General features: G+C 40.6%; 3 protein-coding genes across 9 annotated transcripts; 1 reads left to right on the forward strand and 2 right to left on the reverse strand.

Moving 5' to 3' along the window:
• Positions 1-856: 856 nt before the first annotated feature.
• PITPNM3 (PITPNM family member 3) lies at positions 857-37,053 on the reverse strand. 4 transcript variants are annotated; one of them, XM_077188525.1, is made up of 20 exons: positions 36,215-37,046; positions 28,675-28,880; positions 27,777-27,872; positions 23,835-23,942; positions 22,566-22,642; positions 20,348-20,583; positions 19,156-19,345; positions 17,864-17,983; positions 17,038-17,219; positions 15,569-15,738; positions 13,884-14,054; positions 12,629-12,823; positions 11,712-11,860; positions 9,974-10,090; positions 9,159-9,275; positions 7,859-8,007; positions 6,686-6,835; positions 5,673-5,856; positions 5,158-5,286; positions 857-4,771 (listed from the first exon to the last, which is right to left on the reverse strand). In XM_077188525.1, the coding sequence occupies exons 4-20, from the start codon at positions 23,935-23,937 to the stop codon at positions 4,463-4,465; spliced, it is 2,748 nt and encodes a 915-aa protein (XP_077044640.1). In that variant the 5' UTR covers positions 23,938-23,942; positions 27,777-27,872; positions 28,675-28,880; positions 36,215-37,046; the 3' UTR covers positions 857-4,462. The 4 variants fall into 4 exon arrangements, with proteins under 4 accessions (XP_077044640.1, XP_054503070.1, XP_077044641.1 ...); XM_054647095.2 differs by lacking the exon at positions 28,675-28,880 and having other exon boundaries at positions 36,215-37,047; XM_077188527.1 differs by lacking the exon at positions 28,675-28,880 and having other exon boundaries at positions 4,629-4,771; positions 5,158-5,230; positions 36,215-37,050.
• A 683-nt stretch (positions 37,054-37,736) lies between these two features.
• KIAA0753 (KIAA0753 ortholog) lies at positions 37,737-50,522 on the reverse strand. 4 transcript variants are annotated; one of them, XM_077188530.1, is made up of 16 exons: positions 50,443-50,522; positions 49,976-50,116; positions 48,580-49,189; positions 47,974-48,080; positions 47,624-47,686; positions 46,564-46,779; positions 45,261-45,471; positions 44,001-44,197; positions 42,707-42,858; positions 41,873-41,962; positions 41,603-41,699; positions 41,208-41,381; positions 40,095-40,176; positions 39,293-39,440; positions 38,928-39,152; positions 37,737-38,829 (listed from the first exon to the last, which is right to left on the reverse strand). In XM_077188530.1, the coding sequence occupies exons 2-16, from the start codon at positions 50,063-50,065 to the stop codon at positions 38,712-38,714; spliced, it is 2,580 nt and encodes an 859-aa protein (XP_077044645.1). In that variant the 5' UTR covers positions 50,066-50,116; positions 50,443-50,522; the 3' UTR covers positions 37,737-38,711. The 4 variants fall into 4 exon arrangements, with proteins under 4 accessions (XP_077044645.1, XP_054502762.2, XP_077044643.1 ...); XM_054646787.2 differs by having other exon boundaries at positions 41,612-41,699; positions 44,001-44,200; XM_077188528.1 differs by having other exon boundaries at positions 44,001-44,200.
• TXNDC17 (thioredoxin domain containing 17) lies at positions 50,505-52,741 on the forward strand. Its single transcript, XM_054646789.2, has 4 exons — positions 50,505-50,690; positions 51,435-51,516; positions 51,789-51,864; positions 52,456-52,741. Exons 1-4 carry the CDS (start codon positions 50,549-50,551, stop codon positions 52,522-52,524), a joined length of 369 nt encoding a protein of 122 aa, XP_054502764.1. The 5' UTR covers positions 50,505-50,548; the 3' UTR covers positions 52,525-52,741.
• The last annotated feature ends 759 nt before the right edge of the window (positions 52,742-53,500 follow it).

Here is a 53,500-nt window from a genome sequence, read left to right on the forward strand (position 1 = left end):
GCCTAGATGGCAATAGGAAAAAAAAAAAAAGAGGAAAATCCTACTTGTTCAGTAACAACTGTTGTACCTACACATTTTAAAACATAAAATACCTACTGGTTTCAGGTATTGTTTTAAATGCTTATAAAAAAAGCTTTTAGCAAGTTTAAAACAGAAATGGTATAGAAAGAAGGGAAAAAGTTTTCCCTCTCTAAATTTATTCCATAAATTATACTAAAGATTCCATGATGATACTATAGATCTAAGTGTTGAGGATTTGTTCAATACACGCATTAGTAATGTCCTGGCTAAAGAAAGACTGCAATGTATAAACAGGACAACTTGTTCACTACTAATGGTAAACAAAGGCTATTTTGCAGAATACTGGGGCTTCTGAAAAAAAGTCTTTGTCCTGCATAAACCAGGGTGTGTAATTTTTTTCCCTCTAGTTTACTGATAATTCCACTTCTACATAATCAGTGAAAGTTTTAGCTGTTTGGAAGTGACTTCCCTAGGTATAGAGGAAAAAGTGAAGTAATCTGTATAAATTAAGACTAGTTTAATGTAAACAAATAAAAATGACAGCTCTCATGAACCCCAATGAATAAGGATTACCAGTACTTTGTCATTTTTACACCTAACAGAATTTTATGCTGAATAGATACAAACCATGCCACAAAACTAAACAGGAATACTTTGGTCGAGCAAAAATCTATACCAAGAGCACTAGTGTACGCAAACAAAAATGTTATTCAGAATAAGCAGATTTGGATTAACATCACTATTCAATTCTGCAATCTATACAATGATATCGTGTTCCAAACCTACCTAGCTAGACAACAAAATTGAACAGACAGCCACTGTTGCTGTGTTTGAGTTGGTTTTGTTCTTTTTTTTTTTTTTTAATGTGTATTGGTTACAAATTTGCTGTGAAAGCAGAACCAAAACTAGTGTCTTCCAGTAGCTATACACACATACACACAGACAAAACCAAAACACCACAGCTGTGAAGGTGTGTTTTCACAATATCTCAAATAACTCTACCACTGCTATTAATCACAGCCATTTTTTACAGTAATTTAAAATGGATCCATATCAACAGGACAAAGAAGTAAATGCTTCCAACTGTGGCATACTTGTACTGTACCCTTAGTATCCACTGGACTAACAATTTTGCATTTTACAATTTCATTTATGCTTCCTCCATTCAGCACGCTAAAAGAATGTGCTTTTCTGTTACACACTGGAGGCACTAAACAAAAGATGGTGCTGAAACAACTGATGAATGTAATGTATGTTCTGTGGGCACACCCACCTGACTTCACTGTCCCTTTCCCTTCTGTGTATGCTAAAACACTTTCATAGTCTGTGTAGTTTAAGTTAAGTGCTGACTGCACAGAAACTGCAGCAATGAGGACTTGAAATCAAGAATAAGATGACTGTAGGATCAAACTTACCCTCAGCAAATGGCTTCCTAGGGGACTGATCTTCCATGAAAACGCAAGTGGAACTGAAATCCAATTGCAAGCTGAATGCCTGTGAATGACTGGATGCAGTTCCATGTGGACAAAGCGTGTAACTAAGAAGCCTGTGTCACTATTTTGCCAAAGTGCACAGCTGGAGTGTGGGATCACAAGATAAACCATTCTAGCCATGAGCAATCAGCAGTGCTGGAATTATGCAAATGCCATATAAGCTCTCATAAATTGTATGAAAAAGTTAAAGGAAGAGTATTTTCAGCTTGATTTTAATACCATGTGTAGAAACTTTGAAATTGTTACCACACTAAATCATATACGCACATGCACGCACACACACTTGTTTTACTGCTATTAGCTCCTAATATTCTTAAGGGAAGCAAGCACAGTGACTGCTGTAAAGGTGACCCAGCTATTAATAGAAATACACAAAATCGGAGTCTTGATGACATGAAATCCTGTAAAATGACATTATGTCTCCAAGAGTAAAAGACAGCCCTTTATAACCTAGGAGATTTTTCTAACCTTGTACTTAGACACTATTTCCTTCAATACAGTCACAGAATTACACACAGATCCCTCTTCTGAAAGGAAGTAGACCTTTCTACTACAGCAATTGAAAACAAAAAAATAGGTTTTCAAGTCTCTTGGGTGATAGAGGTAGATGGCTAAAACAATGGTAGCTTTGAACAGGAATAGCGATTACAGTCAGGAGACATGCTAAACAACATCCAATGATTAAAAAGAACTATTCGATCAATCAATTTAGACCCCTCATCAAACTTAACATTTTCCTATTAAGTTCCTCTCACAAGCCTTGTATTCCCATGCCTATTTAAAACTAACAAGCAGGAGTGTGCTAACAGTAAATTCACTAGAAGGAGATGGAGGCTGGTGCACCTGTGCAACCTCTTCATGGTGCAAACCAGAGAAGAACCAGACTATGTGACTAGAATTAATACATGCAGTGGGCTGAGACAGAACATGGAATAATTCCTCCAACTTCATGGGTTCAAGAACTATGATACTACTGGGAAAGCATTTGTAAATGCTAAGAGTGTTTCAATGTAGTTTGCAAGCTATCTTTCATTTAGCTTTTGTAGCAACAGCACAAAACCCTAGCCCCTTGTAATGTATTTACCTGCTCCCAAAGAGTGTTTGCTACAAAACATTTTACATCTTTCCTTAATCTTCAGCAGAGATAACCGCTTCCCCTAAAGGAAGCAATAGGAAAAAAAAAAAAACCAAAACAACCAACTACTGATGTGCCAGAGATATTTCAGGAAGTTTGAAATAGGTAGCTGACAATCTTGCCAAGTAATGTCTGAAAATATAAATCAAACATCTCCACTTATAACCTATTTTGCTGCCTCTTAAGGCAAAAGCTACTCTCTTACACCATTCCAAAAGTCCACTGAAACTTCATGGTTAACAGAAAGTACTGACTTACTTTACTTCTGCACTGTCTCAATAGTTTTCCATTGCATTTATTGTTTTACATGTTAACTTTCAAAATCATTAACCGACTTGGTGAGTGACTCTGTCTGGTCTAGCAAAACCTGAAAGGGGGATGGAGAGGCACCACACCATCTCTACCCCAATTCCCTGAAATAAAAAACAAACAACAAACCTGAAAAAGGAATGTTCTTTTGACTTCAAGCTTTCTCAGTGTCAATAGTATGTTTTTAACTCTAAAAAAAAGGGGGTAGGGGGTTTTATGTGCACTTGTAACTTCATTGTAGGTTTTAAAACATGCGTCAGTTCAGTCATTAAAATTCTCTTGATGAATTTCCATGGAAGTATCTGCATGAAGAATCTGCAAACTGCTACTATGTTAAAGTAACTATAACGCTCTAGAAATATTACTACTTAGGGAAAACATCACACATTTTACTTCTAGTAAGTCCATTGAGAGATCAGAGAGAAATTTAAATCAGCAGAGAAATGTCTATGTGGCACCTGTATTTTTGCATGTCCACTCTTTGAAGCTCAAATGCTATAATTCTGAATGCTACAGATTGTCTTAATGCAGAAGTTGCTGTTAAGCATGAGAAGGTAAACAATTTATCAATTTACTTAATTAGTTTTTTCCCCTCCAGTGTAAATATTCTAGTTCGAATAATTAAAAAGCAATTGCTCTGAAGTTTGCAGATCACTTGGTAAAACGGTTTCTTTTAGCTTGCCCTCTTAGGATCTGACTCTCGGACTGAGATCATCAGAGCCATCTTCTTTGGAGCAGTCCACACAATTTTTGCACAGTCATTGAGTTCCACAAACAATGTGATCTTTGTACAGTTGCACACTACTTTGGTTACAACAACACTAACTGTGTTCAAACTGTGGCTGACATATTTAGTTTTAACATGAAGTTTTTATGTTTGGTTCACAAGTGAAGTTCTCACATTTATTTGTCCAGCGCCTCACACAAATGAGAGTGCCCATGTTGGAGTCTGTTGACCAACACTGTAGGCTGAAAGGAAACCTTGGGTTTAAGGCACCCAGAAAGCATCTTGTTGTAGAAGTCCTAACCACCTGTTATTGTAGCTTCTGCTGCTGCTTCCCTTTTATCACTTTTATTGAAAAGTGAAGTGGAAACAGACATGACTACTTAATGTTTAAAGTGTAAACCTCCTCTGTAACCTGCAGGACCTACCCTTGATGCTGGTTTGGGTGCAGCTAATTAGCTGATACCACAATCCTTCTGAGTAAAATCAGTATCTTTTCCTCTTACTGCACATATTATATTTGTTCCCAAAAATAACCTGTTGCTATTATGATAAAACTTGTGATAGTTTTAGATTGTTTTAAACTTCCCCAATAAACATGATAAGAGGAAAAGACTGGAAGTGCCCCAGTTGGTGTAAGAAGGCAGATTTCAGAACAGGGAAGACTCCAAGGTACAAATTCCTGTCCACTTCTCTTAATTTGGAGCTGCCTAAATACTACCTTTCAGGCATGCCTACAAGTTTTATGGGGTGCACCCAAAATCTACAGTCCCAATCCTCCTAGGGAATAGATTCAAATTTGTGAACTCCACCTCGAACCCAAGCAATGGAAGGAAAATGCCTCTCATGATCTTTGTCTGATTCAGGCTGGCTCTGAGCACGCTCTGGCTTGGGGTTTAAGGAAGGTGGGTCAGGTTGCTGCACAGACATAGTCCTGCGGAGGTGGTTTCTCTTGCGCAAAAACTCAGGCTGCGAGTGGAGGCCAAAGCTGCCTTTTCTCAAGATCATCCGAGAGTTGTTTTTTTTGGGTCGTGAATGGAGACTGAACTCCAGCGAGGCCAAGTGGGCTGCATAACCTTCACTGAGGAACTGAAATAGGAAGAAAAGAAGGGAGTGACAAATTACTGCTGCCTTGACCAATGAGTGCTATGAGGTATTAAGTTTTGGTCACTGGCATCCCAGTTAGACACCTACAAAAATACTAATACTCCTCTCCCCTCAATTTTTTTTTCAAGTGACCCATTTCATTTTGTCATTCAGAAATATGCAATGCATGCACTTGTAGATACAACCTGCAACCACTTGATTCTCTTTACTATTCACCCTTCCAGAAAATGCCTCATTTGTAACCCCAACTGCCTTTCTTTGAAATACCGTTGCTGCTTTGTGTATTTGTAAGTTTGCACATGCATTCACTTGCATGCATTGCCTTGTCTTCCCTAGGACTTCCTGACTGAATAGCAAGAGTTACTTACTTGGCACTGTGCCTGGTATTTCTTTGTGGATCGTCCAACTATGTAGATCTGGGATGGCGACAGAGCCAAGACACTGTACACAGAAATATCCTTCATGGAACCATATGCGGCACAGATTTTGATGTGGCACTGAAACAAACATTACTTCCAAAGTGAACGCACTATTGAACACCACGCAACTACAAGGCTGGTGCTTGATTTACAGTAAAGCAGCATATGAGTTCCCTGTTAACAATTTCAATTTGTAAACCCCAGAAAGCTAAATCAATCTGCCTGCATGTGAGCAAGAACTACAGCTATGTGCACAGGAAAGGACAAGCAGGTGATCTACTGATTTGTCATGATTGGAGGTCCCTTTGGATGTTTTATCAGCTTTCCTTACTCTTTTAAAAGTGAGGAGTGGCAAAAAGACTTTGTGATGTTCAGTAAGACTTACTGTTCAGAAAGGAGGGAGATCTCTACTGAATTGCATTCCCTGAAAAGAGGTTTTAAGGCTACAAATAGGTTTCTAGTACCTCTTGCATGAGATTCCGGAGAAAAATGGTCTTTTGTCGCAGTGGGTCATGAACGAGTCCATCTGAGAAGAAGATCATCCCTTGTGGGAAATTGTGTTGGGACAACCATGAAACCACACGCTGTTTCTGCATATCTGGACGGCCGGTGATATAGATAATCAGATATCCCAGGTCCTGCCAATGCCTGTCAGAAGAAGCAGTTAAATTATATAAGTGCAGAAAGAGCAACAATGCTCACAGGTCAGGTCAGCATCTTTTCTCAGACCAGTTAGAAGTCACATGAAGTCCTTCAACAAGTGGAAAGCAGCATGCCTAAGTCTCTACTCCAATCCAGAAACTAAGTAATAATGTCTACACCTTGGGGGAGATGGAGGAAAGCAAGAGACATTAATATACAAAATATTATCTAAAATATAAGAGCCATTCAAAAATATACTTAGAATAAACCTTGCAACACATCAGGTACTACTACTTTTGAAATCTTTAATGAGATTTCCTGTCATTTCAGCTGTAAGGAATGGAAACCCTTGAAAACTGACACTTTACATTCTCATGCAAGTTCCAAAATGAGAACTGCCTTTTCCCATCCAGGCCAACATTAACAGACCTGCAAGAATGAATTAAAAGGCCTTTTCATTTTTCCTCCAAAAAACATTCTTGCATTCATGGCACCTGATATTTTTTAAGTACAAATATGTCCTTATTTGAAATTAGTGAAACACAAAATACACATGGAATCATTATTAACTCACTGCACACGCTTCAAGATCATATTCCCAAGAGGCAACTTTTTGTCTTTAGGCAAATTAAACTACAAATTTCAATGTAATCCACAGCATTCTAATATTTCTCTGAAATTCAGGCAGATGTGCTGTGCAAGAAAATATAGAAATGTATCTGCAGAGAATCTTGGCCCTTAGAAAATTGCTGTCGGTTTAGTATAACAACCCTTTTTCCTTTCTAGTGTATTCAAACAGAAAGTCAGAGATGTGAAGTGTTCAAATCTCATTTACCTGACAACATCAACGGCCCCCGCTCGGACTTTGGGGTCACTTCCCATAATTGAAACACTTGCTGCAAAGGAGCCATCAATGCTGAACACAACACATTCCATTCCTCGGGGCAGTACAGTCAGGTAACTTGCTGCACTGCTCTGGTCCCCTCTGCAGAGTCAAAGCAATAAATTAATTTAAAAAGCAAAATGTCAGAATGTATTTTCTGCATGTTCTAGTTAAGATTTGAAATTAGATCTTTCTAGACCTACAGCTGTAAGAATCACTGTCAAATATGGCTTCTGATTTCAGTCTTATGTGGGACAATCAAAACTAACACTTTTAGGAAATAGTTTTTCAAAGAGACATTTGGAAGCTGATCTTAATAAGAAATCACATGCATACAAATAACCAAAAGAATTAGAAAAAAAGCCCCGCAAAACACCTTGAAGTACTCTTAATTACTACTCAAACTTTCTCCATAAGCTTAACAATTTGTAATATGGACATTAGCCACCCTCTATTCTTGCAAATATCCCCCCTTGCAATGGGAATGCCAGTTGAGAAAAGTAAAAAACAAAAAAACAAAAGCACCAAACAAATAAAACAAAAACAAACAAACAAACAACCGAAAAACAATGCAGGCATACATCACTCTTGTCATGGAAAGACATGTGAAAACCATTTTCCCCAAGAGAATTGGATGTTAAAAAATGGATACATGACAAGGAAATCCAAAGCTCTTCTCATACCATCACCTCATGTTTCCTAAAACCTGTAATCTAAAGACCACATAAATGTCTGGTGATGAAGATTCCTACAAATATGTGCTCACAGCCTAATGAAAAGAGGGCAATTTATTTTATTCCTCTTTGAAACTTACTCCTGCACTCTAAATCTTCATTTTTGAATATAATTTTATTTGTGTTTCAGTAACTATTTTCTTGAATTGATTGCCTTTTTTATTTAACTGAGGTAAAACATTTTCTTCCTCTCAAGCTGCACTACATGGGACTGTAAGCTGACTTTGGACTTTGTTAACTGGTGGATAACAACACATTCTATTTCAGCTCAATTCTCCTCATTGATTTAATCTCCCAACCAGGGATTCAAATGACGTTTTTACTCACTTTTGAAGTTCCTTCCTGATCACCACAACCCATCACAGCTTTAGTTCCAGTTTGGAGTTATTACCTGACCACCATTTTGATGGGATACACACCAACTCTCAGTCTCTTCTGTTCAGGTATATTGTAGGATATTCGTCCACTGCTGTTGGATATCTCTGTGTCAAAATACACCCACCTACCCGAAGATGGTTCAGTCATTATGAAGATATCCACCTGCAAAACCAATGAAACAGTAATCTAGTGTGATAGTCAACAAAACACCCCCTATGTGCAAGGCCTGCCAAGCCTAGATAATATTAGTATCTCCAACCATGTCTGGTAGTAAAAGCTTTCAAGGAAGTTTGAAGGAACTTCATTAAGAACTTCAAAGAGAGTCCTCTCAATAAGCAAATGCTTTCTAACATACAAGAGTTTATTGTCTTCATAATTTAAAGCCCTGATCTTAGCACTGCACATGTCAAACATAGAGGTCAGAAATTTGGGAAGAGCCCTAAACTAGGAAAAAGACAATTTTATCTTGCATAGCTATATTACCTTTTCACACACTAAACCTACAAAAAAACCTCCTGCATCTGGTTCTTGAGACAAAATCTTTCTCAAATCATAATCTCGCCTACAACCAAAACAGTTCAAATTATCAAAATATTTAATCAATATGGTTTTCTTCAACTGAAATATTTAATCAAAATTAACATAAACTATATTAAAAACTTTGCTAGACCTGAAACAAGCCAAGTGAAGCCTACGTGCTTCAGTTTTGCCCTCAGCTCAGCAGCACTGCTCTCTTAGTTTGCTTAGAAACTCCTACAATCTCAGTGAATATGAAAAAATGTGCTCACTTGATGCTTGGCTTTATTAGCTGTAAGCCTGGCTTCTGCAGGCAGTTTCAGGAATGACTGTTTCAATTGTGTCACATTACTACTAATTTCTAAAACTAATCTTTACTTGCCCATGTGTAAGATACAGCAGCCACCTAGCTTCTAGAATGCCTATTCTTTTATCTAGTTGTTTTACCTGGATAGGATGATACATGTTTTTTTTTTACTGCTTTGTCAACTACTATAAAATCCTTTTTCCTTCTTCCTCGGAAAGTTAATTGTCTCCAGTAGGTGGTACAGCTGGATGGCCGATTCAGAAACCACTGCACACTCACCACTAACCACTAACCAAAGGAGATACCCATAATCAGGTAAGAGAGATGAGAGCTCAGAAACAGGTCAGCCATCAGTAAAGCCCACTTTATAGCATATTTCTGCCTGAGTAGTAGGGGGTTAGTGACATTTCCCCTCACTGTAAGGCCTTCTCTGACATTGTACATGTGTGCCACATTCAACAACTAAGAAAATGGATTACCCAGACTTCACCTTTTCACCTGTTAAAGCCACCATGTCCAGAGGTCCATACATAAAGCGCCCAACCAGTACCTGAGGACCATCTTCTGCTGCAATGACATCATTAGCTCGGTGATTAGCAGTCACATTCTGAAATAAGAGCAGAAGATGAGAAGGGTATGGTTCATTTTTGTCACAAGGCTGCTGTCTCTATTTTGTTATGAACAGTGACACAGAAACACAGTCCTGGGCAGTATGTCTGAGGTACATGAAGCGCAGTGCATTCCCATTTCAGCTGGAGCCTGATTTCCACTTATGGTGGGTTTCTGAATAGACTTTCTAGAGAGAATACTCAGAACGACCAAATAAGAGAGAACATTTGAGAGAAAGCCAATTCTTTTTCACTTCAAGTGGTGCCACAGAGCCACATCATTATGCACAGGGCACATGCATTTTAACTGACATTATTAATTGACTTAGCACCTGAAGAAATTAGGAAATATTTCTGCTTGGCTTATGGATTTGTCTAGCATAAAAGAAAGCTCTTTGCATAATGGAAACTTAGGGCCTGTCTGTTATTTAAAGAAAGAAATATAAGAATTAAAGAATAAATATTAAAGAAAGAAAGAAAGACTTTCTCCCAACATGAAGTGATAAACCAAGATGAAATTGCTCATATTCCCTAACCATTGATCTGCTTGCCTCTGGATTAAGTCATCAGTTTTCAGCTCTTTAGTGATATTCAGTTATGTAAACTCTTACTTGGGGAGATCAAACTCCATTTAAATTTCTGCCAAACTCATCTTCCATCTTCCATGGCTGCCATATATATTCAGTGTTAAACTTACCCTCAATTTGACATGGGTCCTTTTGCGTAGCCATTTTTCTCGTGGATTGGATGGACTTAGTGTTTCTGGATCCAGGTTGTCATTTTCCTTGAAATTTACATTTTCATACCTCATCACCTGAAATTATATTAAAATTTTAATAAACAGCTTGAGGCCTGAGGAGTCCTGGTACTTGGCAAAGAAAGAGAAATTACACTGCTGCCCCAATTGAGTGACACTGCAGAGGCAAAAGCACAATGGAAGTAGAGTGGTAAAGCCATATATTCACAAAACCTGCACAGACAAAGAAACTGCTTTCACTCTGTTGCCCAACACTTAATTTCAAATACTTATTGAACAGCTTTTCCATTCACAGCAGAGCCTGCACATGCCTCCAGAGAAACAGTGACAACATTAGGATGGTATCAAGAGACAAGTCACATTGTCTTGATTATGGTCTGCAAAGTCAGTAAAGCAGCATAAAACCACAGAAGCATTTTTAATGTCCTTTATGTGGCAGACATCAGGTTCCTGACTTCATCTATATTGATTTTCTACACATCTACTCAGAGAAATGCTTCTTATCCCTTTTGGGTATAACTACTTCAGTAGCTGATAGGTAGGGACCCACAAGGACCCACTGAAGTCCAACTGAACTTGCAGAACCTTATTATGTCATACACATTCTTACAACCTAAACATCATACATTACCAAGAAACTTTCATGTCCAACTCAGATTTCAGGACACAACCTACAGAATTCAGAATCTGGGTGTGGGTTAAACCACATTTCAATTGAAACCAGAAGCCCTGTCTCACTGAAATCTGTGGGTTGTACCTGCAATCACAAATAGCTATTTTGAATGAGAAATACATTAGCAAATTTTTCAAGTTGAACAGCTGGTTTTCTGTGCTGAAGTTCTACAATCTCAGTACCTTTGCTAAGAGAGTGATCTAGAACTCTTTCAAAAGATGTCTTATATGAAGTCCCTTGAGTAAAATCATGCTGCAATCACAGTCAGCAAAGCAGCTGGTTTACAACAAATTACAGCAGTGTTGAGAAGTAAGCATGGTTTTTAACAAATTGGCATAAATTCTATTCACTAGAGGTAATGTGCAGGCAATATATGCACCCACAGGGCATTCAGGAGCCAGTAGTCTTATTCTTAACCCCCAACAAGGGTAGAAGGTCCAGACTGTATTGGAACTAACTAGTCCTTTATGTAGAGCTGTAAGCTCACATACAGCTTTAGAGATATGTTCTAAATGCTTGAAAGGCTTATTAAATTCTAAAAGCTGTAATGCGCTTACAAGATAGGAAAGTGTCCTGTAAAGGAGAGACTCGACTTTCTTATGGAAGCAGTACTTTCAAACTGGTTTACTATCAGATTTGTGCTAGGAGTTTGATACTTAACAGGGAAAGATATAATTATGTAAGGCAGGAGGTAGCCTATTCCTTCAAAACCAGGACAAAATTAATATATAATACAGGATTAGACTGATCTGGGGCACAGGAGGGGTGAGACATGCATAAAGGCACAATATTACTGGTCACAAAGTCAGCAGTGCTAATGGTGGGCTCACTGTCCCCTTTACCTCTCCAACAAATCCAGATCTGTCACTCCTAAATGCACTTGTATGTGATGCATCCACACTTAGCCACCTAACTGACCAAAAGATTTAAAGACTGACCCTTGGAAAATGCAATTAACAAGCACAAGGTTATCTGTTGCAGAGAGAAAAAAAAAAGATCAGTTACCTGTCTTAAGATGAAGGCCACAACATCTGTTGATTCCCAATAGCTGGCATGAAAGAGGTGTGGCAGGGCCACCGTTGGAAAGGCTGTCAGCACATCTGGGCAATACAAGGCATAATCTATTCGTTTTGTTCCCCACCACTTTGCAGTAACTACAAAAAATGAAACAAAATAGCATAACATTTTTATATCAATAAATTTCTTGCTGTCTTCATTTTAAGCTAGATAATGGAATCACGTCTTCTGCTTTCTTAATCTTGATATTTTAAGTCTGTTAAATATCTATCATTCACAAAAGTACAGTTTTTACTGACTGCATCATCACCTTAACTGCCTAACATCTAAAGAGTTCTTCTGGGTCCAAGTTTTGGGAAGCAGAAATCACCTCAGCACGATCCCCACTGCTTTCTAGTCCATGGAAAATGTACAGTGAAAGATTATTACTTTTATAATCATGTTATAGGGTAAGAATTGCAAATGCCTCCTGAACAGTGATGCAAATATTGAGAGAAAGAGAGATACATACATACAGACATATATACACACACATGTGACTATAGTCCATAGCAGGACAATATACTGATTTATAGCACTTCTAATTATGAGTAACAAATCTTATTTGCCTATGCTGCTTCATGCCTAGAACATGATCATAAACCCCTGTTACTATGAAACTCCTGTGGCTATTTATGAATAACACCATAATATAAAACTGACTTATTTTCTATTACTTTATCTATCTAATTACAAACAGAAAAGAAAGATAACTTGTGTTATGTAAAATTGCAGAAACTTGGGCTATTCTCATTCTCCCCAAATTCCAAGCAGATATATTTTCTTTTCATAATCAACTTTTTCACAGAAACAGTGCAAAGGGAAAGGCTGTTGCCATATCCAATAGCACAGGGCACTTCACTCACTGTTGGTGAGGCATGCTGATGGCAAGCTTTCAGTTGACCCGGAGTTTTCACTGTTTGTGCTGGCCAAGCTCAGCTTTCTTGTTTTCCCTTGTGGTTGATCAGATGTATTTGGAGATCCAGGACTCTCCTGAGAGAAAGGTATGTTCAAAGAGCTATTCTCAAGGAACAGACCACTGTGATTGTGGAGAGCATCACCTGCAGGTTACAAAAGTGAAAATAACAATTAAAAAAAAGGATGCACACCATGGTTTTGAAACTTTTGCATCCGTGTATATCTTATTTCCTTATTTATTCATTTATTTTTAAATATAGGGCTAATGAACGTTTTCCTGAATAATATCTCATTTCATGCCCATGGATGAAACTTCCTCCTTCAGAGTGTGAATAGCACGACACAGCATGACTGCATGGAGAAAGCACACACCCTACTGCCATGAACGTGCAATGGCAGCTGGGTGCTTTGGGCCAGGATCTTCCAAACTGGGTAGTGATGCTGGGATGCTACTTTAGTTCACACTCAACCCTACTCATTTTGAAGTAATTTTCTGAAAACTACATAGTCCTGGGAGTCTGTGATATTTCTCTGGTCCTCTTTCTGACATGAGCAAAATGTTCTTTTTTGTGTAACGTGACAAGTCAAAGATACTTCATGCCTATATGATTTTACCTTATTTTCTATTAAGCCAAAAAAGCACAATTCCTTCTACTAGCACCTTGCTCATCCACCCCTTCCTCTTTCTTCCCCAAAAATCAATCCATTTCTCTTTGGTTTTCTTTTCCTCGATTTAAATCTTTATTACCAACATAACTATTGCTTAGTAATCCACCCAGGAGAAATGCAATCAAGACTGCTCAGTAGTCTGATTTGTCCTAGTAGATATCTACAACAAACCAACCATAAGTGACCAAAAGAAACAACATATGAAGATCTAGGCAAAGGCCAACTAATTGAAAAAATAAATTGTTTAAAATGATAGTCAAGGACATGGAATTTTCCAAGTGATACTTCAACTAGAACAGTGGTATCGCCTTCAAACTCCTCTTTAACACAACTAGTATCACAAACCTCATGCATAAGAAAAATTTTCCTTAGTAATTTTTGGTTCCACACTTGCTAAGTATGCCTGTGCTACTCAGTCCCAGAGTTTGTTTTTAGCATGCTGGCACATTGCTATTTCAAATTCTCTTGAGCTGTATAAGGAGAGAACATTTAAGAGAACAACAGGAATGAGAGCTATGAAAACAGGCACTATACCTAACTGGTGAGATCTTCCATCCCCTAGTGGGTATCTCTGGTACCGTGGGACACTGAATGGAGGAAGAAGATGGAATCTTTTCTCCAACAATGGTTCAAGTCTGCAGGCAGAGGGGTCAGCAGAGTGAAAGAAGCTGTAAACTTGGCTGCAGGCTGGTCGGACCTGGCATACTTGGATGAGAACAAGACAGAGAAAAAGAGGCCAGTATTGCTGCTTTACAAATTTCAAAGAGTCTGTGCAGAAACACAGTTAACAGGGTTTTCTGCAAACTCCAGATTAGCACACAGCTGGCCAAATTGAATTGTTTCTTATTTCATATGTAAAGAACATTTCACTGCACAGGAGTTTAAAGAGACATCACAATCAGAAATGCAGGCACATATGAAATGTAAAGAGCAGCAGAAGAGAAACAGAAGGAAGTGAGAAATGAAAAAGAATTTTAAAATCCTGTAAATACATTATTGAGCATTATAGCTGTGATGCTCAGCACTTCAAATATATACCAGCAAAACAATCTGATGGGCTTTTGCAATCCCGAGGACTTAAACCTAGGGGATAGCAGAACCTTCCCTTATATTATAAAAACTAATTCTAACAAAACAAATAAATACATCTGAATTTTACTTGTCACATTTTCAGGTAACTTTCTACCATTTATTTCAGTAAAGAGGGCACCTTACTCTTCTCAACTAATTTCCAACTGTCTGCATGATAGATTTAAATTTGTCTGTTTTCCTCTCAACAGTGTCACAATTATCACTTTACAATGGGATTCTTTTATCATATGCACCTCTAAAGACTAATTATGCTTCAAGTAGACACTGCTCACCTCAGAATGTGTTTGAAATGCCCATCAGTTGAGCTGCTTTCAAAGCATATTCCTTTGCAGAATATTCAAGGAAGAATGGAAGTGAGAGCTAATTTGAAGAAAATAGTTTAAAATCCTAGTAATTAACATGAAATTTTCCTTTCAAAGTGCCCGGAGGGTAACAGAGCAGAGACTGTGGAAAGGACTGGCTAGGAAAAAAAAAAACCTTGGAGCTCTGAGTTGTTGTCTCTTCTCATTATTGCAACAGATTTTCTCCCTCACCTGTTAATAACTGAATGCATCATTTCCTATAAAGATGCTGCACTACGAAAAGCTCATACCATGCAAAGAGACAAAGCATGTGCTGAATAATGAAAAGTAAAGTAATCTTTTAACTGAAAAACTTAAAAATTCCAGATGCTTTAGAAATAAAATTTAAAAAATCCTCTATGTGTCTGATCAGTAGGCTCTGTGACTAGAGAGGAAGAATGGCTCACAAGCAACACACCCAAGGGCCAAACCCACCCGCGAAGCCAGACATGAACAAGAGGTAATGCTGAACCAAGAAGAGATGTCATTTTTTGGTATTGTTTTCAAGGACTCATCCTTGGTGAAGTGTGAGCTTCATGATGTATGACACTGGGTATATAATTAACAGCAGAACTTAAGATACACTTTTTTAAGTGAGCAGTGACCTCCCTAGAGCAATCCTCATCACCTCAGTACCTACCTACATTAACATTACCATCTCTTAAAGGAAGAAAATTACCTCAGTCCCTGACTTTAACTAGGCTCCTTTGTTTTCCTCCTTGTTGTGTGAGCCTCTTTGTTTACAAAGGTCTTTATGCATCTTGCATTTTAACCCCAAGAACTTACCATCCAGACCAGGCAGAACTGTGCTCCTCATGGCCAGCACCAAACCAAGCGGTGATCCAAAAAGGAAGAAATCAGACACCTCAAATTCAAATCGGCCCAGGTTTACTTCTGAGAAACTGGAATCCACGGGAGGAAGTTCTGCACCATCTTTCAACACGCTTGAGTGGATGCTGAACAAATAAAATATTGAATCAAAAATAATAAAGAGGGCATTCAGAAAAAAAGAACAGTACCAAAACAAGATACTTAGAAAGTTCTAGCAAATGGCATTTAGATCCAAGCCTTAAAATTGTAAAATGATACTGCAGTATAGCAGCCATGATTTTCAGTGTGGCTATTCAGTAAATTTACTGCCTTCAACAATGCAAGAGTTTCCTGCAATTATTCTACACAATACTTGGTAAAGTTTTGCAAGGACCATGAATATTTAAGTTTACTGTTTTAAATATAACACTGTATTTCTCCTATAAAAGTTCCTAAAAGTGACTGACCAAACAAATCTTCATGTTTTCAGTTGCAGACAAGAGAAAAACAACCATTCTGTCTCAGAGGAAAAACAATCTACAACACATTGATATCCAGAAAATGCAATGGTTTCAAAATAAATGCAGAATAGTCAAAGAAAACAAAGGAAAGGACATTCCATCACAGCAAGACTATAGAATTACCTTAACCTGCTACTAAGAAAAATGCCAGACTTGAAGTAAAGCACAGTAGTAAGTCTGCACTATACTCAACTTGAGCAGAACTGAAACTTCAACACACAGTAAGTCTAGCTCCTCTGCATCACTCACAATGAAATACAGGAAATAGGAAGATAGATAGAGGAAACAAAAGCCTGAATAGTTCAGGTAAGTAAAAAATCAAATAGCTTAGAACCACCAGGAACAATGAGACAAAGGGAATGGTTATGTTCTCATCCCATGTATATCAAAGGTTTTTTAGGATAAAGGAAAACTAAGTTAACTTCTCCCCCCAGTTCCCTCCTCATTTAAGCCAAATGTTTATGCAGGGCTTTTTTTCTGTTGTTGTTTTAAAGCTGATCTGAATAGCTTATAGATCAACGGGAGCACCTAAAGCAATCATCTCACTAGAGAATAATAAAAGTCCTGAAAGTGAAGTCAGAGGGATTGTTAGAAAGAAATAGGTAACAGAAATTTACAATTATCAAGTATTCACTCATCTTGTTTTGAGTGGGCTGTACTGAAAAAATAGAACTTTGTGCATTCATTTTTGCATGTTCAAAACCCTCACAACTGAATAAAGATCAAATAAAAAACTCTCCAGATGTGAGTATGTTCATACTAGACCCACTAAATCCATAGTTTTCTTTGAGGGAGAGACAAGAACTTTAGGCAAACTTCCAGAAACATACCACAAACAATAACAATGCCTCTATGCTCTGCTGCTAGCAGGTTCCTTTCAATGGCAAGCCCACTTCTCTGACTCAGTCATCAGGCACTGGTTACCTGGACAGGAAGGCATGATGCTGGGTTATGGTATCACACTCGTAAGTGGATGAGTCACTCTGCTTCCGAGGCAGCTGTGGCCTTTGCTTCTCATCCTCCAGGATTCCCGAGATGTCAATATTGCTTTTGCTCAGGTGTTTGCTGTCACCCAGACTGGAGTCCTCTGCTAAGAGTGGATTATCCTTCAGAAAATTAACAGAGCAAAGGGAAGATTTAGACAGATAAAATACAAAGAGCTTATATGAAATGCCTGCATTTATACATATGATCTCACTTAATCCAACTGGGGAACGAGAGGCTGGAGAGCAGCCACGCAGAAAGGCACCTTGGAGGTTGTGGTCAATAGCAAGTTGAATACAACTCAACAGTGTGCCCTGGCATCCAGGAGGACCAACTGCATCTTGAAGTGCATCAGGCACAGCACTGCTAGCCAGTTCAGGGAAGGTGACTGTCCTACTATGCTCTGGCGTGGCCACACTTTGAGTCCTGTGTGCAGTTTTGGGCACCACAATAACAAGAAAGATAAAAAAGCTATTAGAAGGTGTCTGAAAGAGGGCTATAAAGATGGTGAAGGGTCTGGAGGGGAAGCCATATAAGGAAACAGTTGAGGTTTCATGGCTTGTTCAGGCTGGAGAAAAGGGGACTGAGGGGAGACCTCATAGCAGTCTATAGCATTCTCATGAGAGGAAGCTTGATACATGGGTAGAATCCCATTCTATCATGGTAATTTACCAAATCCTTAAATTTCTTCTGGTTTATATGAAGCTGATTTCCTCCATGGAATGCATCTATGGGGTTTCAGCTCTGTGTATTTTTTTCTTTTCACCTGGATGCTGTTGATGCTTCCTCTCCTGCTACTGTTCCGACTCTCATAAGTTGTATTAGAATTATAGCAGATGGCATCAAAGCCCAAAATTCCTCCAATGCAGTCACCTATAAGACACACCTGAAAAAAAGATTTCTTTTTTTAAGATGTAGCAAGTGTTTTCAAAAGAGACAAAAAGCATCACAGTACTGCAGAAAAGTTTCTATCTTACTTCTTCCCCTTGTTACTGGTTTCTACACTTTGGTTTATATTGCAGCTACCTTTTTCTACTTTCTTTTATCACCAGAAATATGCCCTATGCAAAGAATATCTGTGCCAGGAACTATTTTGATGAGTGGGAGTTAATTTGTTCCACATACAATATAAAATCAAAAAAGGCAATCTCTGATCTAATGAACTTGGAATGCAAATTGATAGAAGAGACAAAAATATTATAGGAAAGATCCACGTAGGGATATGATATTCAGTCAGTACAGGGCTTATCTAAGGAAGAAAGCAAAGCACTTTAGAGAGCACAGAGAAGTCACTTGCATTTTAATTGTGCTGGTAGCTGATGGTGAAAATTCTGTGGCACATACAGAGGTCAACCAGTAAGTACAATATATTATTTGTAAACCACAAGAGAGAAACTTTTTTGTAGCTTTGCCAAGGAAAAAAATCATAACACTAAAGTTCTATTGAGAAAGTTTTCATATTATTTTTGTAACTGGTATCATTCTTCTTTACATAATTTCACCTTTCATAATGTTCTGTCACTGCAGCTGGGCTGGTTTTATGCTTTAACCAAGAACAGTTTACTGTGCACAGTAAAAATGGCTTACAACCAAATTATAGTCTAAAAATACTGATATATCACAGCATAATCTTATTAGTGCCATGGAAAAGAATTTGTGTAATAAGACACATGCTTCCCTTCAAAGTTCACACTGTACTCTATATTAAATGTATTTCCTTTCTTTTTCTGAAGTGTGGAGGTCACTGTACTTAAAAGAAGTGCATGTTTCTGGCCATTGTAGATGGCCCCATTACAAAATAATATCAGTAACTCACATAGGGTATCAATATCATATTTCTATGTAAATCCACGTGAGATAATGCACAGGATTCCAAAAGTGTCTGTCTTGTGCTGGACACAGAGAAGGCATTTTGTGTATATGATCCCATGCTAACATTCATTCATCGTATTTGTAGTGTCCCACACTCATAACTCAAACCCCTCAACAAAATGGCTTAAAACCAAACAGCCTTGCTCTGAAGAAATTTTACTTTGATGTAAGAGAAAATAGTCCTACCTGTCCATTAAAACCAGCCCCATCAGTAGATTTGAGAAACTCATTATAAACTTGATTGGCTCTACTGATCACCATGGCAACTGCATCCTGGTACTGAGGAGATGAAACAGCCAGCAAAGGCAAGGCAGCCAGTGGGATGTGGTCTTCACTGCTGCTGAGACAGCTCTCATCATAGCTGTAGGGATTTAGGCTAGAAAAGGACATGTTATCATCAGGAAAACTGCAAGAGGCAGCGCACAGCATTAGAGAATGAGAAATTACTAACAGAAATGGGTTGGGCTACTGCAGTTCACAATAAGCAAACACAGCAAGGATCATTTTCTCAGAGAATTCAATTCCTTAGAAAAACCAAAGCATTACTGCTTCAGGTGAATGGGATCACACTAGAAGGCATTTCTGTAGTTCAACGCACTTGATGCAATTGTTCTACATACAACTAGACATAATTTTAAATGGCAATGACATGATTACATTTCAGCTTTTGTTCCCCCCCATATAATAACTCACTGCACCAGAGAGCAGAATCCAACCATCACAATGGAATAGTTTCCGAGAACACAATGACAGGTGTATTGTTCAAAAGCATATTAAGACATTTTTCCCAGTGTCCAATGTTTTCAAAAAGATGAAACAAAGCTGCACACGATCTGAAATCATGAGCTTCAAATGTAACCCTGGGCACTATACTGAAATAAAAATACTGTAAAAGCAAGTATCACTTAAGGAAGCCCCAGACAAAACCAAGAGAAGCAACTCTTTGCTTAGAAAAACAGAAACCAAGAAAATCTGATTCTCTTCTCCCCTCACCAGAGTTCAGCAGTTAATCCTGGTTTGCACTTGTAGAAGAATTGATGCAGGAGTATGTGTTTCTTTCATCTTTCTCTATCGTGCCATTTAAAATACTTATGTCATGGAAAGTAAGGTTACTTCAAAATATTCTCTCATTCAATGACTGAATTTCAAGACTGAAAAAGCAGCTGAGGAAGAGCCACTTCTGAAGTGGATACATCCAATAAAAATTTATTTTAAAACAAATTAATCCACTTTGAAAAGGATGAAAGATCGCTGCAAGTCTTCCAGTCAGCAGAAGATTAAGAATGAATCACAAAATTTCATTTTGAAATATATAGATCACAGAAAACCATTCAAAACCACAATGCATAACCAACACTGGGAATGCAAATCAACTTACCTGGAAACAAGAGAGAAAGCTGCTGAACAAATTGCTGGGCAGGGAACAAGTCTCATTAAGATGTGGCCCAAAGAGGCAGGGAAATGGGCTCGGGTCACTTTCTCAAACACAGAACTGAAGGTGTTGATGTCTGCCAGCTTGCTGCTGTGGTCCCCACTTCCAGTGTCTAATATGTTCCCCCCATGTAGGATCAAAATTAACACATGAGTTTTGCAGTTCTGGTGTTGAACTCCTTCCTGTGAGAAAAACACGAAATAGGAAAGGAGGAGGCATTTTTACAGGCTTTGTTAGTTTACCTGGTGTCAACATTAGCAGTGATTTTTTTTTTCTGCCACCCCCATCGTGATAATTTTTTGATATTTGCTTTCACTGGAGTGGGTGGGGGCATGTGTGTGCATGTGTGCATGTCCTGTGCTCCATTTAATTCAAGTATGTCTGAATCATGCAGAGCCCACTATGCTCTGACACAAACTCTGTGCAGCACAGATGTAGGTTTCAGATCAACAAAGATTAAGACAGCTTTGTGTACATCAGAAGTTACTTTAAATACTCTGAGATTGGAGAAAAAATTCCAAACTCCACAGGCAGCATAAGTTATTATCTGTCTAGGTATCCTAGTGATTGCTTAATTTACTGGCAAGGTTCTCATTCAAATCATCACAAGTCCAAAAAAGACAAATTCCTCTATCAATGAAAACATTCAGCAAAAGCAGATGATGCAGTTATCTCAGGCTTTTGAGACTGGTAGCTTCTTATTAAAATGAAAGACACTTACTGAAAAAGTAAAAAAAATGCATTATTGCTGATATCCATAAAATTCACAAACAAATTTATGAATATGTGAATAGATGCATACACAGACAATAATCAGCATGCTTTGTAGATAACCAACATGTTTCCTGCTTGAAACCAGAAAAGCATTTTGAATGTCTCACAATTTCACCTTTTTTTTCCTCTTTACCCCTTGATATTCACGTGCACTCCAAGAACTCAGTAATACATGAAAAGGTTAGATTTTTTTGTTGTTAAATCTTGACTGCTATTTTCTTCTTCACTTTGGATGACAGGATTCCTGAAGATTTCTAGTTCCTGACCAAATATGAACACACTGTAAAAATAACAGTAATGTTTTTTGACTAAGGATCATTTAATGCTAGATTGGGTGATTTACTCAGAATCAGGCAATGTTCTGGACAGTTTATTCTTAAGTTCTGGAATGAAAGAAATTGATAACTTTAGCACTTGTATTATGGTGACAGAGAAATGGCCGAAAATGAGAAAATTGTAGGTTATTCCACTGTCTCTGTTCAGCCCATGAATTTTAGTATCCAGTAAAAGTACTAATTCTGAAGGCTTTTTGCTGACCTGACTTGTAACTGCTTAAATACAGGAGAATCATGTAAGCATTTTTCAGGTTCCACTTTTCCATGCACCAATTTACAATTTCCTTCTCCGTAAGGTTTCATTCCAGTTTTCAGAAGAGAAATTTAATTCCCTTTAAAAGCTAAATATAGTTCCTTCCATGGACAATGTCTGCTTGTAAATAAGCACCACCGCTGAGGAGTTGATGAAACTGAAAGCTTCAAAAAGAAAAAAATCAAGTGGGTCAATATTGCTGAAGTCAATGGTATGAGAAGTCTCTCAGCTGAATTTAACTGGTATCTTTTACAGGAACACTCAAAGAGAATAAAATTAATTTGTCTCTCAGGAGTAGCTCAGCCATGACTTAGACAGGTGGTCAAGGACTAATTGACTGCAGTCAATCAATGACTGTCATCATTTTATGGGGGTTGTAGGACTGAGTTCTTCAAAAATGGTAAAGTAGATATTTCCATTACCTGTCCTATGTGTGGACAGAGGACCTGAATCAGTTTTCTGGAAGGACCACTCGTTGAGATTCTTTCCTGCTTCTAAATAAAGGCAATTTTGTTACTATCAAACTCATGACTGCTGCTGAATCTGCTTCACAAAACCTGCATTTCCAGTCAAGTACTAAGCAGACATAATAATTTTTCTTCAGAAAACTGAGTCCTATTTCCATGTAAGTATGCAATGTCTAAAAATCTTGTGACGATTTTCAGTGAGTACATGTGCACCTACTAAACAAGGGAAAAACACACTAAGGCATCAGATGAGTTTACAGTTACATAACACAATATGAGAGTACTTCCACATGTCTACTCCTTGAAAATCAACTTGTTTTAGGAAACAATCTCACCTCATTGTCCTCATGTATTTCAATACTGCCTTGTGCAGGGAACCTTTGTTTTCTTAAAGAGGTTCTATATAATTCACCTGAAAGGAAAAGAGACATATTAGTCATATAAATATTTGTCTGTTACATCTTTTACAGACATCTGTGGAGGTAAGGCCCATTTCTGATTTCAAGACAGAAAGTTCTGTTCACAGGAAACCCTGTCGACAAACAGAACAAAACACGTTCACCAGTGATTCAGACACTAAGCAAGTTCTGCATCTCTAGCTTTGCCTGAAGTAACTTGTTGCCCTGCCTCTTCAGGTGGAGTACATCAGATCTCAAGATCACCACAAGAAGAAAGCCAGATGAAAGGAAAAACACTGAGTGATTCAACATCCTAAAGCAGGCATGAAAGGCATGGGTTTGATACATGACCAAAAAAAGAAAGTTTGTACCCTGAATCTAGAAGACAATTCATATGACCACTCCTAAACTTCTGAGATCATGAGGTAAAGTTTGAACCCATACTAAGAATCAAGACAGGTCCTCTGTTTTTTTTTATTACACAGACCATTTCAAATATCCCTAATATTTTGCCATGCTAATTAGGGAGAGATTTAGAGGGGAAAAAAAAGAAAAAGAGAACTTGTGTTGGCTACAAAGCATAAAGGGGTGATAGTCCCAAAAGAAAACTGCTATTTCCATTATCACGCTCTCATGAGAAATGATGCTGTTTCTTGCCATCTGCTTCACTATTGCTAGCCCTTCATAATGACAAATCTGTCATGAGAAATATGTTCACATGAAGGCTGTGACATATGCTTTCTATTAACAAATGAGAAAGAATACTGTAAATATACTGCAGATGCAGTTTTGCAGACTGCACTGTTTATAGGAAAATAATGGCATGCATCACTGAGTCCAATCCTGCTCTGAAAATCACAGCATGAGATAGTTCCTGTGTTAAGTTCCACAGTTTCTTCATTGAATGAGTCTTACACATACACATGCCACCAGATCTCATAAGTTTCTACTACAGAGCACAGGAGAAGAAAAACACACAGGATTTAGCTGCGGATCTCAACTCAAAATGCTCCACAATTCCAGTTAAAAGACCAGGCGAGATGGAAAAAAGTATGATTTCCAAAAGGGAAGGAGTTGGCACCTAGTGACAATGTGCTTATGAACAGAGCTGCAGGAATAAAGAACTGACATTTCACTGTGAACTGCTTCAGTAGTCAGATGTTTTTGTTAACTCTTAAGCATTATGTAACACAAGCTAAACATTACCTTGATTTTCTTCAAGCTTCCCAATTGTTTCTATCTGCTCAACAAGGTCATTTGAGTTCCACTGGCTCATGCCTATGAGAATAGCATTTTTTCCTTCCACCATCTCTTCTGTAAGAGGAAAAAGAACAGAATAAAAAAAAAGAGAAAAAAGACAGGGTGAGAACTAGTAACCAAGAGAGAAATAAACACTCATTAGAACCCCTAATGGGAACATGTAACAGGTTATGCAGGACTATCCAGGAAAGCTTCTTGCCTACTCATATGCTTTTTAGCAATCCTATATGCTTCACAGATTATATGCAGGAAAAACATGGAAAAGAGAGGACTGTCTGAATCTTTCCTCTCTTGAGCAGCCACTGCAAAACAAAGTCAATAATAATCACTTTGAATGTTAGAGTAGTTGGCTGGTTTTGGGGTTTTTTTATTAAACTTTTTTTATTAGAAGAACACTGCCAGGTGTGTGCAGCAGGCACGAAGACCAGTGAAAAGAACTGAAAACAAATGAGAGGGCTGTTATGGAAGACTCTTTTTTTCAGCTTAAAGGCTGTGGGGCAGGCATGTGGGGAGATCGGTATAGGGGTGTTTGCCTGTCTGCTGTTGAAGTCTGATAAAACAGCCAAATGGGAATGTGCAGGCTTCTCTGAGCAGCTTTTCAAATCTGAGGAAAAAAAATGTTAGTCAACCATGGAATTTCATATTCTGACAATTTTGTGATGATGTATTCAGCTGTAACTTTCATCTTCTGTGATCAGAGGTATGTTGCAGTTAAATTATAAGGCAGTTTCCTGCATCAAATATAATTTTACATGTTGACACTGTAAAATTCCTGCCTAACTTATGGCATGTCACATGGAAAGCAAGAAACAAAGGAAAGCCAGGCAATATAAAACAGTAAAATATTACTTCTCCCTCTCCATATGGATTTTACTGAATTAAGTAGTTAGCCATGACAGATGAATCAACAGTCAAAACATGTACAGCTGTTTCATCTCAAACACAGGTGCTTGATTCTCTGTTTACAAGGCAGCCAGCCAGAAACTTCTTTGTTTGAGAAACTGAGATTTGACCCCAGCTGTTTTTCAGAATACAAAAGCAGCTCACTAATGTTATGTTTTAATGGTGCCTACTGCAGTGCCCACTGTTTCCTACTTCAGCCTGTCTATGAAGTACAAATTACAGATGGGTAGATGTGGGATAGCTTCCAAATTCTCCCATGAAGAAATCCCATAGTACTCAACTCCAGCTGCACTTTGCAGCTGCAAGAATATCAAACATTGATGAAGCACTCTGTATAAATTACAGAGAATGGGTGAGGAATATAGGTAAGAAACACTGCAGAAAATTTTATGCTGGAGACAGAAAAAGGGTATCAAGCCACCTCATTTTTAGGAGGTGAAAGCCACAGTCTCTGTCCTGGACAGGTCTCTCTCACTCCAGCACAAACTCCTCTTGTTTCTTTGGTGCTAAATTTAATCTACTGATAATGCCAATTACTTCAGCCCACACATATGTTTTCCTCTACCAAAGACACAAGTTCCCTTATCACCAACAGAGCTTCTGAGTGTAGAAACGCCTTCTCCCTCTTTTGCTAGTATTTATGCTTCTGTGTACATTTAGTTTCCTGACACTTAAACACTTTATTTCTGAAAGGCTGGTCAGGAGAAAGCAGAGATGATACTAAATTAGGAGGACCTATGGACTGCCTCAAGGGTAGTGAAGCCTTGCAGAGAGATACAAATAGACCACAGAGCTGGGCAATCACCAGCCATATGAAATTTAGCATGCGCAAGTGCTGGATTGTGCACCTGGGATGAGGTAATCCTGGTTAGACCTACAAACTGTGGGGGAGGGAGCTAAAGACAAGCCATGGGGAAAGAGATCTGAGGGTTTAGGTTAATGGCAAATTGAATATGAGTCAATGGTGCATCATGGCAACTAGAAAGGCCAACAGTGTCCTGGGGTGCATCAGGCACAGCACCCTAGCCAGCTGAAGGAAGGTGACTGCCCTGCTCTGCTCTGGCGCAACCTCACATGGAGTCTTGTGTTTAGTTTTGGGTGCCATAATACAAGATCTAAAGCTACTAGAGAGCATCCAGAGGAGGACAACCAAGATGCTGAATGGCCTCAAGACCAAGATTTATGAGGAACAATTGAGGTCCCTTGGTTTGTTCAGTTTTTTGAGGGGAGACCTCATCACAGTCTGCAACTTCCTCAAGGTGGGCCATAGAGAGGGAGTTGCTGATATTTCTCGGGTGACCAATGACAGGATATGAAGAAATAAAAATCTATCTAAAGAAAACTTAATTTGAAGAGCATTTTTGCAAGCTAACTATCAAGTGATTTAAACTCGGAAATACTTGTGTTAACTCAATAGAGACTATGTCCAGCAAATTCAGCCTACAATGCATATCTTGCCAGGTCCAAAAATGCAGGCACCAAACTGACCTTCAAAGCACTACTGAACAATGGATCTTGATGATTCAAAAGAATATTCCATCAAGCACAGTAAGTGATCATACTCCCAAAGACAGAATCTAGTCAGACTTTTGATCTATTCACACCAAAGAAAACTATGCCATCTAGAATGTCTGAAACATCATCATTTTAGTTCTCTTTATGGAGAAAAAAACTCAAGTATGATTTGGTGCTCAAAGTTACAACTGCAGCTTCACGCGGAATTTGGAAACATTGCTGAAATCATCAAGACAGCTATTTTAAGCACATGGTAGAACATTGCAAAGCACAAAGGCATGTGGAGGAAGATCAGCATAGGGTATATTTATTTTCTATTTCCAACTCTTCCATTCATTAAAGCTTAAGATTTAAATGCAGCTTAAACAATTTGGGTATCCTATTCTCACTGAATACCCAGTGGGAAAAGATCACCATCTCTCATTCTCTTCATGCTTAGATGTCTCCCATGCACATTTAATTTTGATCCACAGAAGCAATTTATCACGTATTATTATCTCTCACTAAAAGTCTGTTATTAGGGGATTAACAACACAGCAACAGATGTTGTTCATTATCTTTACATAGTGACTTTTTATTTCATTATAAAAACTATAGCGACTGTCATTACAAGCATTTCAGACTACATAGACTACTTTTGACATTAAAACTTAGGTATTTAAGGAAAGCTCTTTCAGAAAAAGACAAGTGAAATGTGTCAGAAGAGTGTAAATTTTTGTTCCTGGAAACAGAACCAAAACCAGAGCTCCAGCCTTCCACCGGAGGTGGGAGTTTGTGTATGCACACAACCTTCAGATTCTTCTCCCACTTCAGAACAAAACTTGGCATGCAACCAACCATGTCAAGATTCAGGGCCTCCCAGATGACGTAGGGAGTGCTGCAGGTACCTCAGCTGGTTAGAGCACAGTGCCATAGTCACAGGTTTGATCCCCATATGGGCTATTCACTTAGGAGCTGGGCTCAATGATCCTTGTGGGTCCTTTCCAAGTCAGAACATCCTGTGATGAAATCCGCAAGCATTCAAATACTGCTCTTTGAAGGAGCAGAGATCCCAGTCCCTCCAGAAAAAGTTTTGATAGAGTGGAAAACCTAAGACATTGGTCTTTAAAGCTGGCCATCAGTAACATGGACACTGATGGCCTTCATCAGGAACTATGAACAAGAACACTCCCATTGTAACCTCATACACTGTCTGAGCTGGGAAGGACCAGGGTCAGACCCCATGAGCTCTGCACTGGTGGTGTTTTGCTGCTTCTGATTCCAGACTCAGCTCAGGGCAGCTCACTCATCCACCCCAGCACCTCAACAAACTCCGGTAAATTCAGGTCCATGCACAAATCCCGGATAGAATTGATGGGAGGTTTTGTCTGATGAGGACAATGCTGTCAGTTCACCCATGAAGGAGTTTAGTTAGTTGTTGTAAAATTGGGGGAAAAAAATGGGGAGGGGAGGACAAAAATGTGTACTCACCCCGCGCATCGAAGAATTCATCATCGGAGCTCTCTACAGAGTCTCTGAGAACACTCTGCACGTGCCGCTGAGCACCACCAAATCGGCATGGGCCAGCTGAAAATACAAGGAGACCCACATTAACACAAGGGAATGCCCACCTCTGCTCCAGAAAAGACCCTGACCCAACACATTAATGACCAGTTTGTGTAGGTGCCTCAGGAGGATGATCATCAGGCACACTTTAATCTCAACTGTCAGCCAGCCAGAGCTCTCAGGATGGCAAAAAAATACTTCCACTTAATGAAAGTGATTAAAACAAGTTTGTGTTAAAGATATGCCTGCATTCAGCTAATGCAGTGATCTCAAAAGATAAACTCTTTTCTGTTGAATGCATCTGACTGTTCCATTCCAACACTCAAACTGCACATTGTTTCTAAGACACAAAGCAGCATTTCCCCAGGACACGACAGTAGCTCCCACTTAAATTCAATTTGACTCCTAAAATAAGTGCCATCTTATTTGGCTCACAGATTTGCAGACAAGCTACTTAATTCTCACTCACTGAACTGGTTTCATCAGAGCTCTGCTGTACTGGGGCCTGGGGCTTTCACTTGAAGCTTGCCATTTGAAGATAGGAAGGGAAAACCACATTACAATAGGTACAGTAACAGATATAGTCATGACAGCTTAGATGGTCCTCATGGATTATCATATTCAAACTGATTTGTAGTAAGTAAGCCAGATTTGTCTAGGTATCTGAATTCTCCTTACATCTAAGCAACCCAACACTAGAAAGAAGCAGTGAAATATATTCCTTATATTAACAACAAAGTCTCCCCACAATCAGTGGAGAACCAGGGATCAAATCCACCATACCCCTAACAACACTATTGTAGAAAGGACACTCATTACCCACCAGAATAGTGTCCTTCGTTTTATTCATTTCCGCAAATGATGACATCAGACCTGATTCTAATATCCTGAGCCCCTGGCCACAAAAGCATTCTTCTTCTCTCAGCAGTAAAAGAGCAACTCAAACAGAGGATGCATCCTTCTGTATTATTCTGGAGAAAACATGCCACTAGGTCACAGCCTTTTGTTCTTCATTTACTCCACCTATAGCTGAATTAATCAGAAATATAAGTGAAGGGTGGTAAGAAGCAGCAGATTTTAGCTGGCCAAGACGTGAGTAAAAACAATAATCAATTAATAGCATTTTAATAGGGTTAAAAAATTGGTTATTAAGAAGTAAGTAAAAATAATAGTCAATTAATAGCATTTTGATATGTTTTTTTTTAATGGCTATTAAGGAGTCAGTATTCATTACAAGAGTACAGCATGTATTGGGAATGTGTCCAGTGATATCTGGCAGCTACTGGAGCCCCTCCATTCAGAGCCATATCTATCCTAAAATGCACCACTACAGTCATCAAAATAGTGGTAGAAAGAACACTATTCTGAACTTCAAATGAAAAAAAATCTGCATGGGGTCAATGCTAGGAACAGAAGGCATTCCAAAATTCCAAAAGCACAAGGTGGGAAGCACCACAAAATACCAGAGTGATGAATGGAGGGTTGGACCGAAAGAGGGAGGGAGCAAGGGAGGGAGGAAGAACAAAAGGAGGGAGGAGGCTATAAAAATAAAAAATTGTAAAAACTTCAAAGGCACTCCAAAGCAAACAGCAATTCCCTGGAGAAGAACTGCCACTAGCCTGGCAGAAAATCAATAATAGTACTCACCCCACAAAAAAAGCCCATGGTTCCAGGGACCTTGGAGTTTGATGTAGAATGTGAAGGGAGGGCAGGGAAAAGTGTGACAAATATCCAGGCATAAATTCTGGCTATGAGAAAAGATCTTGGGAGCATAAGTTTTATTATATTGCACTGGGAACGCTTCTAGATTTAGAAGCAGCTTAAACATAACCACAGTCAGCAGCACAAATATGCGTAAAGCTCACAGCTCTCCACATCTAGATTGATTTTCTGGCTGGACTGCATTGCATTGCCCTAATACATTGGTCCTATTGAGTCTGCTTCCTTCTGTGCCAGCAGATTAGCATTAGGCTAACCTTCAGAGGACTCTATTAACATTTCTTGATTTTATTAGACACTGGCATTTCCCGGACTCACTGATTTGATTTACACTGTCAACTGCTGCATATCTTATTTTATAATTTTGTTTCAGAGAATTAAAAGACCAGCCCTACTTCAGAGCACAGGTGAGCTCCTCGGTAATGACTTTATGCTTCTACAGCAGTGAACCTACCCTTTATCAGATCAGTCAGCTGACTCTTAGCAGCCAGATTTCAGAAGCTTTTGCACCCGGGTAGCAACTTCCATTTCATTTCAGTTGTTCAGTATCACAATTTCTGATCGAAGAAGGGGAAAGCATGGAGAAATGCCTTGAACACTACGTGACCAATTTGTGAGTCACAATAGTTGAACTGGAAGCACATACAGTAGTTCCCCACAAAGCTGTCGGGGCGGCTTGTGGGGACAGAGGGATAGTAGGATATAAGAGTAACATTTCCCAGAGGTGGAAGGAGAGCCCACAGAAATGCACAGGTGCTTTTCTTCTAGAAGAAGCGGAAGGAAAGTTTCCTATCTAACCTGTTCTCTCTGCACAGGACTGCAAGTTGTGACAGTCACCTGTCACAGAGGGAGCTGGCAGGGGCTTGCCCTGAGCACAGAGGCACAGTAAAAGCAAGGGAGAATACAACAGCAGAGCCATTGTTGCAGAACTATGAACAGAAGCTCAATGCTCTAGTTAGGCTAGCACTAACCTAAGTAATTGTAATTAAGAATACAATCATGGATTTTCCTCAGGAAAAAAAAAAAAAGTCTTTTTTTCTTCAACAAAGAACAGCTGGAATTTCACTGGTACTTTGCTGCATCAGTGACCTGTTGACTGATGGAGGTGCTGTGATGCATGTTAGATATTGATTTCCTTACCCCTACTATGTATAAGTAAGGATCACAACTGAAATCTATCCTGCATAACAGCTTCCATAAGGGGAAGAGCCACAGATGATAATCGGCTGCAACCTCTTGTGATAAGCAGCAAAATAGCCAGGATCTTATTTGACTAAAAATTTCTACAGAAATAGTTCCATGTTCTGTTATGCAACACTCACACTTCGGTTGAAGGCAAGTTCAGATTGCACCTCTGTACACGTCATCCTAATTCAGATGCAAGACAAATTTAATCCTTGGTGTTTAGTGAGTGTACGTAATTCCAGCAAACAGCAGAAGAAAAAGTTCCCACTCACATACCAGCAGCTTCTAATACTGTCCATCCAGAGAAGGAACAACCCACTAAAATGATGCAATCTCTGATATGTTCCACAAATAGACCAAAGGAGCGGAACAGTCATGGAAAATGCCAATTCTACTTTCAGCCACAAACACCAGCAAGGCTCATTCTTCCATAGCTCCATAAGAAATCACCAGCAGTTGAAAAGTATATATAAGAGAAGAATCAGCTCTAGCTTCCTCAGGTCAGGAGGCATATACCCAAATTCTTTCCAAAGGTGTCTCTTTTTTTTTTACAAGCTGGCAATGATATCACAATAAAGCAGTGCATGAGCACGCTTCATTACATGTGATATGAGGGTGATTCTAAAAGAGAGAAAAAAAAAGAAAAACACAAGAGGAATTAAAGTGACCCTACTGGTCTTTAGCCAACATTCTCAGGACTAAGGAAATGGAAACAGAAAAACAGGTAAGAAGTGAAGTAAGGCTGAAGAGGCTCTGAAAAAGTTTAAAAAGCAAAGGTTTTCCTCTGAAAACTGAACAGCTAATGCTGTTGATTCCCAGCTTTAATCACTTTCCCATATCCTTTGGAAGGCCCAGTGTCCAAAACACACTAATCGTAGAAGTCCCAAGCATCCTAAGACAAAACAGCTCACCAGTGTCACTCAACAGTATGCACATGTTCTGCTACCAGCACCAAAAATGCTGCTTCAATATTACCTGTTAAGAAAGATAGTATTTAAAATACACACCATGTCAGGAGAAAGAAAAGGCATCTACTTTCCATTTCCATTCCAGTAACTGGCATCAATTCTGACAGCACAAAGCAACACCATACAGTACGGGCCCCAGGTCCTTAGGTGGCATACACCTAGAGGTGAAACATGTGAGAGCACAAGAATATCTTCTGGGAAAAGGAAGGAACATTTTCCTGTGGAAATGATGTCCTCTTAGCACACCTTACCAAGGCACAGGGATTGAATCTACTACTGGATCTAACAGGCAGAAAATTAATTTTCAAATGCAGCAGGAAGTAAGCCTAGCCCTGCTGCGAAACCACAGCCATGTTACCTTTCTTCACTGGTTCTGCCTTCCCCTAATTTTGAAATAGCTTTTAAAAACTCTTACTGAAACCGAAAAAAAAACCCCATTACTGGAGTCATCACATCACTGTTTACAGTAGCACTTCATGGGCAGGACTAGCACGTACTCTTTGGGAATGAGAGTACATTGATTTCATCCCTGAAACATACTTGTGAGGGCAGAGCACCAGCACAGTAGGGTCAGTCTAGAAGCATCAGCCTAAGAGTCGCTCCAGCATCTCCCTCTTCTCCTTACCAGTGCATGTGTCACCAGCCACCTCGTGGGGCAAGCAGGACAGACGGAAAGTCAGCAGATGACCCAAATGCCAGCCATACCAGCCCCTTGGGTAGTGGCAGCATCACAGGCTGGTTCCAGAGGCCATCCCAGCTCAGGTGTGCTCACACCAGACTTGCCAGGAAAATGCATTCAAGCAGATTGGGGTAAGAGCTGCAGTTTCCACTGGATGCAATTACAGCACTGGGCTTTGCTGTGAAATGAATTCAGTATTATTTACTTCACTATCATATTATCACAGATTTCAAGCTTTGCAGGAGGCCCAGCCTTTTTCCACATCTTTTGCTTGGTAACATTTTCCAGTTTCCAATCAAGCCCAGACATAAGCACATGCCAGAAGACAGCAATGATAAAGAAAGCACTCCTGACTACTATCATCACACCTCGGTAGAGACGAAACAGCACCCAGTGTTCTCATAGCTACTGGAAACTCAGTCTTTTACAAAGTCAAATATTGAGGACTGAATTAACCTCAATTAAAAAAAAAATAGACTCTATTACACAGATTAAAAAATTTCCACCTGTCAAAACTTGTTTTAGAAGCATACTATTTTGAATTCAGGGGCAGTTGTCCTAATAAAATTTAAAAGCACAAGTCATTTTTCCATTTGGATAGAGATGCTGGGTAGGAGGAATGACCTTTGCTATTGCTACCAACTGTGGTTGCATAAAAATATTTCCTTCTGTTTTGCTGGTTTCATGCTTCTTGCCTATCCATTAAGTGATTTAACTGAGCTACCCACACAGTGTTACCTAGTGACTATGAAGTTAAGACTTACTGGAGGCCAACTTCACCCACTATTATTTCCTACTTATGTTTTATTTCTTATTTGAAAATCGTGAAACTGAAGATGAACATTACAAGTATGTGAATTTAACTACTGGAGGCACTCCTAAGAACTCAGGATCTCATACAAGACAGAGGGAGATGCTGATCAGAAGAAGTCCTTGCCTGCACACTGACCACCAAAAAAGATGGACCATATATGCCATCACTGATAGCAGGCCTCCTCATCCAAAATCACAGAATGAATCTGCATCAGAGACTGGAACTGAAATAAAATCAATTGAAGCTGAAATGGAACACACTCAGCAGAAGGGGCTGAGGAGGGGCATGGAGTGGGAGGCCTACAAAACTGTGAGGCTAACGGAGAAGAGGAAAAAAAATAACACTGGGAGGTGAGAGGGAGGGTAGAGAGAACATAAAATGCCAAAGGGGATGGGGAAGAAAAAAGTGAAGATCAAGTCAAGAGGTCAAGCTCCCTTGTCAAAATACACAGCTGACAAAGCCAGACATAGTTACAGATAGAAAAAAGTCCACAAAGATTGCAGGTTCTCTTGTCAAGAAGTGAAAGACCTAACTGATAGCCACTGTGGTCAGAAGTGGCCAACACAACCATCTCCTCTCTCCCATTCCTCATTCAGTGTCTTTCATGTCACAGCAACTTCACAGTGAAAAATCCCTGGTTGTCTACTGTTTATATCTCTCCACTGGCAGCTCTGCAGCAGATGGTAAGGATAGGCATGTATTTGAATATTGAGTACAGAAAACAAATCAAGAAACTAAGCCATGCATGTCTTAAAGCCCCTATTTTAAGGTACCAGTGACATTTGCAGTCTTGCACTTTACAGGATTACTAGTGAGATGGAGGAAGAGAGAAAAGAGGTTTAACATGACTGTTCAGACTTCAAATCCTAGATCAAACTTTCCTGTAAACATTGTACATCTCCCAGAGCTGTTTCTTGATGCTTCAGATGCCAGCTTCCCCACAGCTGAAATTAACTTCACCCTCCCTCTCAGCAGTGTCATCACCTCCTCCAAACTGACTCCCCAAAACCAGAGAAGATATGAATATTCTCCAATCTTTTCCTGCAATGACTGTAGGTGGACTGCTTGCAACACATCGCAAAGTATCTACTTTCATAGTGCAGAGATTCTGGCTTTCTGAGGAGGCTCTGGCATTTTTGAGTCACTGTGCTCTGTTAAAAATGAAGTCAGAGCTGGAAAGCAGATACTCTACCCCTCCCACAGGGACATGCCAGGTGGTGATCTGCAATTGTCTTTATGTGGTTTTACAATCTACACTTGCAAATGCCCAGGCATTTCTGCATAGGGACGACTTCAAGTGCTTAGGGTCTGGAGTTCACCAGGTGAGATCTGGCTACTCAAATGAGTCAAGTGTGGACCATGTCTAAAACCCTTTTACAAGCACATCTATCATTCAACAGTGAGCAAACAGCACATTTTCACTACAATTTTGATCTTCCTTTCTATTTGAGATAAGGCTACAGCACTAGCAGGGGCTGCAAGGTAGCATATATACAAGCAAAACAACTTTTTAATATTTGTGCATATTGCAGCTCACATTGGTAAATTCAGTAAGCTCAATTTATAAAAGCAGCACATTTTCCCTATGCCTAGACCAGATAGTTTCTTCCAGACCTTCTTTCTGAATGGTCTCTTCTTTGCAGTAAGTATTGCCATCACAAAGCTTCTTTCAAAATACATACTTTTTCAGTGAAATCACATCCAAGAGAAGTACTATGTTTTAAAATTCCTGTGCAAAATTGTACTTGAATATGCAAAGTATGTATGCAGGCTGCATTATTCATGTATCACAGAAAGAAAAAGCAATGCCCTCTTCTTATTTTCCTATCAAACTTAAAAGAACTGCAAGCTAATGCCAAAAAAAAAAAAAAAGCCATGAGACTTTTCACCTATTCTATTACTTCTTCATCTTCCAAAGACAGAAAAAAAACCCATTTAGTTCAATCCTATATTTGCATCATCTGAAATTATTAATGCTGTCATGTTTCTGAGTGTTACATCTCTGGGCTGCCACCAATCCATGTTTATTTTGGGGGAGTAAAGAAATAAACAGTGCTGGAAAAAAACACCCTTTTGGGTTTAGCTTTAATACTGCCATGCTGCTGTCAAGCTGTGTCCAGACCTGGCACCAAACACCAGAAATGTCACATACTGACCATTCAGTCATAGCAGTTGGGCCTTCACCTGCAACGGCAATGGGTTCTGTGTGCAACGTAGAATAAAACCACTTCTGCATCAGCAACTGCACTCTCATCTGTTCTGGCTTCGTGCACACAGAACACATGCCACCTCCTTCAGGCCGCACCTGCCACCGGGCACGGGACATCTGGGCGCTGCTGCTGCTGCTGAGCATCCTCAAGCCTTGCTCTCAGCCCCAGCCAACCGACCTCCAACCTCCACGCTGCTCAGGCTCCAGAGGAAGCAGAGGTTACATAAATGGGCAAGGCTCAGGGCAGGCTTTCGTCAAATTCCACCCAACTGCACACCTGTATTGCTCTCCGACCACGGCTGCTGCCTCTCGGTCTGTTCCTCCCGAGCGGGCGGCAGCGAGCACCGCCCCGACCAGGCAGCAGCCACGGAATTCCCCGGGAGCTGGGAGCGACCCTTCCCGGAGCAGCACCGGCGGAGCGCGGGGAGGAGGCCGGGCAGCGGCGATGGGCGCGGGCGCCCGCGATGCCCCCGCAGACCCGCACGGCCGTGCCTGACCGCGGCAGCGGCAGATGCGGGGGCCGAAGGCAGAGCGGGCCGGGCTCGACGAGGACGAATGTACCCGCGCCTCGTTCACACGAGTTCGCGTTCACCGCTCCGCGGGGCCGGCGGCGAAGGACGCGGACACGGCGCTGCCACGGAGCCGCGGGTGGGCGGGGAACGCGCCGGAGCTTCATCCCCGCCGCGCCCCCGGGGCCCCGCGCTCCCCTCGGGGCCGCCCCATCCCGCCCCGGGGGCCTCGCTCTCCCCTCGGGACTGCCCCATTGCGCCGCGCAGGCTCAGCACCTACCTGGGAGTGGAGATTTCGCCATTTCAGGGCTGCCCGCCCGCAGCCAAGCCGTCCTCAGCCGTGTCAGGTGCTCGCCTGCTGGGCGCTCCGGCACCCTGCTCTCCGGCGCCCCATCGGCTTTCGGCAGAGGCCCCGCGCCGCCCCCTTGCCTGCGGCGCTGAGAGACGCGGCCGGGAGACGCCGCCGCCGCCCGGTGCCGCCCGCCCGCCCGCCGCTAAAGGCGCAGCCGCCGTCGCTCAAGGCGCAGTGAGCGGCTCCGCGGAGAGCGGGGGCCGGGCCGGGCCGGGCCAGCACGGGGACGTGGCTGCGCATATACGGCCTAGAGAGAGCGGCCGCGCCGTGCGAGCAGCCCCCGTCCCCGGCAAGGGCTCGGCCGCGGGTCTCGCCGCGGCGCTGCCGGCAAGGACCCTCTGCCTGGAGCTCGCCTCGCCCGCAGCCCTCACGACACGCCTCCCGGGGAGGGGTCGCGGCTCCCCCGCCGTCCTGGCGCCCCTCGGAGCGGGCTGAGACCCGCGTCGTGCCCTCAGCTCTTCGGGGCCGGGAGGCGCTGTCCCTGCGCCGGCCCGTGGAGCTGGGGCGCGCACGGCTCGGCTGCTGCTGCCGCACTGCCCCTGCCAAGCTGCTCCTGCGAGCGGCTGCTCTGGATTTGAACAGCAAAATTCCTCCGGGTGCTGCCAAGCCCCGTGTCAATGCAGTGGCGGAACAACTGCAAAGCTGCCTTTTAAGTCAGCCATAGGCAAGTGGCTTAGAGTCTGCCGAAAGCTGAATTACGGAACTTACAGGGTTCGTCCCTCTTCAAGAGCCTCATTAGCAGCATGTCTCTAAAAGCAGAAAAGCGAACTTCTCCAGAACCCCCAATAACCGGGAGAAATTAATCTTAAGGAATGACTTCAGTCACAGCCCTTCTTGTAGAAACGATGGGAGGAGGCTGGCAGAGATCTTAGGAGGGTTTGTATGTTACTGCAGTGTGTCGGAATACCGCTATTTAAAGGGCAGTGAACAAAAGTTTTGCCCCAAAAATCCTACAATTAAAGAACTAAGCAGACATAATCCAACCAAGTCCTAAAGCAACTTAAAGGCTCTGTGCCAACACCGAATTGGTAGGTATAATTGCATGATTTGCTAGGGATATTGCTTAGTTCATTCAGGAGCCACAGCAAATACCCCTGAGAACATGGCAAGCTAAGTGGTTTTGCTTGAGCCTTAAGTGGAATAGCCAGAACACCCAGCAGTTCCCACCTCCAGAGCCAGCTGCAAGTAAACTATGTTCACCTTCCCCCAGCTATGGGTGACAGTGATAGTATACGTGCTGTAGTTTGCCCTCGAGCCACACTGCCGCTGCTGCTGGACACAAGTCCTGTTTAAAAGATTTGACAAGGATTGCTTTTCCAAAGGTGCTACAGTGTCACTAAGCCATCAAAGAAAGCAATCCTAGAGAAAGACCATGGATATACAGAATCATAGAATATGCTGCGCTATTCCAAATGGATTCAGAGGGAGGTTATCTTAAATTAAAACTGTGTTCAGTGATAATAAACAACTGTTTATTAAAAAATAAAACATCTTCAAAATACTTTCACACATATGTATACATAGACACACTATTGCTTTAGTGTTTTTGACTTACAATTTTAGAAATCAGCTGGTTTAAGTTATAGAAATCACATATCAGCAAAGTTCCACTTCAGCAGTAACATCTACATTTGATGTAAATTTGAAGAAAATTGAAATAGTAAACAAGGCTTCAAGAGAAACTAAATTACTTTTAAAATATATGTTCTAATTGGAGGAAATAAAAATAATCTTAGAGGATTAAAAATGAATGTGTTATAGATTGAACAATATTGGAGAAAAAAATTGACAAAGGAAACAGACTGTCATATGTTCTTTGGGTTACCTCAAGTTAATTATTAGTCACTGCTCTGACTCCAGACATAATCCAAACCAGTACCTTGATTACTTGAAACAAGTTAATTTAATGTTGCAGAAATGCCAGTTGCTCATTTATTTTATTGTTCTTGATTTCAATGGGATTCTTAAGAGAAAGGAATGTGGGGTTGAATCGCTCACTAAAAGCTGATAAAAATGTAACATTTTAGACTAGTTTAAGAAAAAGAAACATCTCTATCCCGTGCTTCTATTGGAAGGTCTCCTTTTGCCGGTGCATTAGCCACTAGAGGTACTCAGGAACTCCCTTCTGAAGCCGACGGCAAGAGCCCAAGCAAGCCTGCAAGTAGCCAGTGACAAATGTTTGCATATTTGTGCTCTGCCATGAGAGTCCTTCACTGGATTGCTACATCTCCAAAAGAACTCACTCCAGTGTAGCATGTGCTAAGGTGATTAGCCAATAAAAGGAAAAGTAAGGAAGTCCTTTCTGAAAAGGAAAACATTATTATAATGGCTTTATAAAAAAACCTAAGATTAATCTTTGATGGAGATCCAGTGCAGAAAATCTCACAGGCTGAGGCTGATGTTGATGGGACAGGTGGGAAAGAATTCACTGCACCGGCTGCAAAAACTCTGATGTGAATACAGCTTCTGCATAGTCCTCACAAACATCCTGCAGCTCTGCTGCCACGTCACACAGGGCTTCTTCTGTCAGTTGCTCTGCAAGACTGAGGGAGAGAGAAGGCAAAAAAAAAAGAGAAGGTTCAGAAAGTCAGCTTTCAAATTCCAGTCTTTCACTTCCAAACCACAAAGACGGTTCATATACCTCTCAGCAATCTGCCATGGATCGAAACTGCCCACAGCCTCATGGGAAATAAGCTTTAAATGATGCTTGTATCTGCTGTTATAATCCAAGATGCTCTGGAGCACATTGCTTGGCACAGGGAGAGACACAGAATATGCTTTCTGTAGAGAATTCCGAAGCGAGGGCTGCAGAATATCATTTCCAGTCTGCAATTTCTCCTCTGCTTCTTTATTTTCATCAATATCACTGAAAAGATAAAACAATCATCAAGACAGAGCTAAATTTTTAAGTCTCTTTTTGAAGAGTTAGTGAAATGAAAATACTATAATGAAGTCACATAGATCTTATGCACCACAGTTTAGTGTAGGGCCAAGTATTCCACTTACGTGCTGTCAAAAGGTTTCTCAAATAAAATGTCTGTTTCCAGTTCTCCATGTCTGATTAATTTATCTGACATCTGATTTATCTGATATCTGGTTATCTGAACTGGATGAGGAGGTGTAAGTTTTTTAGCTGTTGATGCCATTTGTAGTTCTAGAAGGAAGAAAATACTATTTTAAATTGGTTTTTTGAAAGAGAAAAACTACATCTACTGCAGGTTAAGTCCTCACAAAGACTTTTGTTTCTTTTAAGGGGAAGTCCTCCAGGTAAGTAAAGTATTCAAAATTAGAAAAAAACATAAATACAGCTCAGTGTATTAAAGCTGAGCATTTTAGAAATACTACCTTTAGTATAAATCATTTGTGCTGCCAGTGGGTACTTCTAGCAGAGAGACAGAAAATACCACTATAAAAATAGCACAGTCTCTCAAATTCAATGGTAAATCCAAGACATGGAAAAAGAATCTATAAAGATTTGGGGTAAATCTTCACCAGTCTTACTGGGAGATTTTCCAACTTGTGTTTAACAATACAGTTTCAGTAAAGTTGTATGTGATCCAATGGAAAATCAATGTAGCTTCACTGTGCTACTCAATCAAACCACAGGATAAAGAAAAGGAGTGCTGATAAAGTACTGATTTTAGAACTACATCTTAGAAACTGTCCTCTGAAAGAATCACCTATGGTAAAAAACGTGTCTAAGTGGTGCTATTTGAGCATACATAATCCAATTACCTTGATTTCAAAACACCTGAATTTAAACCTACAGATCACAGGGAAACCAAATTGTATTAAACGAGACAATTACCCATGTTGTCTTGCTGGGCCCAGAAGTGGGAGTCACTGTAGACAATCTGTGTGACTCTCCTGCGGACAGCCTCCTGGTACATCTGTGGTGAACACACACAGCAGTCAGGCACGGACCTGGCAGCCCAGCTGAACTGATTACCACTGACAGCAAAGCAAGCCAGGATCCTCCTTGGGCTAAGCAGCCTTACTTTGGCCGGCAACACAACACAGAAAAGAGGTGGGGGATTGAAAACACAGACTATTCTCTTGTTCAAAGTATCATTCTCAAATACAAAACTAATTGCCAGTCCCATGGGAACTCCTCCCATTTCAGACCAATAGCCCTTAGCCAAACAACTGAAGGGCCCTCAAGCTGCTCCTGCCTCACCAACAGTGAATCCAAGTGTGTGCTCCAGTGCCTCAGGGACAAGGACACTGCAACTTCACACTTCCAACTGATGAACAGATCTCTAGGAGCAAATGGCACTAAACTGTGTAGTTCTTAGTCGTAATAAATTTCAGAGAACAGGAAGGTCAAACTGGAACTCAAACCAGACACTAGGAAAAAATAGAACACTTTTCAAGAAAGCAATATATGAGAAAACTCAAGTCAAGTAAATGATAACCTTAAGAATATTTATATAGAAAGATGAATAAAGGCAAAGATAACCATGTATTTGTCTGACTTCTCCATGTTGCCCTGTGAAATATTTTGGATTGCCAGAGCATATTTCCTCAAGATGGTCATGCTGCTAGAATACTGAGATTCTATAGCACACAAAAGGGAAAAATTCAAATTAATATTAATATACTTTCCATTCTGCTAGACAATCAACATAATCACCATACTGATTCTCCCATTCACACACAAAGATTTAAGCCACAAAGTATTGAGATGGGATGCAAACTCAGGTCTGCCAACTTTACAGGAACACATTAATCAAACCCTCTGCTTTCTGTCCTTACACTGTGTCTGCTGGAAGCACAAACTCCATCCAGGTCTTTGATCTCAGACACTGATCTAGTCAGACCTTGCTTCATTTAAGAATGTAGATACTTACAGCTATTATAATTCATGAATAGTAAATAAGAAATTGACACTAATGAGACTAAGCAAGACAGAAAATCTTACTTCAATTTCTTCCATTCTTTGCAACATTGACTCCAGGCTGTAAGTGTCAGCCACAGGTAGGGCCTCAGCCTGGAGTCTCTCACGCTGATCCATGCTCCACAGTTCCTGAGCAGTATCTTCCAAAAGATCATCCAATAGTTTTTCACTCAGAATATCTGCATTTGTTGCAACCTGCTACTTAAAAAAACAAATCCCAAAAACAACTGTTACAGAAAACAAAAAGACATAAACCCAATACAAGAAAGAAAGAAAAAAAAACCAAACCAAACCAAAAGTGATTAAGTTGAATTATGTTGAAATTAATTAAGCATTAAGTTGAAAATGAACTGTTTGCTGCCCCTTTACAAATGTTTGACAGCTCTCAAGGCATCATTCACCCAGTGGCATGAGCTTGCCTGTACCACCTGTGTCCTGTCAAATGGAGGCTCTGACCACTCCTGTATCTCCTTCTCAGCTTTGTCTGCACACTGGTCTGGAGAAACAATTTGTGACCTGCACAAAGAAGAACACAAGACAATGCCATTCTGAAACCTGGTATGCCAACAATAATTTTAAACACCAAACTACATAAATGTATTTTTACATTTACTCCCATTGTTGGGAGTGGGGAGAAGTTCATATCAGATCTGTCACCTCTTATGAGATTTTTCAAAGAAAGTCATTACCTTAACTTCTGTATTTTTTCCATTTCTCCTCTGCAAAGGTCAGTTAAAACCTTCACTCCTCTTGAATTTTTTGCTTCAAGCCTTGCTAGTCTTTAAAAATAGCACAGTAGCATAGAGAGTTACAAAATGTACATTCTAACAACTGAAGAATGAAATAGTGTAATTTCCAGCATTAGTTTGGAAGAGTTACAAGAAACTTCGGAGAGAAAATTAATAGACTTTAAAAACATAAAATACAGAAAATTCTGTTGAGAATGAGGGATCTTGAATCATGTTTCTGCTGTAACAGGAACTACATGCTTATCCACAAATACTGTCCAGAGAAATGAACTCCTCATCTTACCATGGACACTGCCTAGGAGATCTAGCACCTGGATCTCCTGGCTTCAAATGCCACAAAAACCAGTCCCAAACCAACCTAAATTTGGAGAGCCCCTGTCTAACAGTATGTTGAACAGAGTTTAGAGTAAACAAATCTGTACTTTATTATTGCCTGGGACAAATATATGTATCTTGTCCTTCTGAAACAGGGAGATAATATTTACCTTCTTAATGCAGTGCTGGGAATACCTACTCCTCCTCCTGTGTTTTGTCACTGCCCCACCTTGCACAGTTTGCTCTTGACTCCCAGGCAGCAATTCAGACAAAAGACTAAAGCCCTGGCTCTTCCCAGGCTTTAGGGAATAGGGCTGCTCTGGGCCAAGTGGGAAAGGAGAGGAGCTTTGTGACAGCAAGCTGTGCTGGGCCAACTCCATCCTAGTCACTAGCACAGATCCAGAGGCATTTCCACTGGGAAGCAGGGCAGAGGTGGGTGCCAGGGGGCTGCAAACATACCCAGGTGCAGGCTTTGAAGGCACTCGAGGCATTTTGCTCTCCTTAACAGGTCGTTTGTTCTCTTTTAGCTGGAAAGCTATAGTTGGCTCTTGAAATCGGGCATGCTTTCCTGGAGGGTGTGCCCGTCTTGATTTTAAAGATTTCAGCATTCCCTTAAAATTAACATGATCACATTAAAAACGCCTATTCCAGTTGTTGAATTTTTAAAGTATTTGGCATTCTGCTTCAGACTTTATCTTGAAATCAGGCCTGCTGGCTTTGCTGCAGTTGATGTATGTGAAGGATTTACAAGTGCTTTAAAGGGAAGCAAAGCTGTGCCTGAACAGAACACATGCTTAATCCTGCAACTATTATTTTTGCAAACAGTTCCAACCTTTTCCAGTGTTTTTCTTCATGGGGAAAAAACTTACTTTTGGTTTTTCAGAATTAAACTCTATGTTAACTATTTATAAATCTATTATAAATAGTTAACTATTCATGAATCCAAATAGGTTTCCAAGGTAACATTGTATTCAGCCACAAAACTATAATATTCCCACATCTGTTACAAGGTCACTTAGGCTCGTCCCCTCTATATCAATTGCTGAAATGCTTAACCTTCCTGCCCATGATCCTCATGGATCCCCAGGGATAGGAAGCAGTCAAAGTTACATAAGCATATACCTATGTTACTATGTCAGATTTGATTTTCCTAGTTAAAAGTGATACTCTGAGGAATGGATAAAAGAAAAATACACTTCTTAGCAAAATATAGCCCTAGTCTTTTAAGAATTGTTTTCTTTCCACTATGGAGCTTCTTTCTGGTTGCAAGGACTTAGCGGAATTCAGAACTTGTATAGTGAAGTTTTATCATTCCTGTTATCAATTAAGGAAGCCTGAGTAACTTATATTCTCCTACTAAAATTAGCACAACATTACTGCTGAGTGCATTTTTTGTGATAGAGGATGACCATAGGAGGAAGATACTTCAGCTTTAATTTCAAATTGAAAAAAACCACGTTAATTTCAAACATTAAACTAGTTTCAGTGAGCATTTTCCTTACCAATTCCGTTGTTGTTTCTAGTTGTAGAGTATACTTCCAAGGAACAGTAAATACTGTTTTAGAAAAACATTTTCTAAAACAGTCATAACCACTAGCAATAACAGGCAGATGACATAGTTTATCCCCCTATGTCTCCTAGCTCAAAATAACAATATTGTGAGGAAGTGAAAAGCTTTGACAGTGTCTTATATTATACAACAAATCCCAGAAAACAAGTAGAAGACAGCATGAATGATTTATCACTTCCATACCTGTGGTTTTGCAGGCAATAACACACCTTTCTTCTTCAAAGCAGCACTTTCAAGGACAGACTCTTTTTTTACAGCTCTAGCTCTCACCAGTACATCTGTGCTTCCTTGCAAAGTGGCATTTCTCTCTGAAGTAGGTGGGCCACTTTCTCCTTGGTATTTATTGTGTAATATATGAGCACAACTGTTTGCCTGTTGAACTGCTGAAATATTTGCAACATGTCAGTGTTTATCTATACTAAACATATGAACTGTTAACTGTAAGTTGAAAGGGGCAAGAATTGTCTTTTTTTCTACATTCGATACCTCTGTTATGCTAGGTATACCTTATCATGAATTTTTAAGCTCTACTATAATTTAAAAAAAAAAACAAAGACAAAATGAAAAATTCTACCCTTGTATTTTCTGACAAATATTAAAGAAATTGTCTTTCTTACATTGTTTTGATGAACAGGAAGGTTTGGGGTTTGTGTGCATATACATATTTATACATACAGAGATATTTGAAAATATACATACATATGCAAGTCATGGGAAAGTCTTTTGGGAGCAATTTTTATATGAGGTCTAGGTGGTGATAACAAAGCATCCTCTTTTAGACACATGGAAACCATTACATGTTTATACACTGTCTGCCTGGACTGCCAGAATTCAGTATACGGAATTCCTGCTCCTGGGGGTAGTAGGGAATACTCACTATTGTAGTACAAACCAGCCTGAGGTGTGAGGAAGTCACCACAAAGAAGAGAAACAGTTAATATAGTTTATATAATAATGTAAGAACTTACAGTGGCTTTCATGAGGTGCCAAAACACTTCAGGTATATTTATCTCACCTTGAGAAAGAATAAAGCTCCTTTCCTTTCATATCCAAAGCAAAAGAATGATATAAAAAGCCAATTCCAAACAGTTGCACTGCAAGATAGTGCTTAAAACCCCCGAGTCTTCAGCTTAAGTATCAGTTCATGTGTCTCTAGGTACAAAAGCGTGACTGTTGTGCAAAAGATATTAACAGTAATGACCTGGCCAGGATAAAACAGCCACTGCTCCCAGAAGTAGAGAAATTGTACCAACCAAGGGAATTCTGAGCCAAAGACACAAAAGAACTTTTCACTATGAACAGTTAAACAACTACAGCCTGGTTTTTGTTAGACTGATTTGCTGACATCTAACCAACTTCTGACCAACAATACCATACTAAAAAATTGCACTGCAGATGGCAAGTTAAGTGATAAAAATGTATTTAGTTATTCAAAATACAAACCAGTCAAAAGACTCCTGGCACATGGAGGTTTTTTAGACTCTTGTCCATGCTGTCTCTTTAAGGTGAGAGGTTTGTTTTCTCCTTTTGGAGACAGAAAGTGCTTTCTGTCTGGATATGTCTCGGTGTTCCTTGGAGATTTGGCCTGAGAAGCTGAAATGCATTTCTTCACTGTTTTTGGTGTTTGCTTGCTTTCCAGCAGTGAATTCAGATCCTGCACCAAATATTTAGAGTTTTAATTACTCTCTCAGTAAATCTGATGTAATGAAAAGCAAATTCATTCTAAGCAGGTGGAGCTTTTTTGGTCTGGTTTTGTTTTGTTGGTTTTTTTTCAGATGATAACTTTCAGGTTTTTTCAGACTGATACCTTGTTCATGTAGAAGCTTTTTCACATTATTTACTTCAATCTCCCTGAAAAGGCTTATATTTTTGTATTTACAATTGACTCCAGCAAACTGTTTGCTTACAGAATGCTCAAAAAGAATTGAACACAAGGGCTACAGACCAACAAAAACTTCATGGTCACATGACTATGGTAACACAGACACCTCTTCCAATGCTAAGTCCAAACTTAAACCATTACCTTCTTTTCTGTTCTCAGGCAGTTAGCACTCTAACTGTTCTCATAAGCAGGTCATAACACTAAAATTAAAAATGTACCTCTTACAGTTTTAACAGTATTTTAAGAAAAGTATCTTACGGCTCTGGTATTGCTTTTTTAAATTTATGCAGCAGGCAACATGAATCAGAACTTTTCTGTGATACCAATGACATGTATAAGTCATCGGATATCTGTAAAAAAGATATTTGAAGGGCACAGAGCCAAGTAACTCTTGTAGCCACAACTTTATCTTCTGCCTGGACAACTCTGCACGCAACACCGTATGAGATGCTCAGGTGCTCGCCACTGATGCTGATGACTAAAGCATGCATCCAGAGTAATAAAACACTTAATGCACACCTATGTATAAAATTAATTCTCTCTGTCCTGAAAATGACTAATGAATTAGAAACTGATGCTTTGTTACAACTATCACTACTAGTCCTCATTCTACCAGGACAGCCAAGAAAGCTAGGACCAGCATCAACAAGACCAGCAGTAGGTAGCTTCTGTGTTTAGTGTGCACGTCTCTTTTACACCATCATTACTTAGGAACATTAGAAGTACATTTTTACATTAGAAAATATGGCCTTTAAAAATAAAAACAAACCCAGTAATATATTCTGCCATTTCATTAACACAAACACAATCTCGTATTTCACAACCTCTTTCCTGCCTTAGCAAAAACAAATGCTTTTTTCCTACCTCAACTTGCAGCAAAATGTCTATGATAGCTTCAGAAATGGAAGAATCCCCTTCTAGTTTGGCGGAGCAGAGAGACAGTTGACGAATGAGACTGCCCAGTTCCTTGTAATGGGCAGGAATCTGCTCATCTGTTTGATCTGTAAAGTGATTGGCAAATGCCTGCAAGGTTCGTACAGCTCCTCTATGTGCTGCTGCCAACCTGGATACTGCTCGGGACTGGAAAAATGAAAAATAAATAAATGCTTTAATATCTATAGTTTCTATGGATACTTATACTACTGGAAGAATTGTTGCTGAAATGTCATGCAGAAACACTCAGGCTTGGAATAATTTTAATTTGATAATAATCCATTTGTGAGACGAGACAAAACAAAACAGGCATTGAAGTAATTTACTCAAGATTCCTCAAAAGAGTACTCCTATTAATGTCATGCTGGCCTCAGGTAAAACAGCCTGGGTATATCAGGTCATGGTGTTTCTACTACTGTGCCAACACAGAACTGTAGCTATTTACAGTTGGCTGGAGTCTAATGTACAACAATTGCACAAACAAAAATATTCTCAATCCTCCTTGTTTTGTTACAGAAGAAAATGCAAGTGATTGAAAAAGCACAAGAGAACAACAGGGCAACATTGGCTAGACTGTGGGCATGATCTCAGCCATCCCCCTGAAGACTGCTGGGCAGAGAAGAAAATCAGAAAGAAGGCTGGTAAGACTGAGTGTCATCAACCAGAAGTCTAAAAAAAGCAGTCAAGAATAGAACACATTGTTAATTCCTTGCAAAAAGAAATTGGAATGAAGAAGGAATTAGAAGGCACATAAACACAGAAGACCAACCACCTTCCTCTCATTTACTGCAGACAAGATCTGAGAAGAAGCGGCAAAGGCAGTATCAGACCAAGTGAGCCATACTTCTCAAAGAATGAGACGAAATATGTAAGATGCAAAGGAAATCTCCTTTCTGGAGAAGGCTTAGCTGCACCCTAGACAATCAAACTCAATTATCCAGAAAACTCTGTTGATAAGTCACTTACAGCCTGAAGGATAGCTATATCTTACCTTTTTAGTATGTTTGATTGTATGAGGACTCAGTTTCTCTAAATCGTCCTGAATTTCTTTTACCTATTTATCAAGAAAGGAGACAGAGAGGAGCAAGTCAGTCAGAATTAGTTCCATGTCTATAAACGAACAATAGATCTTCACTGTAGCATCTGAGATTTTCCAACAGTGATGCTCACCTCTCTGTCCAGCCATAAGGGAAATCAGTCACACCATTCAGATCTAAACTAGAATGCCATGGAAGTTCAGAGATAACCCAACTGACTGCCTCTTGTTTCAGTTAGTTTCTGACAAATTCATCACAACAAACTAAGCTCCTACGCATCCCAGTTTAAAATCATGGTTCCTACCTGCTGCTGGAGCACATAGAGCATGCGAGCTGACCGTGCAGCTTGTTGCTGTCTCCTAGTGCAAAGCCGCTGCTCGTTTTCAGGATCTAGAAGTTCTCTATCTCTCCCTAAAAAGCACAGAATATAAAGTTTTATATCTTAATTTAATCTGTGAAAATGCCAATTAAGTCATGACAACAGACAATTTAGTAATAAGCCTTTTCCATTCAGACCCAAACCACATATTTGTGGGGGTTCCTTTAACAGTAATGCAAGTTAGTTATTGTAAACTCTACATCCTGTTTCTATTTAACAGTCTAATACAACATAGCTCATTAGTTATTTAAAAAATCTTTGTCATAAAAACTACGATTAGTTTTATGACAAAGTTGCAGATAAAGCACTCAAAATTAGGAATGGTTAAACCTCCTGCTAGTTATTACAAAAAACCCAACTGCTTAAGCTGGCTAGCTATTCTTTTATTTAGTTTTCAAAAAAATAGATGGTTCTCAAAAGTCCAGCCATAAATACAAATTCTAATCCAACCCAAAAATGAGGGGCAAAAAATCAACAAACTAGTGTACATTTATATCATTTATATAATATAATTACTGTTCACTCTTACACCTTTTTTAATAAAATCTTCAATTTTCTGGACATAGCGCCTCAATTCTTTTTGCAAACGCTGAACTTCTTGCATATTTTGATGTTCTTTTTTATTTAAATTTGGCTTGTGGTCTGGTCCTGTGTCCTGGCTGGGAGGAGAGTTCAAAACAGCTGCTACTGGCTTTCCTTCCTTAACTAGGCAGAGATGAACATTGGTGTCAGAGCTGGCAGACTCTCCTTGGGAAGGCTGGGCAAGCCTCTGCTGACACATCAACTGAGTCTGAGACTTCGGGGTATTTTTATTTTCTCGACTTGCAAATACTTCAGTCTTCTGTGGTTGTGATTTCTGGGTCCACAACAGTGTGCTGACATCTCCAAATACCTGCTGTTTTACTTGTTCTTCGAGACGTCTTTGTTTGATGTCCCTTTTTGCCAGCTGAACAGCCAATTTAAGTCTCTCTTCAGATACCACTGAGAACATCCCAGAGCTTCTCAGGCTGAGGTCCTCACTTCCAACTAGATTTCTCTGATCACTGGATGCCTTCAGTTTTTCTATTATAATTGGACGGGGGTGAGAGAATCTGACAGCCAAGTTCTCTGGGACTGCAGGAACATTTCTGTTAAACTGGAGCTGTTGAAAAAAAAATCCCTGATGTTATACAGAATGCTATACACAGGCGATACAACTCTGTCATGATGGCACTGTTTTGGATTTGTGATGAACACAGTGCTAACAGCACACCAATGTTTTCATTCTTGCTGGGCAGTGCTCACAGAGGTCAAGACCCTTTCTGCTCCTCACCTGCTCACCACTGAATAGCCTGGGGGTGGGCAAGAAGCTAGAGAGGAAACAACTGGATGGTTGATCCCAACTCACAAAAGGGATATTCCACACCCTGTAGCATCATGCTCAGCAGTAAAAGCTGCAGGGAAGAAGGAGAAAGGGGAGACTGGTGACAGCATTTGTCTTCCTAAGTCACTGTTATATGTGCTGAAGTCATGGAAATGGCTGGATTCCTGCCTGCTGATAGGATGTAGAGAATGAATTCCTTATTTTGCCTTGTTTGTGCACAAAAACAGGAAAGCATTTGCTTTCCCTGTTAACCTGCCTTTATCACAACCCATAACTTTTCATACTTTTCTTCTTCCAGTTCTCTTCCCCATCCCAACTGAGAGAGGGTGAGCAAGTGCTCAGCTGCCTACTGGGATTGAACCACAACAGATAATTACGAATAATTACACATAGTTTGTGATCTCTAGCCTTACTAAAGGACAGTGTCAAGATAATGTGTGACAGCGCAAGGAAAGCTAGTATGACACTCCCTGCCGGGCTGTCTCATGAAGTGGGTCAGAATCATATTTTTGTTACAATCACGAAGAAAACCAATTCAGCATTGCTACAGACGGCAAATGGTACCTGTGTTTGTAAAGCTTTAGCTTCATTCCTGTATCGCTGGTTGGTGAATGCAAACGCATCATCAGACACCGCTGTCTTGCTTGGTACCATCTCATCGGCTCAAGAGCAAATCCCACTATTATCCCTTGCTTGTGATCACAGCTGTGAATGCGAGAACAATAAACCGTTATTTCAGACTGGCAAAAGCCATCCCGGGTCTGATGTGAGTAACAAAGGGAGAACCAGCCCGAGCAGCCGTGGACAGACTGGGGCGGCCTCTTCGCAACCGCCCAGGACCCGCGGCTGCTCCCGGCCCGGGCCCTCACGGCGTCCCGGGCAGCACTGGCACGGCGGGCCCTGGACGCTGCCGCAAGGGAGGGACGGACGGACGGAGGGAGGGAAGGAGGCAGGCAGGCAGGCAGGCAGGCAGGCAGGCAGGCAGGCAGGCAGGCAGGTCGGGCGGGCGGCCCGGACCGCGGCGGACGCACCAGGCGCCGTTCGAACCCGGTCCCGCCGCCGCACGGGCCGCCGGGAGCGCGCCGAGCTACGGCGGCCGCGCGGGCCGGGCTGGGCGGAGCCTCCGCCGCTGCCGCCATGGGCTGGGAGGAGAGGCAGGTCCGCGGGTACCCCGAGTTCGTGCGGACGGCGCAGAGCTACCACGGCCGGCCCATCTTCGCGCTCTTCTGCGGCGATAAGGACGCCGAGGGCAGGAGCTGGTGTCCCGACTGCGTGACAGGTGAGGCGCATAGGGGCGGCATGGGCCGTGTCGGTCCTGAGCAAGCCGGAGAGGCCTCGGGTGCCTTTCCGGGAAATGCCGCGCGGGCACAGCAGCCCCAGAGCCGGTGCCAGGCTCCAGGCGCAGGTTCCCCTGGTGAACTGAAGGGGCTGAGCGGGCTGTGAGCCGCAGCTGCCGCGCTGCCCCTTTGGCTACGCACATGGAACGGCGCGGGCTGTTCGCGAAGGCTCCTAACACGGCCCAGCAGACAGACAGACGGACAGACCTGAACCCTTCCGTCAGCTTCACCTATGCTGCACGTGTCGAGGCGCAGCGATGGCTTCCCCGTGTCCAGCGGCAATATTTCCTTCTGAGAAATCACCGCACTGAACTGCTGGGCTTTACGCGTCTGAGCAGGTCTGAAGGTGCCTTAGGGAACCGTCACCCTGCGGAAGGGCGCTGTGCTGGGCTGCCACACCCAGGACAGGACAGAACAAGAGAAACAAGGGTGTTTCTCTTCGTGTTAGAGAAGAAATTCGCCTTTACTCCAACACAAGTCCAGTCAGCGTTCAAGCATGTAATAAACTCTGAGAAACTTGTGGAATAAACTCTGAGAAACTTGTGGATAGCCAGGTGCAACCGAAATAGAGATCTCTAACTAAAGCAGACAAAACATTAATTAGTAGCCTTGCCGGTCCAAGTTAATCCATGTGATTCTGTAGCACGACTATTTAGTACTAACAGATTTTAAAAATTATTTTCTAGCTGAGCCAATTGTGAGGAAGGAACTTCATAACCTGCCTGATGAGTCAGTTTTCATCTACTGTCTAGTTGGAGATAGAGCCTAGTAAGTACCTTTGAATGTTGACAAATGGGATTACTTTGTTCTGTTGGTGGACTGGTGGTTAACCTGTTGAAAAAACTGACTGAGCTGTCCTTTTCTGTCAAGAGTCAGTCATTTTTTGAGGTCCTCACTATCTCTGACATAATCAATCTGCATGCTTGTTTTGATTAGGGCATTGGGAAGGTATGAGGCAAAGGCCTTTGAATAATTTTGAAGCTATTTTAACTTCAAAATGCCCCTCTACAAGCTGTGCTTAACACTTTCTTTCTGAACAGCTGGAAGGATCCCAACAATGAATTTAGGAGGAATCTGAAACTAACAGGAGTGCCTACACTGCTTAAATATGGAACAGTAAGTGATTTATGTTCTGAATCTACAGGCATTGAGATGGGGACCTGGCAGGAATTTAGGGCTGAATGAATTAGTCACTTGTATTCTCTGAGAACCCTCTCTTGTTCAAGGAGACCAGAGCATTCTAAACAGCTCTTCTGCTCCCAGTTCCTCAAGAGAGAATCATTCTGCTTATTGTGTAATGTCTATAATAAATATGCAGTAAAGGGAATATGTGCACTTGCCTCATAGTGCTTGAGGGGTTGAAAAACTTCTTAGCTACATATTGTTACTGTTCCTGATTTGCAGCTCCTCAACTTTTGAAAATTCCAAACACTGAGCTACGGGAGTGAAACAAGTTCCAAGCACTCTGCCCAGACTGCAGCTCAAGTTGTAACTTGTACATGTTAGTTAAATTAGCAGTTACTTTCTTAGAAACGCCTCTTCCAAGGCCAGAGAACCCTCAGGAATGTTTTAGTTGTAGTTACCTTTCTTGTTCCACCCCCACTACCTCACTCCCCAGGCCAAAGTTGCTGGATGTGGCTAATGTTAGTATGTACAAATGGCTCTCAGCTAGAACAGGTTTTTTAATTATGAACTTTTTTCTTTCAGCCTCAGAAGCTGGTTGAAGAAGAATGCTTTAAATCAGAGCTTGTGCGTATGTTGTTTACTGAAGACTAAAACCCTCACTAGTCAATCATTGATGAAGATGGTAGTCTCAACTACTGCACTGTCCTTTCAAGGAATGACTGACCTTTGTTAAAACTGTAATGATTAATTACTTTGGACTAGTTAAGATAAATGTCCTGAAATTCTGGGTCCAAACCTTACACTAAAATCTTATAAGAAAAACTGTATCTTTTCTTTCATGTCCAAATAAACTTGAGTTTGTGAACAACCTCTTTTCAAAGGAGCTGAGCTCATGTTAGAAATTCAGATTAGCTTGCACTTACTGAAGTGTAACTACAAGTTACAGTGAATAAGGAGGAAGGGGAGAAACAGAAAGACCCCCTTCCTAAGCCTGACCACATAATTACTGAAACTGTTAAGATAAATTTTCAATGCCAAAGATGTTTAATGGCTTATCTGTTCAGTCTAAGTGTGATAATGTGATGGCTGGCAGCTGTAGTGTCACTGATCACATGTTAATGGTTAACAGTTGGGAGTACCTGCTCCTACAAGGACAGGAAATACAACATGAATGCACCAGAAATACAGTCTAAAAATATTAAAATTAAAACTCTGGCAGATGCCAAGAGCTATGTTCTTAGAATAAAAAACTATACAGGAATAAATGGCAAGTGCTTCTCCAATACTCCAAGCAATGGCATGTTTCCCCACACACCCTGTTCTTGTTACATGGAGTGTAAAGAGACTCCAGAGCAGCCACTGCTGCACGGGCAGAGGCCAAGATTCAGGGAAGCTGAGTTTAACAGAACAGAGACAGCTACAGCTTGTTTCCTTCTCTGTCCTGGAGAGTTTATCAGCACCTATATCTGCTCCCCAGACCTCACCCTGTACAGTCTGATTTCTATCTGTACCACATGCTGTAAGGAAAAATAACTTCCATCAACAATGACTGCCAGGGAAACAGAAGTGACAAGTAATAGCTCAGCTTGGTTTCAAGGAAAAACTGCACAGTTTTGACTCTATCGTC

The sequence above is a fragment of the Agelaius phoeniceus genome, chromosome 20, assembly GCF_051311805.1.
Source record: "Agelaius phoeniceus isolate bAgePho1 chromosome 20, bAgePho1.hap1, whole genome shotgun sequence".
Classification (NCBI taxonomy): Eukaryota; Metazoa; Chordata; class Aves; order Passeriformes; family Icteridae; genus Agelaius; species Agelaius phoeniceus.

Excerpts from the sequence above, each read along its gene's own strand:
- PITPNM3 (XM_054647095.2), bottom strand. The coding sequence starts at position 36,236 with ATGGCGAAATCTCCACTCCCAG. Across the intron at positions 14,055-15,568 it reads AGTTCTGCCTGGTCTGGATG|TATGCCAGGTCCGACCAGCC; the intron begins GTAAGTTCTTGG and ends TTCTCATCCAAG. Across the intron at positions 5,287-5,672 it reads TCCGGAATCTCATGCAAGAG|TGCCACATCAAAATCTGTGC; the intron begins GTACTAGAAACC and ends TGTTTGTTTCAG.
- KIAA0753 (XM_077188528.1), bottom strand. The coding sequence starts at position 50,065 with ATGGTACCAAGCAAGACAGCGGTGTCTGATGATGCGTTTGCATTCACC. Across the intron at positions 48,081-48,579 it reads TGAAGATTTTATTAAAAAAG|GGAGAGATAGAGAACTTCTA; the intron begins GTGTAAGAGTGA and ends TGTGCTTTTTAG. Across the intron at positions 45,472-46,563 it reads ACATTTTGCTGCAAGTTGAG|GATCTGAATTCACTGCTGGA; the intron begins GTAGGAAAAAAG and ends TATTTGGTGCAG.
- TXNDC17 (XM_054646789.2), top strand. The coding sequence starts at position 50,549 with ATGGGCTGGGAGGAGAGGCAGGTCCGCGGGTACCCCGAGTTCGTGCGG. Across the intron at positions 50,691-51,434 it reads GTGTCCCGACTGCGTGACAG|CTGAGCCAATTGTGAGGAAG; the intron begins GTGAGGCGCATA and ends ATTATTTTCTAG. Across the intron at positions 51,517-51,788 it reads CTAGTTGGAGATAGAGCCTA|CTGGAAGGATCCCAACAATG; the intron begins GTAAGTACCTTT and ends CTTTCTGAACAG.